The sequence below is a fragment of the Amblyomma maculatum genome, chromosome 4 (assembly GCF_055883805.1).
Source record: "Amblyomma maculatum isolate TAMU_Amacu chromosome 4, ASM5588380v1, whole genome shotgun sequence".
NCBI lineage: Eukaryota > Metazoa > Arthropoda > Arachnida > Ixodida > Ixodidae > Amblyomma > Amblyomma maculatum.
Genome location: NC_139347.1, coordinates 48,443,359 through 48,507,334, shown reverse-complemented (window position 1 = coordinate 48,507,334; position 63,976 = coordinate 48,443,359). Strand labels below are relative to the sequence as shown.

At 43.7% G+C, this 63,976-nt stretch overlaps 1 protein-coding gene across 2 annotated transcripts; it reads right to left on the bottom strand.

Annotated features, from left to right (window-relative positions):
• Nucleotides 1-7,157: 7,157 nt before the first annotated feature.
• LOC146190947 (serine/threonine-protein kinase DCLK1) lies at nt 7,158-62,752 on the bottom strand. Of its 2 annotated transcripts, none has more exons than XM_084601337.1 (17): nt 62,509-62,752; nt 49,130-49,449; nt 42,578-42,829; nt 38,682-38,837; nt 37,552-37,648; nt 36,657-36,740; nt 33,429-33,505; nt 28,081-28,172; nt 27,308-27,365; nt 25,394-25,513; nt 21,998-22,275; nt 21,248-21,325; nt 20,288-20,384; nt 17,144-17,230; nt 15,754-15,861; nt 13,220-13,273; nt 7,158-9,552 (listed from the first exon to the last, which is right to left on the bottom strand). In XM_084601337.1, exons 2-16 carry the CDS (start codon nt 49,430-49,432, stop codon nt 13,268-13,270), a joined length of 1,893 nt encoding a protein of 630 aa, XP_084457463.1. In that variant the 5' UTR covers nt 49,433-49,449; nt 62,509-62,752; the 3' UTR covers nt 7,158-9,552; nt 13,220-13,267. The 2 variants fall into 2 exon arrangements, with proteins under 2 accessions (XP_084457463.1, XP_084457462.1); XM_084601336.1 differs by having other exon boundaries at nt 7,158-10,098; nt 62,509-62,750.
• Nucleotides 62,753-63,976: the final 1,224 nt, after the last annotated feature.

The following is a 63,976-nucleotide window of genomic DNA, read 5'->3' as shown; positions in this document are numbered from 1 at the left end:
GGATCCCTCAGCGACGCCGACGCGAATGGCTCGCACATGTCAACAGATGTGACAGCGACGCCAAACCAGGCAAGTATCAGACTAGTCGCCACAATTAGAAATCATGAATGACGGTGATGTCGACGGGCGGCCACAGGTCCAGACGCATAGTGCAGTCAGTCGTCCGCGCGGAGTTTGACCTCGGGTCCGCGCCGCACTGCTTCACATTTCTACTAAGGGTGCCAGATCTTTCGGCACCCGCAGCGTCGGAGCATACGTTCTTCAGGAATCTGCCGACACCCTACACACAAGTAAGGGCAGCACACGAACAGTCGCGTGTTTGCTCGGTGGACCGTCGAAAACGACAAGGCACTCGATCAATTCAGCCTGGCTGCGCTATGATGGCTGTGCTGCCCGCCGTCGACATCATGGCAGATTACCCAGCATGCAGCGCTTCATGCAAGCTCCCTATATGGATTATTGTCAGTAGCCTGAACTGTTGCATATTCCCTTGAAAAGTAGCCCTTGTTTTTAGTTTTTTTTTTTTTCATTCATAAATACGACCTTTGTTGTTGTGTAAAGTGAAGTAATTTGTAATCTTTCTCACGAGTGTCGGACCAGTTCTATGCGACACATCAAGGAAAGAAATAAAAATATTTAAAATGACTACCGCTTTTCCTCCCCCCTCCCCTAAAAAAAAAAGTTAGGCATCCCCTAATTTCAATTCTTGGGTAAACCCCTGCACGCAAGTACAAACCGCGCCGAGCGCTACGGAGGCTTCAGAGCCTCGATCGATACACGTTTGGCGCGCGCGCGGCACGGTTACAGCCCTCAGCCGTGCACTCGCACACGCTGCAGCTACGTCGCCATTAAAACGCTTGCATATACGGCGTGCATTTCGTTGCGGCTGTTGATGAAGTGCTATCAGCAAGTAACCGCTGCCGTAAGCGCGAAAACGAAACTATAGCGCGATCTGCAAATCTTCGAACCTTCCCCAATCCTCTTCCCTCCCCATTTGCGCCACTGCTTTCTCCAAATAAGAGCTGCTCCGGGGCATGCCATCGTAGTATCTCGCGAGCACTCAGAATGGTCGCAAGTGCGGATCGTGAGGGGCGATCACGAAACCTCTCCAGAGATTTTCGAATACTTTACCAGCTGCGACAGCTAGGTCGCAGCGCTGGTAAAGTATTCGAAGATGTACTAACTAGCTCAGATGTCTGTTCTACTCCAGATGTGTATACTGTGCTTGCAAGAAATGAAGGAAATGGAAATGTCTTTTCAACGCACAGAGATGAAAAAAAAATATTTAAGACACTGGTGTGACAATGAGAGAGCATGAACACGAACACGAAGGCCACAGCAGCCTCTTCAGATCGTACCCTAAAGTGCCGGCACGGCTGCCACTCCCGTGCTCATGGAAGCTCTCACATGCTAGGATCTCTTAAGAACGCACTCGTTTCTTCAAAACCTCACGCATGACCTCTTGGTCTTGTGACTGTAGGGGAAGCGCCGCCGTGCGCGGAAGAAGCACCACGGCCTGTCTTTCGACTCCTATCCCACCTAGCGTAGCTCGCTCGTCGGACACTCGGAAAGTTCGCATGCCCTCGCACACATGCATATGGTTCGAAGGGCCGCATCCCTATTTTTCAATATGCGCCCGTCTTCTTCGTACTGCTGCCGATAAAGTTGCACGTGGCCGACGGATCTTTCGATCATTGGGGCTGCTAAAGCTTTCGCATTAATAAACTTCCGTTCAGTTTCCTCTCTCTTACCTCGCTTTTCAATGTGCACGGCTATGAAATTTCTCGGCTGCTAGATTTTTTTTTTTTCGCGAGCCCACGAGAGCTAGATGTTTAGCTTGTCTTATGGCGCTTTATGGTCACAAAGTGACTCGGGCTATTGGTCTCGAGATCGAACAGAGTCGCCACCTAGCGGCATAGCGGCAAACCCTACACTGTGTAGATGCGTGTTTGCGTCTCGTGCTAGCCCGCGGCAATTTACGTGCGCGTGTGCGGCGTGTGTAAGAGTGCTTTTTGTTTGTTTCGCGGTTCCTGTGCGCTTTTGCTTACTTATCTGCCTCTTGCAAAAGAAATATGAACAGGCATTACCCCCACGCTCCATTAAAAAAATAAAAAATACTTGTCCATATCGAGTATGTTATGCTGGAAAGGACACCATCAGTCACAGTCTTCGGCGCTCGAGATTATTTGACAAGCGGTGACCCAAACGAAAAGCTTGTGTCGTTAGGCGCCGTGTTAAAGCAAAACAGGCTGCTGTCGTAAATACTTAATGCAGACGCTCAAAAATCGTATATTCCCATTTCTGTTTGGAATACTGCAACTACTGAAACGTGCAACTGCAGACTGCTGCCTAGCAAAATCCAGTTTGAACAAGCCACGCTGTATTTTGTACCCATGATAGAATTGTCCGAGTACTTCTTTTTTTTTTTTGCTGTTAAACCTTTTTCGCACCTGTTAGCACCTGTTACACTAAATATTACATAATACACATAGATCAACGTACACTGGTAGCCCATTAGAATCATTAGAACCCCTTTTCGTCTGTGCCGTTTTTCGAGCAAACTGGTTGTTTCTGACAAGGGGAGTAAAAGAGCATACGGGCTTAACCATTGGTGTTTAGTTCGGGAATAAATACATATTTATAGTCACATGATAAGATGAACTCTATTTCTTTCAGGATAGTTTTATATCCGGCACCTGTTTTGAAAGTAAACGACAGAACCGCCCCAAGTCACTGCTCTACAATAATTACAGTGATAAAGAAATCTACAGCCTTCAAAATTCCTTGCCAGAAAATGACAGCGACCAAGCGCAGTTTTTACAATGTCTTTGCAGCTACTGATTCATAACTAGCACTTTAACGTTACTGAAAATTAATCGCTGATAATCCTAAACTTTTGTGTAAAAGTTCTGTCACATGGTGAAATTCACTGTCATTGAAAAAAATAACAATTACACTACTAATTTACCATTTATAAACATCACACATGTCAAATTCCTTATACTTCCCTCGGTTTCAGGAAATCATTTAGAGTCATTTCACAGTGCAATGCCAGATTATCTGCCGCAAGAAGCATCCGCCTTGTTCTGAGATCGGAGCACTCAATCCACTCACCGCCCTACACGTGAGCAGTCAGCCTTCATGTGCGGCGAGGTTTCCTGTACAGTGTTGGCGTATTCTCATTTTTGGGGAATACTTATGCCTGGTTGTCTAACCAGAGTTGATTTCCATTCAGTCTACGGCAATCTGCCGGGCAGTACACTGTCAGTGCTGCATTTAACCTGCTTAATGCTCGAGTCAAGTACAATATAATGAGCCAGGGTGCCTCAATTCATTCTAAAGTACTGCAGGTCAGCACGAACCTTGTATCTCTGTGGGCTTGACACTAAATTTGCCTGTCTCACTCGTATAAAACACGCGCACGCTGTTGAAGAGGCGATAAGATATGTCATGTTCAGGCCCAAGTATCAGGCCTGTGAGCGCCGTAAAACACAAAAAGCGTGCAATGCAATTCCAGTAAATCTAAAAGATGGGTGATTGTGTGCCTTGTTTTCCTGAAATCCGTGAATCCTTTTTTCTTTTTCCTGCATTGGCGAAATCCATGGATTTTTTTCTGCAATATTGGAACACTCTAAACAGTAAATCGCTAATGCATTGCATAAGGCACGTTTTCTATCGCAAGCAAACCCGCTGTAAACTCGGAAGCAGACATATGCTGCGTGCGTTTCTGCGAGCGCCGCCGGCTGCCGATCCCCCACTATCGGAGCGACGGTGGCGCCACCTTCAGGTCGATCTCGTGGCGAATAGAAGGATGCATGCTACAGTGTGGAGGGCTCCGGATAATATCGATCACCTGGGATATTATTTCATCTGCACTGACATCGCATAGTGCACGGATGCCTTCCACCGTCGCCTGCATGGAAACGTGGACGAGTGGCCGGGAATCGATTCCGGGTCTGGCCCAAAGGCAGCCCCCCCCATACATGAACATCAAAATATTGAAACCGGTTTATTCAAAGCCCCAGACCATTGCAATTTTTTGATGCCCCAAAACTTACAAAGAAGATTAGGCCCCAGATTAGCTCATTGCTAACCATTACAATTCGTCAACTCTGTTGCAGCTTCCAAGACTCTATGCGGGTAAACACCATCACCTCCACAGCCAACTGCTGACAACCCTTATATGCACCAGTACGAACATAAGGATCCATGTTCAGCAGTGATATTCAGAAAATGTCATTTGGCTAAAAAATTTGGATGAATAGCACAGCCGCCAAAAATATCTTATAAAATACACGATTATTTTCAAGGAGGAAGAACGAACATTTATTGAGAGATTATATTTTCAAGGAGCTATTGAGGATGTTTGCCTTGAAGTACAACTGACATTGATCTGTACAAGGATAATAAAATATAATATTAGTGGTGTCCTGCAAGCTTTTTCAATGCGTATTTACTTTGTATCTGAGTTACACCACTTGTAACAAACCCAATAGATATTTCCGTTGCTTTATTCACTAACTAAACTGAACTCTTAGGGCTGTACTATGCAATGGTTAACAAAGATGTGTTGTAATAAAAATCTGTCAATCCAAAATGCATGTGCTCGGTATTACGTGGCACATACGAAAATGTTCAGAAGCTGAAGCTGTTCATGAAAACTGTGCACATGAGAGGCACGTTGCACCAATAAATGGCACCATGGTCATCATTTGCATCACAGGGTTCTCATGTGTACATAAAGCAAACTATTAAAAGTGAGACTGCCCACATCTACTCTCTTTTTGTCAGTTACATACATAGTTTCAAGACACTTATGCTAAGCTTGCAAACAACTTTTAAACTGAATTGAACATTATGCAGAAAAGATAAGCTGAATGCACCAAGAATTAAGGTCCTGAATGTTGAATAAATATGTCTGGGATATATTACTATGATGTTTCAAAGCTTGGCATCTTGCACTAAGCAGTACATACATTCAATGCCACATGCAAAATTGTGCACATCCACAATATGTCTGAATGTTCCAGGAAATGTATCCTTTACACATATAACACAGGCTGATAGTTGACTGGGGCCAAATAACCGAAACGTGCTTTTGGAGGACCTGATATTTACTGTGCATGTTATACTGAAGCAATTTGTGGATCGGTGTGATTGCGGTAATGTGCAGAAAAAGCAAAGTACATAAGTTTGATTAAATGCAGATCAAACATCAATCACTGTCACAATATCAAAATACCAGTCCCCCTGGTAACCGAACTAAATAAAAGCTACCATAGGAGACAAGAAGCTTGATTGGAGGCAACCAGAAAATGTAAAAAAAAGAAACAAAAGAAACAAACTCTATTACTATTAAAAAATGAAACACGTCGGCTAAAAGAAACTCCTTTATAGCTGCAAGGGACTCCACCTCAGTTCAGAATGAAGTTGCAGTACTAAAAACATCTGAAATAAACTACTGACACACATCTCAACATGTAGGTAATCTGTGTTCCTGTATTTGCTCCTGCAGGGATCAGAGTTACCAGGTCCGCCATTACGTTCCAAGCACCATGGGAAAGTTTCCCCTTGCGTGCCAGGAGTCTCGATTAGCGCACAGCCAACATGTCAATAGCGTTCTGTACTCGCTTGTTTTCTCATAATCCTCAACTTATGGTGGTTCAGAAATAACTAGTTCTCCTTGTTTGCATTCACAGCTACTGCTGTAAATGTGCAGCATTCTTTCAAAGAGAAAAATTACACCAAAAGTTCTGCTCGCAGCAGCCTGCAAATTTTTACTCCAGCCAAAGTGCAAGGCGTTGGCTATTACGGTGCAGATCGGTACTGTTGCCGCCTTTGGTAATTCTCCCACATGTTCAGTTGTGTCCGTGGTGCCCTGGTAACGTTACTAGTGCACGAAATGCTAAATTAAAGGGCCAGCATAGCATGTACTGCCACTGAAACTGCATGCACCCACTGGAAGTGGAAGCCAGTACTTGAGCGCATGGACAGATGGCGCCAGGTGGCATCTGTCCATGCGTGAAATAATCGAGGTACACATGATTCGCAAGAAAGCAGCTCATTGCGCTAGTACTTCATCGATTAGTCCGTCGGATAAAGGAATCGCGTTTCTCGATGATAATGGCATGTGCATGCGATGACTGTCATCTCTCTCTTCGTTTTTTTTTTTTATGCACTATCTTCTGTATATATATATATGTTTCTGTGCCATCAATAAAATGTTGTTGCAAGTTAGCGCTGTGTCCTGTGTGTCTCTCACGTCCCTGTCTTCCTTTTTTGCGCTTCAGGCTTCGCCAAAAATGTGCAAAATCTACCAACTAGCCCAAGAAACAGCTTTACTGAACTTCATGTTCTAACAGGAATAGTTTTCATTTGTGCTGTCAACTGCATGAACTTTGAGACCAGAACAAGCAACGAGATGGAAGGAATTTCAGACAATATTGAATTAAGCAGTACAGAAGTCAGGTTAGTCTGAAAAATCACACTTCCAGCTGCTGTACTCATTCCTGTGCAAAAAGAGAAGTAGGAATCCTGAATGACCCTTCAGTTAACAATGTGACAGTCAATCTGTAAAGTTATAGCCATTATGAAACTGGGTTCGAACTTTAAAGAAAAATTAGGTGAAGAGCTTCTCCCAATGTCCAGTTCATTAGGAAAACGCAAATGTATTGCAGGTCAAATTTTAATGGCTAGCACTGATATTTTCTCTTTCTTCAAACTCAGTATCTGAAATATTCACCTGTTAGCCAAAAACCCTCCTAAGCCAAATACTGCCGTCACATTTGAATGTGCCCAAAGAATGAGCGCGAGGCCAAAGGAGATGAGACTCTTTGGCTTTTTACCTGCAAACTCGATGAATTCATTTGTTTAGATGAAAAAATCCTGACCATATTAATCTCTAAGATGTGACAAGCTTTCGCCTGCAAGTGACGCCATATATGATTGCCTAGTGCTGTTTATGCATATCCCTCCTTATAGGTCGTATGTTAATTCCTACATTTAGGATAATAATAATTGGTTTACAGGAAAGGAAAGGTGCAATATCTGTCACACTTGTTCTGTGGATACCTGAACCCCTCCATAAGGGAAGGGAAGAAGGTGGGAGTGAAAGCGGATAGAGAGAAGGGTGGTGTAGTAGAGGGCTCCAGAGTAACTTCAACCACCTGGGGAACTTTAATGTGTACTAACATCGTACAGTATACGGATACCACTTCGTTTCGCCTCCTTCGAAACGCAGCCGGCGGCAGTCAGGATCGAACACGGGTACTCCGGCACAGTAGTTGGGCGTCTTACCAATGCACCACGTCTTTTTTTTTCCCCCGTTTTAAACCGTGAGCGCGTGATAGCATATATATCTGCCCTTTTGCAGCTGCAAAGCATTTGTGATGATGCTTAATTCTGCGTTTTCAACGTACAGGTAACACCATAGCACAGCTCCAGAATTGATAGCCACTCCTTCATATACCAATGACAGCAAGAGAGGCAGTTTTTAGCTATTTTCCTAAACTTTCTGCAGACTTCTTGAGCTTTATTCCACAGTTTGCGAAGCTCAGCACATTGTGGTCTGTGTTTACATAACAGTCTGCAAGCAAAGGACACTATATAGTATGTGCATCCAGACAAAGATAAGGCCAAAAGTATGAGTTAAAAGTACACTTTCAAAGGAAAACCTGGCCAAGTAGGTTTTTGGCATGTAGACACACAATTTTTAGCACTTCAATGACAAAACGAAATAAAGTGAATTTCTGCAGCAGTTCTTTCTTTCTTGTACTGTTTCTCCTTTTATTAGCAAAAATTGCCTCGTTACACCTTTTATTTTGTAAGTAATTTGCACCGGATTACTCATCCTCACATACTTTTTCAAGTATTACTAAGAAGTAAAAACTAATTGAACTCCCAAGCAAGAACTGTCTCTTCTCTTATTGCTGTCAACTACTTATTGCACATCTTAACGTAACACCACAGAACCACAATTGTAACTGTCTGTGTGGTCCTCAACACCTTTGTTCGATGCTGTCATTGAGACACACTGTCACTGAGCCTCAATGTTATTGGTATTACTGCCTTACACTTGATAAAATTTTGTAGGTATGTTAATGAAATGCTTTCAAATCATCACCACCATCATTCAGTGTAGTTTGCATACAGTAGAGAAACCTTTGTTCTTTCGTTTTTCAAAGTGAACAGCTTGCTTGACCTGCTGCGGTCTGCAATAAGGTGCAGGGGACCACATTTCCAGAGCGACAATCTGAATTGCATTTTCGCATTGCATGACAACTGCACACTTTTCCCATCATTTGCATGCACCAACCAAGCATAACTCCCCGTTCCAATGCACCCCACCAAAATGCCAGTAAGCAAAAAGGGCAAAAAAAATAAAGAACAGTGCAGACCAGGATGTAATGCAATGCGAGTGAGATGTGCAATAGGGTGCGAAATGTTCAGGAGAGTTGAATCCCTTTGAACTGTGATATCTATGCAAGAACATCAAGACAAGGAACAGGTGGGATGCAGTGCTGCTGATGCAAGACTAAGGTGAAAACCAATGCATACAGAAGTTTGTGCTAAAGGTAGGTGATATAAACTGCATCAGAAAAACAAAGCAAACAAATGTGGTCAATTAACACGAACATGGACCTTCCTCACAGACCTAGTAGCAAGACCGCAAAGCACAATTTCTACCAACATCCTCCCGTTTCTGTTTCAGCCCTACAAATCTTTCATGCATCCGCACCAAAGTTCCTGTGAGTACCCTTTTGCAAAAGCGATGCTAAAGGCTAAATAAACTTCAGTTTTGCGCATGTGTATGTATATGCACACAAACATGTAAGAATAAACTAAGAACAAAAATGTTTCAACATGAGGGCATGCATAACAAGAGGTTAAAAAGAAAAACAAAATGTTAATCATTCATACACAGTAGGCATACGTGTTCTATGCCAAGTTAAGGGCAGTTATATTATAATAGCACTTTTGAAAATTGTAAATATAAAATTTCACTCTCGCCCCTTCTCTGTCAAGTCACCTACCTAGCTGGCATAGCACAAAAGTACAAAAAAAGTACTTAATGCTCTTTGCAATAAACAAAGAGCAGAGACTGCCAAAAAATTACGGCAGTATAGCACCACACAAGTACCAGTGCAGAAGGTGACAATGCAAAGAAGAGAAAGAAAAAAAAAACAGCAAGTGAGAAGAAATGCATCAAATGGATATTTCTACTGAGCTACATGCTGGGCTCCAGCCTCCAGGGATACTCGTGTTTCAAGGCATTTTGTGTGAAAAACAAGAAAGCCGTGTCAGTACAACTCACAAAGTAGCATACTGAGTATGCAGGAGAACTGCAGGTGCCCCTATTCTTCAATGCATCATCATTGGTGTTGACTAGTTAAATGCGTGTTACTTGAAAACTCACACTTTGTCCCGTGTCCACGTGACGGGCCAGGTTCTTCGGAGGGTAGTTCATCTTGAGAAGCATTCGTACGACAGCCCTCAAGGAAGCTAATGCAGCTCTGCCCACTGAATGTGCGGAGCAAATCGAGAATTCTCCAGCTAAAAAATATAAAAATGTTTACCGGTGACATGAGATGATTCTTAAAACACATTCACAGCAATACATGCACACACAACTGACTGCTAACAACACAAGGACAGTTAACACAAGCTTAACTCATACAATGGCTTAAAAATCACATCAGTTCTCTGCTAATAATTATTCTATATCACATCACGTCACTACAGGTGCATGTGACGAACTGTTCCTTGGGTATTTGGTGGTTTCGTTATAACCGGTGCTCTTCTGCCATAATAGTGTCCCCCCGTCTAGAAAAGTCAGAGGGAGCTTTCGGGTCGCACCGGGTAAGGTAGAGTTGCACCAAGTGTGCCGAGCACAAGGCAGGTTCTTCATAGAGAGCACCGAGGGGTGGCTGCCACTGTCTGCACTGTCCAGGTGCACGCAGGCTTTGGTTTTGAGTGACGAGAATGACAATCAGTAAGCCCGTCTAACAGAGCGCGCTCTCTTTTGCTGGCGCAGGTCTTTCGCACTGGTGGACATACCCGCGATGGAGTTTCTGGTTGGCGCTTCAGGAAAGTTGAGCACTGGAATATAGATGCCACACAGGATGTCAAACACATCCTCTTTCAAGGTGACAGGGCATTGCTTTGCATCTTTACAAGCTGTAGAAGCATGTGATAGGCAGAAGAAATCATTCCTCTTTTACAGAGTAACTAGTTTTCATGAGAAATCATGTAAACAATGGAGATCAAGTTTTTCTCTCTCTCTTTCTAAAATGAAGACGCGGAAATGAAGAGAACAAAACGTTTTATGGAAGGCGTTTGTCATTTCTCTGTTATGCAGCTCAATCTGCACAGGTTGATTGCTTCCTCCAGGTTCCCTCCAAAGAGCGGAAGATGTAGTTATAGTAGCTGGTATATATAGCTGAGGCTGCATTAGAAAATTGCTGATGTTCTTTCCTATTTCCTGACTTGTGCACCAAAGATCCTTCCAATCATCTGCAATTTTTTGGTCACTTTGATGAGTTGTTTGTTCTTTAGGCCCTGCATTAGGAAGCCTATCTTCTCTATTGTCATGACTAAGCCTATGTGACAAAACAGGTGCCTATTTAACATGCTTCTTTACTGCTTAATTTAGGTGTAGTAGTGCCCTTGACTACAGCAGGAACTTAGCACTTTCCTTATGCACAATGCCTGCCAAGGTCTTCAGGATTTCCCTTTTAAATACGGTACACTCCCACCGTGACGAACTTGGTTAGGACCAATTCTCGGAAGATGAACAATGCGAGATTATTTGGCTGGTTTTCCATACGACTCAACGAAGAAAAAAAAAAAAATCCTTTGCCTTGAGATAAACTGTTTCATTTGTCCATATTGGTTAAGGGTGGTGAGTATGAAAAACAAAATTACTGAAACAACAATATAATGTTTTTTGCTTTACTCAAGTCATCGTAGTGCATCAAACAGAACTTTATTTTTAAAGATAAATAAAACAAAATGTGAATTTAAAAAAAAAAAATATAGAATTGACTGCCAAAATTTGAGACTCGAGAATTCAAAGAACTAATAAACATATTTAGCTGAAAATTAGCAGGATGAAAATTTACAATATGTTTAACGCATTACTATGCCATAAACCAGTAGGAAAATTACAGAGCTCTTACGTTCCATTCCAAACTGAATCAAACAGAATGGGCCTTTTTTGCCATCGTTAAACGTGAGGATTTTGAAAGGTGCCAAAAGTCGAGTAATTCTGCACCAGTCATCAAGCACATACAGAAACAGTGGGGGGTCTAAAGTGATACAGTGAAATTTCGGCAGATTTTCTATGTTTTTAATGTAATTCAGAATTATGAATTTCAAAATAGTGTATATTTCAGAATAACGAATAGGAATCAGTATTACGAATTCGGCTAAAATTAACAGCGCTACAGCTTGCAACTCTCGCGTGAAACAGAAACCGCCGTTTCTCTGTGTATGGTCCATAGGCTGTAGCTATCATCATCAGTACATCTAGTACCAGCTCCTAGCGCCACCACGAAGCTATGGTTTATAACGCAGTAGCCAGCAGGCCTAGCGGCCTAGTCGCCTGCCTTTTTTTCTTCCTGTGTTGTGTGTCATACGCGGGTCGGTCGTTCGTGCCAGGGAGGTAAAGCGCGGCAAGGAGGTTGTGCTACACTCGTGCAGCGCCATGATGGTACTCCTATTAATTATTTTTGGTTTACTTGCACAAAGAACTCTAAAAAGTAGATCTATAAAGTATTAAAGTTCACAAAAAACGTTATCACATTTTATTTCCTTACAGTTATAAAATTTAACTGATATAAAGGCAGATAAAAGTGTACTTGCGATAGTTTCGTATCGTTTCGTCTGCTGTACCTAGAACTAGAGGGTGCTGGCTGTTCCCAGCAGTATGTGGTAAATCCACAGCAACAATTAACCATCTTATACTCGAATGTGATGGTATCCATCCGGAAGTCAATGCAGGCACAGTCACTTTTCCTGAGGCCCTGGGGTTTAGAGGTACCAGTGGCCGGGTGAATGAACCTCTGGTGGAAGCTAGCAAAAAACGATTGGAATATTGATAGCTTAAAAAAGTAGAAAAGTAACATAATGTTAGTAATGTAGAAACAAAAATTCAGTAAATAGAATGATGTTATAGTTAACTGATCTAAAACAATAATTAAGATATAGGGAAAAAACGAGCATGATAGCAACTGCTACCATCCCGTTTCAAAGGAGACGCTCCTATATTCCATCCATCCATCCAGAGGTACCATCATGGCTACAAACACGATTAGCAAAGGAGTGATAAGGGTTTACATGAGAGTGCCACCATCGCTTTCGTTCTAGTAGCATTAACTCTATGGTTTGTGCGTTTGTGCGTGTGGGACGGCATATTTTATTTTTTTTTTCCCGCGGATTAACTTACTGCGAAGTTTGTGCGAGATTGGCGATGATATCAGCCAGTGAAGTGGCAAGAAGATATGAACGCAGCTACTTTCACTGCAAGAAATCGACGCAGGGAAAAAGCGATTCGGCCTCTACAGATAGCTAGCATTGCCCCATCTACCGCCGCAATCATTTTGAAAGACCGAGACAAAATTTTCAAACTTCAGGGAGCATTGAAGATGAGGTCATATTGAACTCTGCTGCTCTTTTTTTTTTTTTTTTTCACAGGGACAAAGGCCGTACTTTCATCGCTCGATGCAATCACACACGCGATGAGTTGTTCCACAAAGTGGAAGGTGTATGTGCTGTAATGATGTAATGCAGTGCGCGATCGTGTCTGCTGCATGCGGCAGAAGAAAGTAATCGATTTCTTTAAATAAATCAGCTTTGGAGTTAGTGCAACAGTTTCATTTGAGGTTTTGCATGCCTACACACGTGCCTACTGCCAAGGTACGTCATTTTCATACCTAGGTTGGACTACTGGCTTATATTCGCAGATTTTTCATCATCCCACGGGACTCATTATATCGAGATTTGACTGTACTACATTTCAAGGTTTTAGCTTTTTCGACTAAATGTCAAAAATTTCATTTAAGTGGATACCTAATCGGAGCAGTTCGCACTTTGTGTGCAAGGAAATATAAGTAGGACCCTAGATAAAGCTCCTCCTCCTCAAGACCCACATCATGAAAGCGGCCATTTCCGGAAGCAGCAATAAGCAAGATGCCAATGAAGGTATGTGACAACCCTGTACCTGCACGTCCATAGCACGCAGTCTTCTTTATGCCGACCAGCAGTGGCGTCAGGACTGAAATTAAAAAAAGGGCCCAGCGCTCTTTGACAATCAAGGTCAAAAGGCACGCAGCCTGAGGTTTTCAGACCACTTCCTGCGGTTGTATGAAAGCAGAAAAATACCCCCAAAAAGCATGGTCATCTGCTCTGGTCAAAGCAAATCTTGTACATAGATACAAAATGAAAGTCCAGCTGGCTAGCAAAAGCTGACGATTATAACTTAACATGTCTTGTCCTTTCAAAAAGCCCATTAGCCAAGTTGTGCTGGCGAAGTGTCCATCTGCATGCTTAAAGCTGGCTTACTGATATAGTCTTAAGCCCAAGTTTTAGCCTAAAACTTTTGCAAAAAAGCTTTCTTCACTCACACGATGACTCCAGTTTTCAATGATACATCTAACGAGCACAGCAGAGAAGACAGCAACATTTCAGCAATTTTAGCAATGGAAGGTCAATGCTATCACTGGTTTATGACAACATAAGCAGTGCAGCGTAGAAAACATCCAGCATCATTGCATGCCAGTAAAAGCTATAATGAAAACAAACATCAGTAGTGAGCCAACGTCAGAATTAAACTGTGATTTGATAATATGCAAACCGAATGTGCCACCACTGTTCAGGTGGCCAGCAACGTAAAAGTTATTCAAATTAGCCTATTTTTATGATCCAAAGATACCCACTCCGAGGCATGCCAAAATCAAACACTTTAGCTTCCGCTACTTAAAGTAAGCCAGACCTCCGCACCTTCACCAAAACGTGGACGCCTCAAAGTGAAATTAAATATGTGATGTTGAGCTCAGTTTCAGTATGCTACTGGGACACTGTAGCTTTGCCCTACAATAACTTGCTCATTAAAGCGTGAGCATAACAGTGTGCCTTCGCATGACTTGTTTAAGTAGAACTTTATACGTAATACCTAAGCAGAATCCAGAGTCAAAGCACTATGCATAGTCTACAGCGGGAATGAATCCACAATTGAACAAGACACAGCGACAGAAATATGGCGCATTTCGGATGACAACATTTTAGTTCTGAACGTGTGTCAGACTGACATAAAAAAAGAAAAAGTGCTGCGCCAACTTTAGAAGTTGAAACGGTGAATGTGAGCAGATCACCAGGACTACTAACCAAACTATCTGAAAGATACAAGGAAACAAGAAAGAAAGACATTATCATTCAAAATCTGCTTGTGTGAGTAAAAAAGGACCTAAACAGAATGTAACAATACCTGTTTGCAGCATATATTCTCTGAGTTGCCAAACAAGCGAATGCCATAGGCTTTTTTTTTTTTTGGTACACACTTATTTTTCAACTGGATACAAATGAAAAGGTCAAGAGCTGATAGCGAAATGGCTATCTATATGAAAGGAAGAAACTAGGTTATGGTTTAGTTAAAGGGACAGAACACTGGAATTTAAGTCTCAAATTTTTTTTTGGTGCAATGAAAAATTTATGTCTAAAATGCTCGATTCCATAGCAGTTTTGGTAGAAACGCAGTAGAAAATTTTTACTGAGAATTTTTCGATCAGTGCATGCACCCCTTTTTATGTAGTCCGATGCTGGAAATCATGAGCAGCGACCGCGATGACGACTGGTGGTCGACAAAAAAGACGTACTGATAACAAATATAAATTTCACTTTTCAGACAGTAATTAGACATTTTTTGCTTAGAGAAACGTCCTTTTCAGTTTCACACTCAAGGCTGTTATGGCACAATAATGCATGCCTTGTTGACGAAAGTTTTGTGGGCACAATCATCGCTTCACTCACGGAGTTCCGAACACTGTGACGCCATCTAGTGGCAAAACCTGAAAGCATGCCTCTCGCGGTGCAAAAGGAGGGGTGGTTTTTATTTAAGGACGCAGTGTAGAGAGTGCAAAATATAATAAATCATGACAAGCACTCCTAGAAGAAAAAAGAACAGTGTGCACTTACGAAAATCAGCTATATTTTGCTGACATGTAGTCACGTGGGGTACTACACCGAAAGTAATAGGGTTTCTCCGCTAGATAGCGCCTCAGTTGTTTTTATGCAATCTTCAATGGAAAATTAAAAATGTAAAACCTCTTTTCTTTGATGTTGTAGTGCTCGATCTGTACTATATGAGACAAGTCTTTTAATCTCTACCATAATCTCATGACATATTTTGGCCAGTGTTCTGTCCCTTTAAAAGACTTGACTAAAGCAGCCACTTGATTACAATTCCGATGGAAAGGTGGCGACTGCTTAGCATGATGCTTCCCAAACTGCTGCATGACCTTCTCTCACTTTGTATTTCTGTCTTCGAGGGTGTTTTGGAGGGTGTTCTGGCATCCTAGGAGCCAGGATGGTACCTTCTTTGCAGCTGCCAAATTCTATGGACCATGGCTTCACAATGGACCATGGCAGGCTCCATATAATTAATCCTTACGATAAAGCAAAACAGTAAAACAACAGCACAGTGCAAGCTGAGCACAAAAATTAGGCTAACTAAAGAAAAAAAAGGACTTGATGACTGACCATGGCTGAAGGTACGGCACCTGTGGTGCCCATATTGGACTGCGGCCCTTCTACAACACACAGGTCCACTTGCCACGCCTCAGATTGCCTGCCGCTGTCAGCATCTTTCTGAAAAACGGGCAACGGACACACACATCTAACTAATATGCAAGCCAGTTGTTGTGCCGCTATTGGCTGCTGCAACAGAAGTTACAGAACATACATTTATTAATACGATAGCATTACTTCGCTATGTTCACAGATTTCTGTCTGCAGACCGTGTCCCCAGGCCATGTCCTCAGGCAGTGTCCGCAGACCATGTCTGCAGAATACGGTCTGCAGTTGTGAGTAATTGAGAAATGGTAGAGGTTAATGAGTGGTGTCAATCGATAGAGGGTGACATAAGGTTGTGTCCGAAAAAATAATTGGGCCAATAAGCTAATTAATTAGAATAACTGGTTCACAAAAAGGAAAGGCGCAGTATCTGCCACAAGTTCTATGGACACCTGAACCATACCATAAGAGAAGGAAGGAAGGTGGGGACAAAAGTGGAAAGAGAGAAAGGGGTGCCCTAATGGAAATGTTGTCAAGGATGTGAGGTCACGCAACCGGTAGTAGAGCTGAAAAAGGGCATAGGAAGGGATTGGCACGCAATATGAAATGACCAAAGACTAAAATGGGCAAACAAGAAGTGAATTAAGCAACTAGAAGCAACCAGAAGCAACTAGCAGCAGTATCCGTGCTTTCACATTACTCCAATGCAGATTCTGCAGTGCTCTTTAAGCTTTTTTACAAGACACTGTTACGAGTGGGGTGGGAAGCCTAGATAGTACCTAGTACCTAGTACTAAGTACCTAGATAGTGGGCGTGGTGAGCTCGTTCAAGGTTGACCATCGCAATACCTTCACTTCGTTACACCAAGTTCTTGAACACACGTGCTTCGATGACTGAAAATTTCGTAATATTGAGAAATTCACTATATTCAGATTCATTACGCGCAGTTTAGCTAAGTGGCACATTTAGTTTGAAAAAGCAATTTATGCAACTTTGGTTCGTCAGAATCCTGTCTGGAGAGGAACAAGTATACTCTCGGCAAGAAATAAAAGCTTCAAACTTTTTTTAAGCATGGCCTTCGGGACCTCAACGAGCGTTTTGATCACATTGAGGAAAGCTGGAATGAGTCTCTTCTGAGAGATGCCAGCTTTCCATATTATGGGCGCAAATGCGCCCATTATTACATTATTGCATGCAAATTGCATGGAATTATACATGACTCCCCATCATAACACGCTCAGATTGTGCAGCATTTTCATGTGGACCCTGTCCCTTGCTCTAACAACTACAGAGGCTATTTCTTCAAACTACACTGTCTGAAAGGAGGAGGGAGCAGCGACTGGTGCTCAGGACTCACATGCTGTAGCAGCCACGGGTGTGTCAAAACTTGGACGGCAGTCAAGCGTTGCGTCACGTCCACCTGCAGCATGCCCTTGATCAGGTCCTGCAGTGTAAAAATATGGCCATCGAAAGGTTACAGGGAAGCAAAAAAATAAGTTCTTCAGCCAATTTGGAGGACTCCCCCCAAAAAAGTTTTTGTAAAATATTTATTAACCGCTTTACAAAATTCCTTCAGTCACCTTCAAAGTACTATCCCTTATATGTGATGCACTTGTCAAGCCTTTTTTTCCCTCTGTTTGGAGTATCTCCGGAACTCTTCACCTTCAATATCGTCCAGTGCCCTTTGCAAAGCTGTATTTACCGCCTCCACATCATCAAAACACTTCCCTTTTGGATTTTTCTTCATTGTTCGAAAGACAAGTAAGTTGTACGGGGCTAGGTTTGGTGAATACAGAGGGTGGGGAATGACAGGTCATCTGCTAGAGGCCAAATAGTGGGCACTCGTAAGGCCGTGAGTGTGAGGGCATTGTGATGAAGGAACCAGTCACCCGACCGTCAAAGTTCTCGGCATTTCCTCTGCACATTCTTTCGAAGACACTTTAAAACTACCAAATAAAAGTGCTACTTAATAGTCTGGCCAGGGGGAAAAAGTTCCCAATCCACAATTTCACGAACATCAGAAAAAAAGAAAAAACAAGACAATGATCATCGTCCTTGCATCCGACTTCACCAATCTTGCTCTTTTTGGTTTGAGCGAGTTTGGAGTCTTCCACTGGCATAGTTTCTGGGTCATACCAGTAACACCAACTCTCATCAGCTGTAGTGACTCTGGTCAAAAAAAGTCTGCACCACTTTCAATCCCTTTTTTAAGTCCCAGTTCAAATTCCACTGAATGTTTTTTTGATCCCATGCAAGAAGGTGAGGAACAAATTTAGAGGAAACGTGTCTCATTTGCAACTGCTCAGTCAAAATTCGCTGGCCCAAGCTCTAACTCACGCCTATCTCTTCTGAAATTTTTTTGATTGTGAAATGACAATCTTTGTTGATTTTTTGGTAGATTTTTTAACGTTTTCACCATTTCAAGATTTTGAAAGACACCCAGAACGAGCATGGTCTTCAATGCTCATCTCACCTTGTTTAAAATGCCCAAACCCCTCGAAAACTTGTGTGTGGCTCATAGAATCCTCTTTAAAAGCCTGTTGCAACATTTGGTGAGCCTTCGTTGCCGATTTTTCAAGCACGAAGCAAAATTTCAAACATACTCTTCTCTGACCCACTCAGCACGCTTCATATGTCTTAATGTTACACCAACCAATTTTTGTTCCATAGCTCTCTGTTTTCCTCAACTTAAGTTGAAACCTTTTTGTTATCCGTACAAAACAACGTGAACAGATAAATACAAAGCCGTAGCGACAGTGATAGGCTTGGGCCTCAAGGAAATCGCTAGCGAATCGGCATGGTACTGCACGGTAACCGAAGAAGAAATGGCTGTTGCTCTTGCGGCCGCGGAGGGCTACCGGGCAACCAAACCCTTGACAATTCTTACAGATTCAAGAAAGGCATGACGTATAACTTCATCTTTGACAAAATAGGACACAAAGCGCTCCAAATTCTTCTTCGCACGGGCCTACATAAAGAGCCAATTACACAAACTATTTTCTGGATACCGGTACACACTGAAATTAAGGGTAACCAAAGGGCCGACGAAGTAGTTCGCGAGCACACGAACTGAGCGCTTCACAAAGCGGACCCGGATATCTTCATGAGGGTAATCTCGACGCATTCTAATATCCTAAATTATTATAAAGGGATGAGAATAAAATACCCTCCTCCCCACAACATCTTAACTCAACAGGAAGCAGTCTACTGGCGGAAACTGCAAACTGAAACCTTCCCTAATTTACAAATTTTAAGCAAAATGTTTCCGAACCAATATAGGGACGTTTGTCCATGGTGCGGTGCTATACCCACCCTATATCACATCACTTGGGAATGCGATAGGAACAATTCCACAAACTAGAAAATCCAAGTGCAGAACAGTGGGAGAGTATACTCTCCAGCGGCAACTCAATCCTCCAAAGAGGACTGGTCGATTATGCCTAGCGAGCAGCAAAACTCAGTGGTGCCCTGGAATAGGGGCGCCAACCCTGTGAGACGGAGCCATGCCATTGACGCAAAGAAGATGGAGGAACTCTGTCGGCAATATCTGTAAAGTAGAGCAATAAAGTTTATCCTATCCTATCCTTTCCTAGCCTCCAAGTTCCAGCCCTATAGATGAGTACAAGTAAGATGCAACTGTTGTATACTTTCCTCTCGAGTGATACCGATAAGCTGCTATTCATAATCTGCAAGTACTTTCCAAATGCGCTCCATCCCAATCTTATTCCCCTAGTTATTTCCCTTTCATGGTCCGGATCTGCGGTTACTACCTGTCCTAAGTAGACATTTTCACGTACCACTTCCAGTGCTTCGCTACCTATTGTAAATTGCCGTTCCTTTCTGAGACTGTTGATTACGTTAGTCTTCCCATTAGTATTTAAGACTACATTTATGCTTTTCTTATAATATCGATCATTCTTTGCAATTCGTTCCCTTAGTTACTTAGTAAGGCGACATCATCAGTGAATCGCAGATTACTGAGGTATTATCCATCGACCCTGATGCCTAACTGCTCCCATTTCTGGTCTCTGAATACTTCCTTTAAGCAAGCTGTGAATAGTACTGGGGTGATTGTGTCTCCCTGCCTAACACTTTCTTTACGGGAATTTTGTTACTTTCTTTATGCAGAATTATGGTTGCGCAGCCGTTATAGATAGGTATCTTCCAGTACTTTCACATACGACTCACCTACACCCTGATTTCGCGAGTACCGACTACTCATATGGAAAAGATGCAAAGCAGCACCACTACATGAGAGACTAAAATGAAAAGCTCCTCAATTGTATAGAGAGCCCCTAAGCTTTATGGCTCCATAATTTCAGAGGAGGATTCACTTATCATGAACCCTCTTCCCATGAACTCCCATGAATCACTTTGTGAAATTTATTGCCTGCAACTATCCATTGCTGGTAAGGTCCCTGTCGACTTAAGAAATAAAAGACATAAAAACAAGCGCTCCTATCCGACTAGCCTAGAATGAAAACATTGCTGGGCAACTCACCTGAGCGGATGCAGAAATTCCATCCCAGTATGGAGCCATGAACTCAAACCGGCCACTCAGAATTTGGTCAAACAGTTCATCTTGGTTGTTGGTTTGACTGCAATGATGCAATACAAACAGCAATCGCATTTCAAGTGACCTTATGGTGGGCACTCATGCCTTGCTTTCACCGAGCATAATGTCAATGCGTGCTTTGTTGGCCACTTAGTGCATTCTGAGGCAATGAACTTTCCCATGCTTTGGAGTCATCATCATCACCAGCCTAAATATACCCACTGCAGGGCGAAGGCCTCTTTCATATTTCTCCAATTAACCTGAATCTGAGCTAGATGCATCCACTTGACCCCTGCGAACTTCTTAACCTCACCCGCCCACCTAATTTTCTGCTGCCCCCTGCGGAGTAAATGTGTTCTATGGCTGCACTCTGTTCAATAGTTATTTTACATTTCGCGCCAAGAAGTGGAGAGAGCTGTCCTGTCTCAGATCATCCCAAAAAGTGCCGATGAATTGAAGCCTTTGACGGAACTGTGAAAATGCATTGCTGTATCAGAGTTCACGTCTACAAAGAAAGGTCAACGCTGCCCAGGTTTCCACCAAATAAATTTGACTCACGTGAAACGATCTTTGGCAGTGGTGGGGGAGGCATTTGATAATTTGACATTCGGATAAATTGGGTGTTTCTTGCACTCTCTTGGCGTTTGAACTAATGAGGCTTTACTGCACGAAACTCACTGGCAAAGACCTCCAACCAATGCAGTCTATCTATTGTCATAAAGTTGTGGTCAAGCGCATTGCATTTACTAGTGCAGTATTACAGGGGGCGGACAGGCGAGAGAGGATTGACTAAGACATCACGACAGGTTTATGACGCAGGTTGGAGTTTCTCCTTTAAAAAATCCTTTATCGATGTGCTCTTTTTGGGATGACTTTACTGGGTACAGCTCAAAATTTTAGACATACCTGACAAATGGAGGGAAGCCGCATAGAAGAATGTAGGTGATGACGCCCATTGCCCAGACGTCAACTTCAAGTGAATAGCTGGAAAGAAATAAAGCACAGGAAATATACATTTAGCCATTACTGCTCCTTTAGTTTGTTTGAATGAAGCCAGAGACAAGGTTCCGACATGCTCTGCCTTTTAATATGGTTTGCGTTTGAATATGTTCCTGCTCATAAAGTGCCTTGGGCATGCTGATCCACAGCCATGCTTAACACTGCAGTACTTTGAGCTAACTGTTCATAGCTTAGAGCCCAAAAAAACACAAAAAGCCCACAAGTGATGTGAAGGATTTCTTTAAACGCCCATGTCATTAAAAAAAGGAAAATCACTGCACCAAGGCTTTAGTGCCTGAAAACTCTTATCCACTATCTCAAATCAACACACTTGTATCCTTCATCTATATCAACAGGCATTGCAAAAGACCTCCTGTCCCTAAACAGAACTGATACCAGAGAATGCAAATTAGTGCGTGTCATGTGTTAATTCTGGCCAGGCATTTGTCTTGTAAATATCCTTTACTACTTCGTGAACGGTTTTCATCACTCCACTCGCAGTCAGTTACAGGCTGCATGTGCTGCATTAACATTATGAAGAGCCCCGGTGTGCATGCGCGCTAAGTGTCCAAGAATCAGAATTTATTCTAGAAGCATTACCCAAGCCAAGCACCCGTCCTCTCCAACACGAGGCCCCTTTGCTGGCACCTTGCTCACCCAGTCTCGGCCAGAATCTCGGGGGCCACGTAAGTGGGCGTGCCGCACACAGTCGACAGCAGGGAGCCATCGCAGGGCAGCTCTGTGGCCAGGCCAAAGTCAGCCAGCTTGAGAGCCCCATGGGCCCCGACCAGTAGGTTCTCGGGCTTGATATCACGGTGCACCACGCGCAGGGAATGCAGGTGCGCCAGCGCGCTGGCCAGGTGGCCCACTAGCTGGCTTGCCTCGTGCTCGGGAAACTTGCAGACTGCCGCTATGGCGTCAAACAGGTCACCACCCTGCAACCGTGGAGGAGGCTTGCTGTGTCACAACGCAAAGGAAATTTGTTTGCCAACTAAGCCACAGTTTAGTACTATATTTTGTTTCCTGTGCGTAGCCACGAAGAACGCCTCCTCCGAATTTATTCTACGCATCAGAAGAATGTTCACGGACATAGGGAGCACTCATGGATGCAATATGCAAATGCAGGGATAGGCACTATACGGTTGTCTGCTACCATTCAGCGCTTTCCTGCCATGTTTAACGATTCAGTGCAAATCACAGCTCATAAAACATTGCAAGAAATTGCAGCTTACATCAGTTTCAAACATTCCACCATTTGCCTGGATGCTTTCTTGCAGCAGACTTTTCGACGGATTACGAGAAAGAGGTAGCAATGCAGCTGCAGCCAGAACGGGCATAAGCCATGCTTCTACAATTAATGTATTAAATAATTATTACAATTTAATTAAGTACTGCTATTAATGCAGGCTGCTGATAGGAGGAGCAGAGTGTTTCTTTACGTGCACAGAATTCCTTATTAGTGTCAGTGAGACAAGCGCTGATAGGAACAGTAGCATATAAGCAACAACTATCCCAGCACTCGTGTAGCCACTCAGAAGCCACCTGGAGTTACTAATCTATTGTTTCCCAATTGCCACCTGTCCTAGTGCCGGGAAGAGCAGCGTGGAGCATCAGAGTTTGCACAGACACGAAGAACAAAGGTATTAAAGAAACCCTACGGCTAGCAGTTTTACATTTACGTCCTTGATCTGCAAGAAACACTGAGAAAGGAAAAGCAGGAGAGCTCGGGTACGAGTTGAATCTTTACTCCTTTCTTTATTTCCTTAGGCATTCTTGACTAACAGCTCCCCCAGAGCCACACGGCATATAGGACCACCTAAGTCTTCTTTCCCAGCCTCACTGAGTTCACTCCAAGTGAGATGTTTCCGCCAATCACTCAAGAGTGCCTGCACTTTGAACTTTCAAATCGAAGCGACTTCAGATTGTTGCGTGTCAGGCAACAAGGGTGTGCTACAGTGATTGCTGTTCAATTTTGTTTGCGATGGTTTGCTCTGAAATTTTCCTAATGCAGCTGGTTCACCATGCGACATGCTGCTTACCACTCAGCAGTTGCTGAGCAGTCTCCTGTGCCAATTAGTGCAGTATTTCTAGCTAGAGATAGGCGCGCTGACCTCATTTTGAGTCCACATGGGAAGTAAGGTGATCTAGCCAAGGCAGAATTGTGTCTGAGAAGAGCAGAAATGCTTATGAATACTGGTAAGTACAGGCAGAAGTAAATGCCAACAATCAGCTCTTGAAATGTTTTTTTTTTCTTGCATTTTGTGGCAATGCCTCGTGTCACATATGCAAAGACTTTACATTTCTGTTTGCGTTTTTTTGCTCTTACAAATACATTTCAGTGAAGAAAAAAAAAAAAAGCTAATTTGAAGCAATAGATTAGAACAATGACAGCTAGCGTTGGAACAATCATCGCACAACCATAACAGTACACAGCAGAACCTCGCTGTTAGAATTTTCACGAGAACTGAAAATTAAAGCGTATCCGAAAATCGTGTTATCCAAAGCAGGCCCCGAAAGGTCACGAGTGGATCATACTTGGCACAGAAGTTGCTTCTATTGTCGCCTTTTGAAGAACTTGTCATTTTGTTCTAGAATTTTTTGTTTCTCAGTGTCCAGAAACAAGCTTTTCTGAAACGCCTAGAATGAGTCGCTGCTTTAGCTTTTCTGCCAGGTGTGATGATAAAGCTTCAATGAGCAGCCTCTAAAACTTGACACTTTGCCAACTTTGCTAAGAGATTTCACTGTCACAGGAATCTCACCAAAAGATCATCGCACAGAGATGCTGCAAGCACTATAAGTGCACAGCAGCTTGGCAGGCTGCCAAGGTCAGCACTGCAGAATGTGACAGCGAGGATGCAAGAGTGAGGCACTTTTTCCAAAAATTTGAAGGAAAAAAATAAAAAAAGAAAGCAAGTTCTCAATGCTAAAAGTCGAATGTGAGGTTCATTAGGCGACAAATAGTATTGAAACATCAGCCATGAGTGCTGAGCGTTACTGTTACTGTGGCTACCATCCTACCCCACCCGGCCTGCTTTGGCTGGCACTTTTTTGCTGTCTCTTGGAGGAAAATTTGAAAACACGCAAATTTTTCATGTTTTTGCGATCATATTATCTGAACTCGCACAAAAATATGAACATACTAGCTGTACAAAAACGCATTTCCTCTACAAAACGTCAACCAGACGCGAAAAAAAAGTTGTATTATCCAAAAAAATGTATTAAGCATAATCATATCAACGAGATTTTACAGTTATATACTAGTTCCACTCCTACTTGCGTGCTCCGCTCTTGTGTAGAACTATTTCGTAGAGTTGTGACCATCAGGGCTGTCATACACTGCCGGGTGTTCAGATGTAGTTTCACTGTTACTGCAACTTGTGTGCAGGTAAAAAAAACCACAAAACAGATTACTGCGGTGAAAACTGCACAGTAAATGGTGTTTGTATTGCCAAGAATATACTATAATTAGCTGGGATACCTGGCATACTACTGTTCACACTTACCGGTCAAGAATGCATCAAAATATCACTGCTAAATATCAAATTCAAGACCGTTCAGTGCCTCACCATATCCAGTGCAGTGTGCGGCATCCCAATACAATCTTATCGTTACACTTTAGAAATTTATTGCCTTCAAATTACATAAATTCCATACTTTATTGTTCCGTGATATACTCACGAGACATGACTGAAGAAGTGGCCTTCATAGGTGTAGTAAAAAATTGGAACACTAGTTTGAAAAGTAAATGAGCAACCTGAACTGGCAGCTCTTCTCAGTATTCTGATATCATGTGGTCTCGTTAAGTCGCACAAACCATAGAAGAATCAGAGCAAGGCCATGTCAGCTGCCAGTTACCACCCACCAGCGCCATACCCGTGATTTTTCACTCAAGACGGCGACACCGATGCTGTATTTTTTTTCCGTAACAAGCCCTATGAGGCTATTGCTTTAATATTTCTGTCTATATGTATTTTTATGGGCCTTAATCTTGCCAGAGTTAGCCAGTGTAATGGATGCGGAGAAAAACAACCTGCCAGAGTTGTGGGAACTTACCTTGACAAGTTCCATGACCAGGTAGAGCTCGGTGTCAAAGTCAAACTCCTCGACCAGCCGCACCACGTTCGGGTGTTGCACCCTCCGCAGGATGGCTACCTCGTTGGCAATCATCTGCTCCTGTGTGCAGCCATACAGTGTGCAGCACAGTGTGATTACTACCACAGAGAGCTAGTTTCGTGACCTCTTTGACCATTCCCTTTCCTAACCATCAAAACTCCCACCACTGGCTACCACGCTAGCCAGAAGGCAACGAATGAACATTTGATACTGCAGAAACTTCTCGGCAATAGCATTTATCCGGTCTGGCCATGCACGACACAAGGTGAAATCGCCAGCATCAAGATCAAGGATTCTGCTTGGAACTATTTTGTAGCCCTGCAAGATTTTTCCCCAAATTCTTGTGCTACATACTTCACCCCTATGCATAAATGATGCAAAAAATTTCCTGGTGCTGTGAGATGATGTAACTGTGCAGACGACTGTGGTTTCAAGCAAAGAAATAGACAATGCACAACAATCTACAGTAAATGAATTGATAAGTAATGACGTGCAGGCAACTTTGGGCAACGAGTTTCAGAACCATGAGTGCCAAACCAAATTTCATTGCACCCTGATACTAAACACACATTATATTTTCATGTGAAGATGTAAAAAGCACAATTTGCACAGAAAATTAAAGCAGTATTTGTACCTGATCTACGTTACTTCTCATCACTTTCGTGACGGCTATTCCGCGTTGTCACGGCGGCATTACAATGCCACAGCCAGGACAGCAGTTGGATGCAAATGACCTTGTGTGTGGTGACCTGGCTGACTAGGTTGGTAAATAGCAAACCGAACTGCAAATGGTCCTGTGGTTTCAAATTTCAGCATGACACGCTTCGGAAGTTTTCTTTCATGCAATCGACAACTTGTCCGAGAAAGTGACTGCCACAGCGAGCAGGGCAGCAAATAACGAACTTTCATCAGCGCAATTAATTTTAATAGGACTTCACATTTTAAAACTTTCTTTTTGTTCTGACACACGAAGCTCCATCGTGAATCCTGGCAGGAGCAAGCACTAACAATGAGCGCACACAATCCATGGCTCAACACACAAATTTGGATTGTTATATATATATATTTGTAAAAGATAGGTCAAACCACATGAAGGAATATGCATAGTTTGGCCTAAAGTCTTCAAGACGCCAAACATGACAACCGGCAGCATTGTTGTTATATTGTGTGTTGGGCGTTATGGTGCTTAAGTAGCCGAAGCTATCATATGCCAAACCCGGGGTTGGAGAAGATGTAGGAAGACTGAACTGGCATACTATGATGGTAATCATGCTGGGGTTGTTTGTAGTTTTCTTTTAACTGTGTGTCCAAATGTAACTTGCATATCATTTTTAGGCTCGACTTTTGAGAAAAAGAGAATCGGGTAAATACAGTATACAATTACCGAGTGTACGAGTAGAATACGGTCAGATTTATTGTACTAAACCGAGAAAATAAGTTGCTCTCAGTAATAAAGCTTACAGCCTTTAGGAAATGCAAGTTTTTGGCACTGAATTACAGACAGAAGGTTGGGATCCATAACTCTATGGCTGATGGCAACAGCTACAGAACTCAGTGAACATTTGTACAAAATGAAATCAGAGCCACACATGATAAAGTGACAGCACTCATTATAAACAGCCCATGACCTTGGTTCTGACTGACGAGAGCTGTCGGCAGGCTTCAAGCTCTAGCATGGCAAAGCTCCAACTACATATCACGCAACCATAAAGGAAATTGTATTTCAGGTCATAAAAAAACCCTGTACACCATATACAGAACAAATGACTCATTTTTACCAATATTGAACACCTCCTGGGCATTGCAAAAAGAACCACGTTTTCAAGCCAAAGTAGAACTGCTGAAAGTACTTGCCTTGCCTCTGCATTTATCTTTGTCGATGATTTTCAGAGCATACTCAACACCAGATTCCCTGCAGCAAAAAAGTAATGTGGAAACCAGGCAAGAACTAAGCAGCAGCTTTGATTAATCACACTTACGATATTAACAGAAACAGATGCTGACCAGAATAACTGTGGACCCTCACTAGCAAAACCAAGAAGGAATTGCTCTTATTTTAATCTGACTGACAAGCCGACGATGTTTCAAATACCTCTTTCTAAAAGCTAGCAGTTTTGACAAAGGCAACCATACTTATACTACTTGAAACAAATTCAAGCAAATATGTATGCTGCTTTTACATTTGGAAAAAATGGCACTGTGCCTCGAGTCCGCATGTCACCAACGTTAAAAACCTGGCCCTCAAAGGACTCAACTGACTACAATGACAGTCTGGCCAGCTCACAGAAATGGCACTTGATGCACCTGATGTGCCTTTCTGCTGTGCCTTTCGCGATAATTTGACAGCAAACTTTGCTGACCCTTTTAGGATAAATAAAACCTTGCTACTGTTCCTGTGATGGTGCTAGGCTAAGTATTGCTGGAAGGGCAAAATGATGATGCCCTCTACCACAAGAAGCAATAACCTGCCCTGTTATCTCTGCCCAGACGGATATACATTGGTCTGCTCTAGCAATGAGATTGCTTCGCCACAAGTGGAAGTGGCATACAAATTAATATATAAGCAGGCTCTTATCTCAAGCAGGCAAAAATTATCAATGCCCTTTAAGAAGAGGGTCACGTCTTACCTGGATACACACTGGTAGACACGTGCAAAGTTGCCATCGCCCAGCATCTCCATCACAGAATAAAGTCGTCCTACTGTCTCCGGCAGCGCCACCTAGGACAATGGGGGTGAAAATAAATGCCAAGCCAAACCAGCCCAGCGATGTGTGTTTTTGCAGTTATATTTGCCAGCTGTGAGAAAAAAAAGAGTACCACAGCCACAGCACAAAAAATTAACACCACACACGAACTCTGCCGCTATTACAGTTGCAACCTTTCCAGCTGTAAACCAACAAGAGCCCAGCCTCCTGCATGACACAAGGTGGTGGCATCAACCAAGGTCTCAGCAACAGGGCCTGTCAGTGTCAACATACAGTGGAATCTTATTTGTGGGAGTTCACTTCACCTGACATTTCGCGACCCTCAAAATTATGTGACAGTGAAATCTCGTTGGTATGATTGTGTTTGATATGTTTTTTTGGCAAAATACATTTCTTTTTCATTTCCAGCCAGCATTCTATAGAGTGGTAGTATAGTAAAAAACATTTAAGGGAAAATGGATCAGGAAGTTAGCGGCAAGGTTGGCTGGGTCCTCAGTCCGGGAATCCATTGGCTGTAGCTATTTCTCGAGCTCTTGCATCTTTGTGCAAGATCTTTGTGCTGCTTTGTCCAAAGATCTTTGTGCTGCAAGGTTAGAACTGCCCGTGCTAGATTTCCTTTACGGGGTATGGCTTGGTTTTCTAGGCAAGCCTATACCATGTGGTAAAGATCTATCTGCCACAAAACTTGCACTGTGCTGAGAAAGACTGTGAGCTAATTGCACGCAGTCTTGCTCGGCTTTGTAGGACATGGTTTGTAAACGTACAGGCGACACTCCTCTGATTTGTTTTGCAGGCCAGCGGAGATACCCTGTATCTCATGTAGTTTCTGTAGATGGTTTGGGAGCCGGTAATAATGCATGTGTTGCAGCTAACGTGATCGCTACTTCCTCCATGTGTGTGATCTATGAATTTATAACCCTTAGCAGAGTCCTTCAATGCTTCTAACGGTTATGAAATTCCTGTCAAAGTTTGGTTCGACGACAGAAGCAGGTGCTAGGAATGCCCCACAGATTGGCGAGCTTGGCTGGTGTGTGCAGATTTGTCATGCTTATAACGGTACAGTAAAATATTGCCGAATGGCGGGGTGTGCCCATTAACCTACAGTGGGCTAGTGACCGCAGACCACTGCACGGTAAAACAATGGCAGTGCTACCAGACAGCACTCACTGAAGCTGTACTGCGCTTCAGCTGCTCACCTTGCTTGCTTGGGTACTCGCTCAACCTGAGGCCATGTTCAACCATATTTTGTGGTGTGCCGAGAACTAGCTAGCAGGAGATTTCATTGGAGCACTTAATGCACGGCGAAGCGTTTGAGACTATACCCGACAAAAGCGTAAAACTGTCAAGCTCGTTTCTGCTATGTGTAGCATACAGGCTCCGACCTTTCGGAAGCACAGTTAACTCAATTTCACTCGCGATCCTTGCACAACAGCTATCTCTCCAGTTTATTGTTGTGTATATTGGTGGGCATCGCTTTAACATTTGTTAGCATGGCTCCACTATTTGTTGGTTTGGATGGATTTATGGGGTTTAACGTCCTAAAGCAACTCAGGTTATGAGAGACGGCGTAGTGGAGGGCTCCAAAAATGTCTACCACCTGGTGTTCTTTAATGTGCACTGACATTGTACAGACATTGTACAGCACCAAAGTGGCAGCTGTGGCCAGGATTTGATTGTGCACAGGTACATATTTCGGCACTGTACTGCAGTCTTTACAACAGGGATGTAAATTATTATTTTTCGTAACATAGCAGCCATGTTGGCACTGTCAGCGGTGGTGTACATGCACAAAAAGAAAAAAAAAAAAAAGCAAATGCCTTGTAGAGAATGAAGCTTTATTCACATATTGTGACATAACTATGAGTCGAGAAGACAGCAAGAGGGGCTTTCAAAAGAAACAGTTTATTGGGCTAGGCACACAAAATGCTTATGATCGGCAGTGGCAATAGCAACAAGGTGCTCAGCGATCGTCGAAGAACAGGACGTCTGCTGCTTTCAGTCCTGTTCAATTCGAAGCTGTTCAACTCAAAGTTGGCAAGGCACCTTTGGAATAACACACTGAAACCAGCTACATACAAAAATCAAGAATAATATGAAAGCACTTGCTCGTGGCTGCGATGTTTCAGAGATAATATAGACCCCCCCTCGCGCCACAAAGTAATAAAGTTGCATGCTGATGGATTCGAGGCAAGCTTCAACCTGGGCAGTTCATGCTGCAGAGACAAATGTTCCATGTTCACTACTAACATATTGAGCTGGATAATGTCCAAAGCGTCAGAATGTTTCTCACAAACATGCATGTTTGGGGAATCAAATGAGAAGCCATCAATTTCTTTTTAACGGATGGCGCGTCTCCTCTTCTGTCGCAGTCTGGTGCGAGATGGGGAACGAAAATGCGACATGTTCTCGCCATTGCTCCATAGCCGGAGGGGCAGTATTTCATACAAGCTGATGGCCTCGTTAGCAACAATCATTGTTCACAGAACATAATGGCTTAACGAAGAAATATACATTCGCATACTCCGACACTGCGGCAGTTGTAATTGCCACAAAAAGATTAAAAACCACGACTGTACTCCTTAATACATAATTTTCTATGTGCCTTGTGATGTGCCGATAGTATTCAGGGTGCATGCATGGTAGGGGCATGGTATGGAATTTGGCCCTCCATTGGTGGATTATGTCCTGTTTTTTCTACATGGTGCTGGGTAGGACTGATGCCGACCTATTGAAGTACAGTCAAATCCGGATATATCGAATTATTGCTTATATCAAACTCCCAGAATATCGTCTTAAAAATCCCATGAAAAAGTATAGGAGCGGTGTTCGAATTCATCAAATTCTTGTTCAGCGAAATATCTGAACCGCATGTTGTCTCGGCAAGGGGCACGTTTCCCAATGGGGCCTCCATGATAGCTTTTCATGTATGGAGCAAGGTTTGCTGCGCAACCTTGGACCCCTGCTGGAGGCATTAGCACTATAAAATTGCTTGACAAGGTAAGCGTGGAGATGAAATAAAAGTGCCCTTTGGTCTGGCATGCTTGTATTCAATGCGACACTGCCGCTATGCAGAGAAGCCAGCGTTCAATACACTGGCTGTCGTGCACCAAAGCCAGCCTTGCTGACTGAAGGCATGCGGCAGCGTTGGCGTGTGTGTGCGCCTACAGAATTCGACGAATAAACGGGTTCTACACTACTTAACTGAGTTATTATTGCGTTTTTAGTGCACCAGTAATAGGATAAGACCTTCCATTATCAACAGCGGCTTTTTCCCAAAACAGTGGCTGCAGCAGGTTTGTTATGAACCGCAACCACAACAACGCTCGTGCCATGGCGGCGCGAGATGCGAGCAGTGCAAGCTTCGCCAATCCAATCTGTGCCTACCAACTATTTAGAGCACGCGCTCGCATCCACAGAGCGGCATGTGGAGGTACGCCAAATGAACCTTTCTATTTAGACACCTGGTGCGGGGTTACACTTGGCATGCAAGTTGCTAGGGTGCCTCGATGCTTGCCCACCGTGTAGCTGTTAGGGCGCCCATGTGCGGCTCGTGGGTCGCCAAAACAAGGCAGCACATGCTGCAGGAAGCACGCGGCTAGCGTAGGTACACCGTATTCACGCTTCTGTGTTGCAGCGGGGCTCATCTGTTGAAATATATGTATCGAATTTTAGATATATCAAACTATATTTCACGATCCCTTTTGAGCTCAATATATCATGAATCGAATGTACTTGATGTCGGTTGGCAGCACCAGAGAAGCGGAAAGTTTGTGTTATAAGGTGAGCCTCTCTGACTTCATCAAAGGTGTCGTGGATGCCAAGTTTAAAAAGCCAGTAAGTGGACGCGGTGAGGGGTAACCCCCTGTGCTGGACTGTAGGCGATGTGAAGTGCGATGCTGAGATGTTTGAGGTCGTACTTCCGTAGCTCGAGGCATAGGCTTAAGAAGGTTATGCAGCTGATAATAAAGGCTCGAATCAGTCGAAGGGTGTCATCCTCTTTCGTGCCACTGTTCTTGGTCACAAAGCGCGAGATCATTCTACTGGCTTGTTGACACATTGTGCAGAGCTTAGAGATAGCTGCCCCGTTGATCCCTTCGTTGTTAACGAGCAAGCCTATGATGTGAATAGGATACTCTGTAGAGGTAATGAATTTTTGTATGACAAATATGGTCGTATTTCTACGCGGGTTTGGATAATAATACCGGGAAAATATATAAAAAGCCCATGTAGTTTTGAATCTCGCTTTAAGAGGTGATGAGCAAGTTCTAGTAGGAGGTGATAATAGTCCCAGTAACAGTGATGCTTGTGGGGATTGTGCTTTCGGAGCAACACGAAACACGTGGCAGCCAATGCTGTTTTGATAGCTAGAGACCCCCTGTGGGGGTTTCTAGTTTAAAGGGAATAGCTGGCCGTCATGCTGCTGACCCTCTTACGAAGGGAGCTCTTCGGAGAATTGTTGCCAGCCACTACATCTGTTCTGTTCTTCCCGTGTCAGTCTCGCGCCCTGATTAGGCCACCTCCTTGAGACAATAAGCTCGACGCGAGGCCGTGCAATGATAAAAGATGCTATGCAATGATAAAACCTCAACGTGCATATTTTGAATCAATTTCTGCTCTCGGCAAAATTGGCAGAGAACCAAATTTTAGAAAAATAAAAAGCTACGTCAAAGATGTGGAGTTCAGAAAAGCTTTCTTCTGGACTCTGAGAAGAAAACGTCTGGTGCAAAGTGATAGATGATTTCAAAGTGCTGTAATAAAAGCAAGTTTCATGCCAAGTATTCATTCACGACAGTTTAGAGCTTCTTTGGATATTACAGTTTTTCAATAAAGCGTTTCTATTTTCAATGCCCGTGAAAATCATGTCAACAAGATTCCACTGTACTTCAATGCAAGAATATATAAAAAAATTTGAATGCAGAGGTGCATGCAACATTTAGGCCAAATAAAATAACCAGCCAATATGCTTCAGCTGCATGCCACAGCTCAAGCATGTGGCAGCTTTCAGTACACAAAAATCAACCGGCTTCTAGGGCCATGTACATGCATTGCAAAATGTGTTTTGGACACCCCGCATATCATGCACGTCACCCCATCACTGTGCTTAGTTAGTACTCTTCTTTCCACAAGTCCCCTTTTCCCATGAAATTTCCAGATAAAAAAAAAAAAAAAAGAGAATACAGGCCCCCTTGGCCTTAAATTAGTGAGAAATTCATTATTAAGGGATCATAGCATGCATGGATTCCCAACTCCCTTGGTCCTCCGCAACTCACATGGTTTACAAGATGAAACTTTTTGGATGCCTTGGGCGATATGGAGTGGCTGCTCTGGAAGCTCAGATTTGAAGACACTGTGAACATAAGAGGCCAAATATTGCCCACTTGTCACACTGGTTGCCTAGGTGCTATTTGCTACACGAAACTAGCAAGCAGCAATAAAAATAAGGCTACTAAGTACAGGGTGCAAAAAGCACCCTCGAACAGAGCTCATGTGCCGTGTAGTATAGCAAGTATATACTCTTAATCCTTGTTAACCAGATCCCACATACCTCAAAATATTGCTCATGTGTAAAGGTTTCTAGATGCACAATAAATGCTAATAAAGGTGGTGTGCACAATACTTTAATCTGCAAAAACTTTCCTGAGAAAACTTGAATACCTCGAAATTCACTCTGTGAAAACTGAGAACATTAAAACGTTTGCTGCATTGCAGATAACCAGTGCACCACTCATGTATTCACACCGTGTGACCATGAATACTGAGCCATGAGATGAAGTGCTGGTGCAGTTAAGGTTTTTCAAAGAAAGAGAAGTTCAGGTCATTAGTACCATCTGTTGGCCCTTCTAAGAAAGTGGCAACACACAAGGCTTAGAGCTTCTAAAACTACTGCTGTAGTGAACGTTTAAAGACCTTCAGATAGTCGCTTGCACGACCTGCTAGTCATGTTACAAACCACAAAACAAACTGGTACTATACCAACAGACGACCTTTTATGGCTTTGCCACAAGCAGTAGGCAGAAAAAGGAAGAAGACAGGCCTTTCTCGAGGTAGGGTGCAGAGGAGGGGAAATTGGAAAGATGGTGCAGAGTCTTTTAGGCTGAGCTAGGCCGAGGCCCTCGGCATGGGAACGAGAGCCAGTCTCTTTCCCTTTCCTGTCTAGCCACAAAAACCTGTCCAGGGGTATAGCATTTAGCATCTTGTAATACTAATAGTACGAGCTCATCACCACTGCTCTGTACCTAACACAATTCTTGGACTGACACTCTACAAAGGTCATCCTCAATCCTGTGAGGGAAGTACTGAGTCTATTTACACGTGAAGAGTGGGGAGGATGCATAATCGAGGTTCTACTGTATAAAGTGCTTCAAAATATTCACTACATCATCAAGGTGCAGGAAAAGTTTGGTACCCAAGGTGTGGTCCATATTATTAGGGCCAAAACTGTACACTGCTGCAGCAATGTCCTGGCATGCAGCCAAGTTCGTTAAGTGGGCCACTGAAGTTGGAGGTTTTGCATATGCACGCCCTGCTGTGACTATCGCGCTGCCAAGGTCTGTGCTGTGGATGGTGCTGACAGAGCGCCATCGAGGAGAGAGCCAGGGGTATCCAACAACTAAAATTAAGTTTTACTATAATTATGCCCGCTCTGCACGCCCTTGAGAGAGGTGCACCAGAAACAAAGGACTGGCAAGTATGGGTTCTGACGGCATACACAAAAGCCATCCACAGGACCCCTGAACCCAGTTCAAAAACCCCTGCATAGAGCACCAGCAGCTCGGTAACATTATTGTAGTAGACTTCCATTAACCCCTGAACCCAGTTCAAAAACCCCTGCATAGAGCACCAGCAGCTCGGTAACATTATTGTAGTAGACTCCCATTAAGAGAACTGGGTTAAGAGTAATTCTTAGGTAAGATCACCAACGTGAGACCACTGTTTATTTTCCCATAGGGCCTAAGAAAAAAAAAGAAAAGAATCCAGTTAAGATGAACTGCTCAACGTGTCCTTCGGTTAAGGTGAACTTTTATAGCGATTATGAACTATATCGAGTTTCCACGTAACGACACTTATGGAGTGTCTACGTGGCACTGTCAAGAGAGAGAAAAAAGAAAAAAAAAAAACATTAAGGGGCTACTTAAGCTCCACCATTAAGGATGAGACAGTGTTAATGGCTCCCTTCCGGAGCTTCCGTCTCGCTTGTGGAGCCTCGTTCGCATACACTTACCCCCTCAGGTGATATGCACTTTGGTACTCGCCTGATTATTATTCCCTAAATTGGCACCTCTGTAATCCTGCACAAGTTCATTAGCATACGGTCGTAAGCTACCACGTTATGTGAAAGGCCACACAACACAAACATAAAGTCCCGCTTTAACCATCAAGCCATACGAATGTCTGTGTCGCCTAGGTGTAATATCTGATTCGGGATCCAATGGTCCTAGGGTCAACTCCCATCTCAACCTAAATTTTCGTTTCAGTGCAATTTGTTGACTTTATATAATTACATGTCCTGATGATGTTTGAGTAATGTAGCGACCTTTTAATCACATTGTATGTAATGCTCTAACCACTTTATAAATTCAGCCGCTTCATGTATGATGTCAAACCTCTCTATAAAATTCAGATTTGCTCTACTTGCTGGTGCCGCAGGGTTCCCCAAGAAAGTGAATTACCACAAGATGGCTCTTGTGTATCATCACAAATAATCAGCGGGAAGGCTGTCTAGCAGAAATGCACTTTCATGGAGGCTTTCCTGCCAAAGTGGGAAAGCCTTAATGACACTGCCTACACAGTGTCTGTGTAGGCCGGATCTCGCCATCACGCATGTGTTATGCGTGGCGCTGCCTCTTAGACTAAAAGGCGCAAAGTGCGCCCACTTGCTGACTTTACAAACTCCGGTGCCCCATTTTCAACAGACGATGTCGCAACACGTGTCATCATAGCGCAGAGATGTCCAGATATCTGTGCTATGTACCCTGCCTGGGGTATATGGAAAGGCATATGGTGCGCCTTCTCCTGGGGTGGGTAACAGATATGCTGCGGGAGCAGCAAGAGGAATAATGGATGCCTTGCTAGGCACATTCTGAGCCCTTGGAGCAAGAGGAAGAACAAAAATCAGAGAAAAAAAAGCAGCCACTGGGGATACTGCGAGAAAGATGAGGCGGCTGAAAATAAAACACCAACTAGGACTAATGCCATGCTCTCTGCTTCAGCTCTCTTCATGCATAGTGCTCAAAATGCACCATTTGCCATTAGCCTCTCTTTGGGAGGCTATTTGATCGCTTTCATGCAGGATATATTTGAGCACACCTAGCATGCTCTCGTATCGCATCAGGGGCACTTCTATTAAAGCAGAGAAAAAGAATTCTCTGGTCCCTTCAAGTTCACCTCAAATGCAGTCTACTGTGTTTCAATCATTTAGAAACGAGCCTCAATATTTTGTGCTAACGATTACTCGTGCTGGAATACGAAAAAAATTATTCCAGCTTAATAAGGCTTACCATCTGAAATGGGGGACATTGGTCGACCACACGAGAAACGCTGCTCCCGGCGCACTCGCATTGAGCCATTGAGGTGCTTGCACTCTGCAGTGATTGAAAGTGAGATGGGGGAGGGAAGGGGTGCAAGAAATTGAGAGCACACTGACTCAGTGAGGATGTGCTTCTCTTTCATTCTGCTCCTCCAAACCTAAGAGAAATACTTTTTGGCATCAAAATATGCAATTACAGTCTACCAGGCAAAATTAACGCCAAATAATCAAGCAGCTGCTTTATGGACAAACACAGACATGCCAGAGCACTGAAATAAATTCAAATGATTGCAGTACCTGAGAATTCTAACTTGGATTATCTACACTTTCGGTTATATAATATAAATGTAAACATTTTGCCTGACCAGCTTCATTATGTATTCTGCAGTCAGGTAATTCAAACTACAGTTCTGCCTAACCGAAACTGCTTATTGTGATTCAACATTCGCAGTGCCCTACAGGAGAGCTATAACAAGGTAGGTCAGCAGCGCCCCGTTGGCTGAAAATTCAGCACTTTGGAGCGACTGCAACAGGCTTCTGAAAAGGGTCATGTGGAGGTATGATCAGCAAACCAAGAGATCGTCCCAATACCATTCCTCAACCCTGAATTCTGTGGCACATTGTTGCTCATACAAGATCAGATGTGCACAAAATGGTAGGCATGAGAATGATCGCTGCGTGCACATTGCAGTATTCAGCCATATATAGCAGAGTGCTGAGCCCAGCTCCATTCTGTGTTGAACGCTGATAAGTGCATTATATCAAAAGGCCTCTTGCCATTCTGAAACTGATGTGCATTTTCACTGCTCACTTCCACATGGAGAAAACAGGAAGAACTGAAAGGAGAAAAGAACGCAGGTACAAACCTTCCGAGTCCAGATCAAAGTCATCGTGAGAATGCTTCTCAACGCCATATGCAATGAAGATGTCATCCAGCCCAAAGAAGTCGGCCAAACTAGTCACCTGAAAAAAATTTCAGGCAGTTTGCTTCAAAGTTCACCTTACGATGTCACTGACAAACATATGCTGCTATCAATGAACTGCAACAAAGTCGCCTTGTTCACCCACTATAAATGCAAACAGCAACGAAACACAGAAATTCAGATTTGTGCCTGTTGCTTGAAAATGCAGGGTGTTCCTCAAGGTTCCTTGCCCACAGTTAGGAAAAAAAAAAATATTAGAGGGTCTCTTATATGACTTCTAAGAGGAGAATGGTGGAAGCCTACACTTTTTCTTCTATCATTTGCCTTTTATCAGCGTTCGTTGCAGTGGCTCATATAATTATAATTGGTTTACAGAAAAGGAAAAGTGCAGTATCTATCACACTTTCTCCAGCAAGCGTGAGTATGGATGGTACACCCTTGCTCCTATCGCATGACGTTCCTTGGCACGCACGTAGAATTGCCGATGGCAGGAACACTAGACAAGAAGACATCTTGAAGAATATGACAGATCTCGCACACACACCTCGTACAAAAATTTCATTGGATGGGCATAGAAAGGCTTTCGCCTTAAAATATTTTCAAAAAGCTTCTACCACCTAATGATGGTGATGGTGCATTCTTTATGCTTGGTAGCTTGCAAGTTACCAGTTATTACCACAAATTCCCAGCAGAGCCTAACATCAGCCACAAGTACCGAACAGCACCCCCTTTACTCCTTCTTCCTAGCCCTCTCCATCTATCCTTGCATAGAAGTTAGTGTAAAAACTACATGAGGGACACTAGAGGCATGCACCGTGTAAGATGCACACCCATTGCCTACACCAATCCGGGGGCATAGATAATGCAACACCTGCCAAACAGAATACATACTGCAGCAGCCAGATTCAGCCAGAGTAAATTGGATTGCAACCGTTTTCTGTTCAGGGTTTGCTCATGAATGCAATGCGCTCTTTACAGACACAGACAACTCGTGCAGGTGACAAAAGCCAACACTCAATATATCTATATATAAATATGGCAATGAAAGAGGAGGGTAAGCAAAGTGGACTCACCGGTTTTCCCGTCAAAGTGAAAACCTTGCGCACTGCACCAGAGTCAAGCTTGATCACTCGTGTGACGTCATCCAAAACTTGCTCGAATGAACGGGCTGTCTTGTGGTTTAGCAGCACCCGCACTGCTTTTCGAGGGCGCACCCCATTACGAATAACCTGCAAGCCAGTCAGAGGAACACAATTTTGGCAGATTTCAGCTGTGTACAGAAGCAAAATTTGGGGACACTTGAGCTCTGCCATTAAGAAATATGATGTGACATCGTGAATGCGTCTCACCCCCTATACAGCTCTCCTAGCGAATCGTCATTCATGTATACATACAATGCTCCTCCTTTAAAGGGATTGAGACACCAAATTACGAGGTAACGGAAAGTTTGTCATGCACTTTCTTTGTGTGTGAAGGCCATTACAGTTAAGTATTAAACTCAAGGGAGATGTAGAAAATAGTTTAATCCCATTTTAAAACTTGGCTCACTCTCGCATTCTGGATTATTAGCTAGAGCCTTGGCTGTGATGTAGAATCACTGCAAAAAACATAATTAGGTATTTGTGACATCACTGCAGTTTCCTGACATAAAAAGATGATGTTTTGAGATGTTGCCATCAACCCAGGCAACCTTGCTGTTGCTGGTTGGCTCCTTTTTGCTCTTCTATTGAGCTCGTACATGCCAAAGAGACAACATTCTTGGCGTTGTAGTATTCTGTTGTAGCAAGCCCGTTAGCTGCCTAGTGTCGCTTATGTGGGGATCGTATGCGCATTTTGTGATGTAAGCAATTAGTGCAGGCTGCCATTGACCATTGATGGCATTGTCGTCATTTGCTCTAGCCGAGACCAGAGTGAATGGGCAGCGCAGTGGTTTAGGGCTGCTTGACTTGATGCAGTACTTCACATTCCCACCAGAAAACACAAATGTTATTAGAAGGACTGCCTGCTACACTCATGCAACAGCCCTGAACAAGTGCGGAGCTTTTGGCAACGGCACATTCAATAATGCCTGTCGCTAGGCCTAATCAGGACGGCACTTTGGAATAGGTCAATGCTAAAATAAAGGTTCGTCTTTCGTCACCGCTTCACAAAGCCCGCCGCCTCGTAATAAAATAAGCTCTATAAGATGTATGTTTGGCAACTATTCTCAATCGACTTAATTTGCTCTTCACAAGTAGTGCTGATCAATGCTGCTGGCCATCTGCTGCAGTGTTCGGCAAACAGGGTCATACCGGCGCTTCTTGGCGATCGTACGCATGTCCTGTGATGTAAGCAATTGTTGATTTCAGATCACTGCAGCCAAACTATACTCAGTGGCCATTTACATTCGTCAAAATTTGCTAATTTTCCCTCCACAATCACCACATTACCCATATGAAAGCAGCGTGCTCAAAACGAAGCACAAAAGCGGTGCCTCAGTGCGATGCAAACTATAAACCAGCGAGCATTTGCACACCCTCCTTCATAGTTAAACGAAGTTTAGGCTAAAAGAAAGCCTCTTCCGCTGTTTAATTTTTCCCAGCTCCATGTATAGACGATTGTAGTTTCAATGCCTAGGTGCGGCCATCTTCATTTCATGGGGGCGCCATATGAGCCAGACAGAGACAGTCCGTACCGAATCCATTCTACATCACCTTGGGCTGTGCGTGCGCCGTTGGTGCTGCGGTAGCAGCAATGTACAATGGCTATTGCGCGCTGTTCGTGGAAGCTGTCCGGCATAGTAGTGATATTTTGTGTTTTGTTTGAGCACGCCAGCAAACCATAAATTCGTTTTGCTAGGCGGAAGTTTTTGGCACCACCAGTAGCTGCCAGGGCAACTGCGAAGAAATGTGCTCCATTTCTGCGGGCCGAACTTTCATCAGGGATGAGTGTCAGATTTAACTATAAGTATTTCTTTGTTTTCAGTCATATATCGTAATAGCAAAGGTAACTATAGACACAAACGCATAGCGAATGAATCATAGGGGCAGCTACTGAAAGTGGGATTTATTACGAGACATGCTTTTCATTCATCGCGGTATTTATTTACTGTGAAGCGTGACCCATTTTATGTCCTGCATTTTCTCTCGACAGTGCCTATTTGATATTGCGCTGCCTTCATATTGCATTAAAGGATTTGAGGCCTGTTATACATGGGCAGCATTCACCACGGTTAAGCAGCTAACCTCTGCTATCGCGAACCAAGTTTGGCGAATGTTGGCATTTAAGGTGTGCTGACTCTCGGGTGTGAAAAGCATACGATCATATTCGAGACTCCGTTGTTGGTACAAAGTCTATTTGGTTCACACAAAACGTTCATAAAGGATTTAATGGGGATCTACAAACGGTGAAGCAAAAAAACAAACATATAAGCCGCAACTGGGATTGTCATTGCATGCTTCCCGCATACGCTTTTGGCAACCAGCTTTCGATTTCTTTGATTATTTGTGCAGTCCGTGATCACACATTGCTGTTCCAATGAATTTATCACCAAGAACGACACCAGTGAAGGGATGTAAGTCTTTCAAAGGGCAAAATACTGAGCAGCAAGGCTGCTCTGCCATGCATAAAGCGTGCGAAGCACAGTCGACTAGGGAATGGCAACAACAGTAGGCCAGCGCAATGAACGTGGTCAGAGAGTATTTTCCTCCTCTCCAGCTTGCTTTCGGCAAAATGGTTTGCAGCGTAGGAATGTGGGTGAAACTGTAGTGAAGCGAGCGACTCCCGACATCAGTGCCGCAATTCGAGTGACAAGTTTGTGACAGCGGTTGGCAGGCGGCAACGACGCGTTTCCAAATAGTTTGCCTTGTATTCTTCGCCAACTGTTTCCGCAGTGTGACTCCACCATGAGAGAACAGGCACATGCAATCAAAGCAGACGATGCACTTGCTCGTTTTCGGTCCACGTGACATTTTAATGTTATGATTCTTTTTTTAGGTGACAAGTAAAATCCCAGCAATTATGAACCAAAACAGAAAGTGCTGCGCACTAATAATACGATGCTAAATTATGTAATGTGATTTCATGCTTTTAACACCGCTTTCTATGCTTTCAGAATCGATATGCACCGTTTACAACACATGAGCACAACACTAAAATTTGGTGTCCCTACACCTTTAACCACTAATCCCTTTATTTGAGCCATGTATTATCTCACACATGCTTGTTCGTATATAGTCAACTCCCACATTACGTGAAAGACCATCTATAAAGCCCCGGCTACACCAAGACATATGATTTTGCTTGCATGGCCTAGGAGTATCGCGTCTGACTCACGATCTAATGTTCCAGGAGAGTTCGATTCCCATTTAAAATGAGCTGCCAAAGTTAGCATCTGTGGCCAACTCAGTCACGTCAAGTGATCTCGTGACATCACACAACCCACCGACCAATAAGTGCCCGGCCATGTCACCTGCCAATCACCACCCGCCAGAGGCACACCGTTGATTTTTCGGTCACAGTGCTTTTCCAGAGTGCAAGAGCGCAAGTTATATCGTGATCGCACCAACAATGATGTCGTCAGGATCGATCTGAATGTGACCTTAAGCCAAGCATAGGTGGTCAAGCGAAGGTGATCGAAACGATGAAATGGAAGCAAGAAGTGGCCAGCAAATCATCCTTGGCCCTGTACTGCTCATAGAAGGTTGACAATAAGCAAAGAAAACACTTATGGCAACATGACAGGAAGTGGTCTTTTGTGACAGCAGAAGGTGAGAGGAGAACAACTACAGCATAGAAGGAAGCTGAAAAGTAGAAATACGTCCTTTCTTACAAATTTCTTCTCTCACTTTGATGCTTATGCTAAACCAAGAAATACGACCAACACGTGCACGACCTGCATTGTACAACGGCGAGACGACCTAAATGCATCGTGTAAGTTGAGAACAGGTACATATGTGTGAAACTAGCTGCAAGCTCTAGTTCTACTCACTGTGATGAGCTTGGGCCGCACGAAGCCATGGTGTGACGGCAGAACGCTTTGGTTGGTAGCTGATGACGGACTGCCGGGAATGCCTCGTGTGCTGCGTCCCAGCGTCCAGTGAGGACGAGGTGGCTCCTGGCGCCCATATGGAAGACGCACGAAGTGGTCTGTAGAAGAGCACACGTAGACAGAGCCTTCACACAGATGATCCAGACGAGATACCTTCTCACGCCCATCCTCCGAGAAGATGAACCGAACGCCCTGAAATGAGATGGCCACATTTGTATTCACCCAGAGTCACAGTTCACTGGTGCTATCCCACTGAACACCTATCTGCTGCCTGGCACAAGTAACCTCTGTAGTAAGCAAATGGGTCATATCTATCCACAAACTGTCCACACAACTGCATTTCATAGCACTAGATGTATTAGCTTGGTGACCAGGGTTCTATGCTGTTGGCCTCAGTGACACTGTCCATGTATAGGTGTTTGTTTATGATCTAGTAAACGCTCCAAGCACACAGCCCATGCCTCATGCTAACTTGTCATTAGGAAGGGCACACTGTCACAAAGCCCCTCGTGCAGTCTCTTTCGCTCTCCATTACGACTCATGACATCAGGCCCACACAGTTGCAACACACCATTACAATCATTAAAATACCAGCACAGAAATGCATTATTTTCAGTGCACAACTCAGCCTGTCGGACACCAGCACAGAAACGTAGAAATCATTATTAGTGTACAAACCAGCCTGTCGGTGACAAGGACCCCGAGCTACCACTTTGTGGTCAGGGCATGGCACCCTGCTGATGTTGCAGTGGGCATTGTGACTCATTGCTAAAATACTGTGCCAGGCACCTCCACTTACACATTCATCCCAGACTGTCTGCACAACTGCGTTATCTGGCAGACATCCGCGCTCCATAGCCAGCAGTCAAGACTGTCCCTGAGGCATTCTACATGCCTCCCAATGCCTCATGCAAACGGTGAGTCAAATCCATCACCCAAATACATACGGTGCACTGACCAACAAACACTTCATTGCCAACTTGGCCAAAGGAAATTTCCGCATTGAAACAAACCCTCCTCAATCTACAAACATGTGCGTTTATTTGGTGTTCGATCGCAATTCACCTGTCCACAAAACTTAGACACGTCCGCACCTATCCCAAGCCAGTCAAAATGAACACAATCATCCTCAAATTTATTGCACATTTGTGTCATCCCTGCGTGAACCAGTCACTGCTGATAATTCATTTCGCTCTCGGAGGAAGCCTTCATAAATTTCAATTTTTTTGTAGTATTAATTTTTTCCTATTACCACAAAAAAATAGAAAAGTGCTCGGAATATAACCAGCCCCTATGCATAGCATTCATTGACTACGAGAAAGCATTTGATTCTGTCGAAACCTTGGCGGTCATGCAGGCATTGCGAGATCAGGGTGTAGGTGAGCCATATGTGAAAGTACTGCAAGATATCTATATTGGCTGTACAGCAACAATAGTTCAGCATAAAGAAAGTGATAAAATTCCAATTAAGAAAGATGTTAGGCAAGGAGACACAATCTCACCAGTGCTATTTACAGCTTGCTTAGAGAGTGTATTCAAAGGCATGAAATGGGAGCAGTTAGGCATCAGGATCGATAAAGAATATCTCAGTAATCTTGAGATTCGCTGATGACATTACCTTGTTAAGTAACTCAGAGGACCAACTGCAACTAATGATAAATGATCTAGACAGAAGAAGCAGGAGGGTAGGCCTAAAGATTAATATCCAGAAGACTAAGGTAATGCTGAACAGTCTGGAAAAGGAACAGCAGTTTGAAATAGAAAGCGAAGCGTTGAAAGTGGTAGATGGATATGTCTACTTAGGACAGGTAGTGACCACAGATCCGGACCATGAAAGGGAAATTACTAGGAGAATACGATTGGGATCGAGTGCATTTGGAAGGTACTCAAATGTTATGACAAGCAGGTTATCGGTATCCCTCAAGAGGAAAGTGTATAACAGTTGCATTCTACCGGTACTGACCTATGAGGCTGAAACATGGAGGGTTACGAAAAGGGTTTTACTTAAGTTGAGGACTTTGCAGAGGGCCATGGAACGAAAAATGGTAGGTGTAACGTTAAGAGATAGGAAGCGTTCAGAGTGCGTCAGGGAAATAACTCAAGTTACCGATATTCTAGTTGAAATTGAGAACAAGAAATAGCCATGGGCAGGGCATATAGTTCGAAGAGAGGACAATTGATGGTCTTTAAGAGTAACCAATTAGATTTCGAGGGAAGGTAAGCTTAGCAGGGGGCGGCAGAAAATTAGGTGGGTGGATGAGATTAAGAAATTCGAAAGGGATCAAGTGGATGCAGCTAGCACAGGACCGGGTTAATTGGAAGAAAATGGGAGAGGCCTTCGCCCTGCATAGGGTACAGTCTGGGTGATGATGATGAATGTTTTCCGAGCGATTCTGATGTTGAAAATATGGTACATCATTGGTTCGTCGCTACAATTTTCACAAAAAAATTTAAAGAAGAAAAAGCAGCTGTTGAAGGTAGCTTTCCCTCATTCCATGCCACAGTAATACTAGGCTACAAAGAACTGAAATTCAAAGTATTTATTTAATTAATACACTGTAACACACTTAAAAGTGTATAGAATTTGCTTTGTTCTGACAAAGACAAACCTGGTCCTGTGCTAGCTGCACCCATTTGACCCCGGCAAACTTTTTAAACTCATCCGCCCACCTAACTTTCTGCTGGCCCCTGCTAAGCTTCCCTTCCTTTGGGATCCAATTTGTCACCCTTAGCTACCATCGGTTATCCTCTCTTCGCCCAACATGCCCTGTTCATGATCATTTGTTCTTGATTTCCACCAGAATGTCATTAAGTCAAGTCATTGCTCTGACCACGTGCTCTCTATCTCTCGTCGTCATTTTGTCATCATCAATGCTCTTGTCATCATTTGAAGCAACATTCAGCTCGAAAATAAAGTCAAAATTACTGTCACACACAACTGTATTTGCATGACTGTGATGACCCGCAGCCCTCGATGTCCTGTTCCCGCCACTTTCGCTTTCAGCCCTTTACATTCCACTGCATTAGGTCGGTTCTCCTCGTGCCTGGCTTAGACCGAGGTTGGGGTTAGATTCGAGTAAGTACGGTAATCTGGGTTTGACTATAAAAGCTTGGTAAGCCACACAGCACACTGGAGTGTCTATGACCTACCTGCACTAACCAGTTTTCTGAAGCTGCTAAGGCTTATGACAGCATCTTTTAAATCTCTATACTGACAAGGAACAGAGTAAAAGGCAGTCTTCAGCGATTTATTCACTAATTTACCTGTGACTATTCCATACTGTGGGGGTTGTGTTCCCGGTGCGACGTGAAACATGTAGCCACTGCTGCTGTTTTGATAGCTAGAGACATTTCGTGGGGTCACTGCGAGAGGGAGGAGACAGCAGCCGCTACTGATCCCTCCTGAAGGGAGCTCTTCCGAGAACTGTTGCCATAACATCTGTTCCGTTCTTGTGCTGGTCTCGTGCCCTGATTGGGCCACCTCCTGGTGACGTTATAAACTTGACACGAGGCCGCGCGGGAGAAGCTAACGGAGAGATCGCCACTGACTTGGGCAGGAGTAGGTGCATACGTTTTTCCCTTCGGGTTCCCCGGCATCGGTCAAAGCGGTGAGGGTTGTGAACATGCGCACACCTTGTAAGCTTGCTCGAGACCAGGCCTGAATAGAGTCCGGCGTTCGCCTGTGCGGCGCCGAAGCTTCTGAGTCGGAAGGGCCTGGTTTGGCATGGTTCTCCATCACCACTGGCCAGTGCCAGTGGCGTTGCACGTTGAGCCATCGACGTGCGACCTGTGTTGTCGAGATGTGCTCAAAGCAACCCTCATCCTCCCTCATCATGTGTCGCACGCGCTTTGACCCTCTGGTCAGCCGTGTAACCTGTGAGCACCCTTAACTCCACCGTAAACGCATGAGTAGCCTTTGCATTGTGCGCGTGGCACCGCGCCCCGCTCTCGGGTGTTGTGGCTGGGCTATGGGTTTGTACTGAGGTCTGGCAGATCAGTGCAGTATTTATGATGCAGCTTTCTGTGCATTAACATTTGTGCTCATAGCTTCTGCTCTTGCCTCCTTCGGAGCGGAAGCACAGGCGCGCAGTGCATGCTGGCTGTGTCCTTGGTTTGCTTTGGCCCGAGCCCGCAGTATGTGAGTGAGGTGGCCGCGTACCATCTACCAGCAGCACACCTTTATAAGAGTAGACCCACAATAAAAGTACAAATAAACACTTCAGGCTAGGAAAGGGTTGCATTGCAGGATGTGCCCCAGTGAAAAGCTCTATCTCCTACTTTCTCTAACATGGAACAAGCAGGTCTTTCCAAGATGTTGAAAAAAATCACACATTGGTCCGTATGTCAATACATGCAAACAACATCTGCATTTAGTTTACCAGTCATCGGGTACAAGTGACTGGCACTGACTGAGAGCCTGAACGATCTTTAACACGGTACTTATAGGGCTACAAGTGAATCCCCTGTCCCATTGTAGCAACCACACATAATTTTCCCACAATGTTATGCATGTGCCATTCGAGGGGGTTTGTGGGGAAGGCATTCACGCTGCCCCAACTGCCTTTTGCGTCCTTCTGGTGACGCTGTTGTGGGAACCTCCTCCGTTTCTCTTCATAGAGCTGGAGAGACTTTTTCTCCGCAACTTGGAAGGAGCCAGCTTTTCCCGAGTCTCATCTTTAAAAGAATTATGCCGAGCACAGATTACCATTTTTTGTGACTTGCTGCCACGGGTCGAGATCGTGGAGCCATGCAAGGTGAGCTGAACATGCCTGTATCTTTTGCATGCACTCCTCTTTTTGTGGTTTTTCACCCTCGTACACGGCAGAACACTCTTTCACTGTGGTGCTTGTTTGTTTGTTGCCGTGCGTATTTGCTAAAGAGCAATAAATGTTCCTTCGATTCAATGACTCATAATTTTTTTTCTTTCTGGCTCCATGTTAGGTGCCAAGAGTGTGGGGGTTAGCCCTTGGTCCCCACCATGACAGGTTTTGGGCCAACGGGAACAAACATAAGCAATCTACTCAAATGAGCATTTATTGCTCCAAAGCAAATATAAACAGCAACAAACAAACAACTGCCACAGTGGCAGAGTATCCCACCTGCGTACAGGGGTGAAAAAAACACACAAAAGGAGGAATGCACACAAAAGGGAAAAGTAACGTTTAACCTACCTAGCATGGCTCTGCATTCCCAGCTTGCCGCGGTACGTCGCGCCTTATCACTGGGTGATTAGGTAATACTGGTGTCAGTCTTCTTGGCAGACATGTGCGTGATTCCTGAGCTTCTGCAGTTCACTACCAAAGCACAAGAGTGACTTGGGAGAAGCAGGCTCTTCCTGAGCTACGGAGAGGAGGTCTCTCCTGTTCTACGAAGGGAAACAGGGAAGACCTCCACGGCAGTACCAGTGTGGGGGTGCAAAAGGCAGTGGGGGCCGCTTGCGCTCTTTTCCCTGCAAGCCTCCCGAACGGCGCACATATATAACACTGTGTAATAATTGCGTGTGGTCATTACAATGAGAAAATGCATTCATTTTGTATCTACACAGATTACATTTAAAAGGCAAAAATTTTGTTGCTTTGTTTCTTTTCTCAGGTGCAGGCAGACACTGTACAGGCCTGAAGATGAACCTCAGCAGCTTGTCCAGCCACCAAATTAGCCACATTACACTTCCTTAGTATTGTTCTTGACTTCACTCCGGTGGCGACTCAGCTGCCGTATCTCTAACAATGCGACTTTACTTGGTTTCATTGACAGTTGTCTTTCTTCATATGTACAGGGTGATCCACTTCTAGCTATAACACGGCCACTGCTTTCAAAGCATAATTACATCCAACCCGGCCATTCCATAAAGCTAGGCGGCAGGCCATGCGAAGCATCAGCTCCGCATCCCACTGTGCATATATCGCTTTGCTTCGATAAGCGCCTGCATCCAACGCAATGGTCCTTTGAAAGCAGTGACCATGTTATAGCTAGAAGTGGATCACCCCGTACATCAGGAATACACTCCGTATCTCCTGCACAAGGCAGATGCTCAAATCATTAGGATAATGATGAGGTATTTTACTGAAATATTCCAGCAAGGTGATGTGATATTACAGGTAGGCAATCGAAACAACTTTAGAGAGTCTGTTCTTGAGTCTGCAATACACACTACTTCTTGTAACTGGTGGATCGAGCAAATGCATGAACATGGTCACTCTTGACAATGTGCTGCTCTGGCTTGGCAGCCAATAAGGAATGAGGTCATGATATTTGTCAAGAAAATCATTGGAATGTACCTAGCTCTCGATACTAAATGTTCCAGGCTTGCACGACTTAAAGCTCTTTTTCTGCACTGAAGGGCACCCTTAAAATCACACAGCACTGTACATTTTTAGTGTCCATACACAATGACTGTTTCTGCTCCTGATAGCCATTGCTATGCGCAGTTGGCACTCCCTTTCGGTGGATGACTCGCAAGTATGCACGTCTTCTCAAAAGCACTAAACTTACCATGGGCAGCTCCACCATTATGCGTGTCAAATCTTCTAGGAGAGCTTCAAATGTTCGCACTTTCTCCAGCGAAAGGGCATACACCAGTCCTCTGTCAAAACGGTCCCCATTTCGGAAAAAGGTGAGGCGCCGCGCTCTCCTGCCTTCGGACAGCTTCTGTAAGCTGGTCCGCATTGCGGAGGCAGAGGGCGACACCCCGCCGCTCCCCTCAGACCGGCGTCGTGGGACAGGAGGCAGCCAGAGCTGGGAATGCCGTGGCACTTCTTCGCCAAAGGACGGAGGCCGCTCGGCTGCTGTGGCCATCTTGGGCTCAGCAGCATCTGCACGTGACAACAGTCAAGGCCGTGTCTCATACACACTGGCTTACTCTTGCAGCTGTTTGTTACTTGTGTGGATGGTTCTTGTCATCAAAAAGATCAAATACAAGATGAGGATGAGGCAAATTGTTATTAAATATGGTCCAACGTTTGAGGGCATCCCCCGCGGTGGAGTCGATTTATAAAAGGCAGCAATTGTGACATTAGCATCCAATCAAGTGCAGCCGTACGGCTACAAAGAAAGGCTATACGTACAAAGGGAATAAAACTGCGCGAGGCAAGACGGGACAGGTGATGGACAGATACATGCGCTGACACAACGCATGTGTCGTTACAGACACTTGCACGATGGTTGTCTACATTTAAGATGAAATCGAAAACAGGACTTTTTTTTTTTTTCCGGTTTCGTCAAATGTTTTGAAAATGGTTGGTATATTCGGTACTTTTCGAATGTTCTAAAAGTACAAATATCACTTTTTTGAACAGGAATACAAATCAAATAACAAGCATATTTGATTCATATTAGCAATTTCGAATATTTGTACACCTCCAGCTATACAGCTTCCTTAAAACACTGTGGCTGAAAAATTTTTCTTGGCTCGGGCTTCGAACTGAAAGCGAATTTACTGAGGGTCCAAACTCTAAATGAGGCTGAATTTTTCTTAAACTACGAAGTTTCTGAAAAAGCTATACAGCCTTCCTTCCTTTGTAGCCATACAGCTGCACTTTGCTGATGCTAATGAATAATTACTCCCTGATTACTAAACACGTAGACCAATACTAATCTACATAGTAAGCAAGTTATAATGGTGCTGCTGTCACTGGCTGCGCCAATGGCGGGTAGGATTATCCACAGGAATACACATATGGTGAACCTGCAAGGTAATCACTTTGTGAACAATAGCAGAGTACATATCCTAGATCTCAATGCGAAGTATTAATTCTACTACTACTTAAACGTCATTTGGCTTCTTTGGCTTATGATGCTTACGAATCCAAAGCAAGACAGGCTATAAGGAACAGCGCAGTGAAGGGATTCAGATGATTTCGACCACATGGTGTTCCTTAACATGTACTGACATCGTATAGTACATGAACACCTTGAGTTTCACTGCAATAAAGGTAACGTATATTGAAAAACTGTGATGCAAACTAGCGTGAACACCACTATTGGCATTTGAGAAAAGGTTTGTTCTATCCCTTAGCAAGAAAAGAAAACAAAAGTATACAAAACATCAGCTATTGTATTGTGTTCCAAACACAGCTAGAATCACTTCAGTGAAGTTATTAATGCACCTAAATGTGCACAAAATAGAGACACTGTTAGGGCCTATGCTCAAGGAGCGATCAGGTTCACATTCATTGCAGTTGTAAGTCTGATTTATCAGATTCGACTTGCATATTACGTCAGGATGTTCGTGAATAAAGAAAGAATGTAATAAAAATAGATGATGTGGGCATTGCTTTGAGCGAATTCACAATGCTTTTAGTCGTTTGATGCACAAAAGCACCAAGATGGCTGCTATTTTACTAAATGAAAATGTATCTATGCGGTGCCAACAGTCTGACTTCAGCATGTGCTAGAAGCTCTGCCAGCTGATTGGCAGCATCAAAAATGAACTTACTATCAAGCAGCAAGGTGCGATTTCAGTAATAACCTCGTTCTTAAAGGAGCACAGACATGAAATTTAACCTAAAGTGTATATGGCTCATTCGGTCGAGGAGACATCGCTGTCACCGTAACCCGAACTGAGAAAAAATGAGTACATATTTTCGTATCAAAACTGTGATGAAATTGTTCTTAGTGCAGTGTTCAAGATGGTGCCATACCATTTCTCTTCCAATTAAGCATCCATCTGCTACTTACTCAAGTGGGAGGCTAGTTTGCAATGGGGATTCGAAACAACATCTGTAAGTCCAATTGTAAGCCATCCATTCTAAGTGCAGGTGTCCACGGCCCAAGAAGTCAGATACTACGCCCTCCTTTCAATCAAAACTAAGCCACCTAAAGACGTTTTACAATTTGCCAAACTTTGTGCCAGTCTCTGAATGGTGAAAATTCGCAGAATGGAAAGGCGATGTTAAGCCTCAAACCTGTTATAACCTCGAAGATCTGTTAGCTAGAAATAATGAGGTCTGATAAATTTTTAATAAATGCATACACGCCCTAATAGATTGGCCTCATATCCTGGAATCAATATGTTTCAACGCACCAACAGAAAGGCTTCGCTACCATAATGGTTTTTCTGTAAAACCAGCTTGTTGGACTAATACCCCGGTCACACGGCACTACTCCAAGTTCTTTACTGCAAAGGAGGTTCATTGCTCTAAAGGTGCAAAACCAAAAAGCAGCAGCGGCGCAGCTACACAGCAAGTGCAAAGGAGGTAGACATGATGACGATGATTGACGCAACCCCCATTAGAGCCATCTGTTGACCGACAAAATCGCTTTAAATATATACAATATAAAACAGTTGAACTAAAGCGTGGTAATATGAAATAAATAGTACATTAGCCAGCAAATACTGCCCAGCGAAAAATGAATGCACAACAAAATGGGTGATGAAGTAAAAACACTGCATAAGGAGGAAAGCAAAACGTGTATGTTGATGCGGTTGCTTAAAGCAATCGAAGTGGTATCTCAACAGCACAGATTTTTAAAGTTCATTGTAATGTGAAATTAACCCTTGAATAGAATTAGGCTTAAATAATATTCAAACTTATATTTGCATCAACGTTCTTGTTTTTTGAGCTCGCTCGCTGGCGCCCATCTTTGGGCTGCTCCTTTACACAGCTTAAAGGCCACTGATGGCCGCCTTTCCCGCCACGGGCCTTTTTCGCAAAGGACTCGAGAGTGACGTGTAGTTGAGTGCCAACCACCTTTGGAGCAAAGAACCTTAATTTCAAAGACCTTAGAAGTGCCCATGTGACAGGGGTATAACTCGGTCATATGAGTACAATTTTTGTATAACAGCTTAGCTAATCGAACTGGTGATAATTTTGTTGACATTTTTGTACCCACTCTAGGTGAATTCAAATTCTGTATCCAACTATGAGTGTATGTTGTGCTGTGTACCATAACTAAGGTGTTTGCTGCTCATAAGCATGGTAAATAAATAAAAATAAACAAACAAACAAATACTATCATGCCTACTTTTAAGGTGAAGCTCAAGCGTCCTAACATTGGCTGCATATTTTCTTCCTTACAATGATGTGCAAGTCTTTAATACACAAGTCTGGTATCCACCTACGACCACTAAATAACTTGTAATTAAGTTCTTCTTTCACTGTGTTTCAGTTTTCTTCCTCACGGTAGACAAGGATAATTATGATGCGTGTTTCACGATCCAGGGCGTGGTGCAGTTGGTTAAAGCGCTCGGATGGGGATGCATGGGATGGCGGTTTGATTCCTGGTGGAGACAGGATTTTTATTTTTCCGATTACTGACATAATTTGATTGACAGCTATAATGTGACCAGACGTATGAACGCCAACAGTATGAGGAATTAAAGGCGTTTGCCTTAAAAACTATCACAACACGCAGAGTGGCCAAGATTTCTACTAACAAAAACCTGCAGACAAGTTTATGTCCTACTTCAAACACCTTACTATGTCCGCGTGTTTGGAGAAAACAAAGGGGTGTGCTAATAAGATTTGGCTTCACCTTGATCCAATGTGTGATATTAAACTTTGGTAATTTAATAGAAAGCCTATCATCTTTGAACCCCCCCCCCCCCCATTTTAGACAAAATTTCATCCGACTAACCCAGATTGTCACTTTGTTTTGTGATGAACTAAGTAGTCACCGGTCAGTACGGGTTACGTGGAAGGAGTGCCAAACTGTGACTAACACTCTCTGCACAAAGAAAATATTCAATACTCTGTCAGTAACTCTAGCTGGCAGTGCAACTCCACACCCTACAGTGGAATGGTGGTTGGCTCGATTCCAGGCACTTCCTTTCAGTGGCAAATAGGAAGAAGGAGGCATGTGGAAGTGACCTATTGAGAGAATGTAAACACTGCTCACAAAACGGTTTTACAAAACAAAAACATATCAGCTAAATGCACAGCACAAGCCCTGAAGATTTCAACTGAGCCCTTGGATTACATAATACTTAGTGTGCTAGACGTGAAAGTTCCAGCCAAATGGGGCCTCAAATGGCTGTATGCTGACCAGAAGCATGAAATCTATGACAATTTGCAGTGCATTATTCAGCCTTTTGACGCAGATGAAGATCTGGGTTAAGGTTAAGGGGTTTAACGTCTCAAAGAGACTCAAGCTATGGAGAGGTCCGGAAATTTCGACTACCTGGGGTTCCTTAACGTGCACTGACATCACACAGAACACAGGTGCCTTGCTATTCGCCTCCATTGAAAAGCGGCTGCCGTGGCCGGGATTTGATCCCGTATTCTTGTGCACTGTAGTCGAGCGCCTTAACCACTGTACCCCCACGACGGGGTTTGACGCAGATGAAGCAAGTTTCCTATACAGGCTTGTTGCAGTGAATGAGATGTGCTTTCTGCATGATCCCAGGATCAAAGGGCAGTCAAGAAGTGGCGAGACCTAGGAGAATATAAAAATTGTTGCAGTGAATGAGATGTGCTTTCTGCATGATCCCAGGATCAAAGGGCAGACAAGAAGTGGCGTCTAGGAGAATATAAAAATACTTCTGAAGTGGAGACGGTGCAGTGGAAGTGAAGCCACACGTCGCCATCTTGTGGTGGGAAAGAAAAGCACCTGGCCACGTGCAGGCTAAGAGGTTGCATGCCATTTCACGCGCAGTGCCGCAATTTTTCCAGTGTAAAACAACGTCTTTGTAAACTCGAGCACTTTCAAACGCTGATGAACCATGCTTTTTACATTAGCGGTGGGTATGAGAGAGCTGTCGCATCAGAGGTGAGTATGAGAGAGTTGTTCTTGGAAGTTGGCATGGTGTCAGTTTTAAGCGATAGCTTATACAGTCCGTTCAGTTGACAAGCCATCAGCGTATTAGTTGGTGGTAGTAGTAGTAGTAGTAGTAGTAGTAGTAGTAGTAGTAGTAGTAGTAGTAGTAGTAGTAGTAGTAGTAGTAGTTGGCACTGCATGTTGGAAATAATCGGGGGCTGCATAAAAAAATCGCATCATATAAATTTGCACTTCTAGTGATTGCTGATTGATAGGTGCGCAATAGGTGATGAAGAGTTAATGGAATCATTGTTGTAATTGATTATTTGATGAAATAAAGAAATGAAAACAAAAATAGGAAAATGGAGTTCAGAGGTTCCAAAATTCTCAAAATGTAAAGGCATGCTTGGTGATGCTAATTAAAAAAAATTAGAGTACATAATTGACCAATTAATAATTTAAACTGAAAAAAAAAAAGAAAAATCGGAAAAAGGGGTTCAAGTGGGTCAAATTGCTAATATTGAGAACCTTATGCTTGACGATGCTCATGAAGAAAAAATAGTGTGTATAACTTATAAATTAACTCATTTGTTACCATGCCTATTCAGATCAATCACTGGTGATCAATGTTTTAAATTGCCGATTTCGACATGTTGGAATCATTTTTTGTGCACCTAGCGCCACCCAGTGGTTAGTCTAGGCACTGCACTTGTAGAACCAATTTAAATTTTGTCTCGCTCTGGCAATGTTCAGATTTTCAATAAACATTTTGAGAACTAATGTGCACGTGTTGTTTCGAAAGAGGGCGTAGCGGCCAGTGCTTGAAAAAAAAAGAAAAATTTCCCACTCATGGTAATGCAGCATTAACATCAACTTTTTGTGATCAAAATACTTCCAGCAAGCCAAACATCGAATCCTATTGTCGGCTTTGTCATCTGACGACGTTGAGTGGTGATATTTATCCGAAAATGGCATCTGCGTTGACTCAAAGTCCACGTGGTTTTATTCCACGAAAGCGTTTTCATGAAGGTCCACCGCATGCCCAACAATGTATACCCAGCCTTTACAGCTAGGGTGAAAGAACGGACTAGTTGGTAGTTCATCTCGAGGAAAAAACCCGTTTGTGTTCTCGTTTCTTTCTTTATCCATGCCTCAAGAATGCACTCTTTTTCTATCCCAAGACGTTACAGCCAGTTTGCAGCGGTTTTGGTTTGGTGCCTCAAGAAAACCAGGAGCTGCTTCACTGCATCACATGAGAAATGAGGCTGTTTACACCTGTAGTTTTTTTATGTAGCTGAAAAATGGTGCTGTACAGATAGTTTATTTTTTTACACAGTGTTCCTGGGTCATTGCTCTTCAAAATGTATAATCTAAATTTTCTTTGTTAATAATACATCTGTACATATCACGCTTTTCCTATCTTATATTTACTAACTCACCACAAAAATAGCAATTTTTTATTTTTTTTTGTGAGTTTCCAAGTAAAATTTTTGCTTTGTAACTAACGTTTTTGGAGAGCATACCATTATGTGCAATTTTGTACGCTGAAATGTGTGCTGCAGTATTATTTGCACTAGCAAAAGAATATATTCCGAGACCGATGAAAAAACAGCTATTTTCTCTAACGAAAGAGATAACTGAAATGATTGAAAAAAAAAAAAAAAGAAGAAAGGGATGATTATTTTCAAACACCAGTAAAATGACAAGTTAGCAAACAAACTATGGTGAAACATGAATAGCAAAAAGACCATAATCAAACGTGGCATTTTTCCTTAAAAACATCAGATAAACTTTGAAAATTAGGGGGACACTTACACTTTGCTGTTAAGGGTATGATGCGATAAAGTATCAGGCACATGGACCAGTTTTCCCTTTTGCAATTTTCTGCCTTTTCTTTTTAAAAATTATTATACATCGATACTTAGCATCAGCAAATATTGGCTTTCTATTCTGAGCAGACGTCCTTGAACCCCTTCTTAAAGATTTTTCATTATCATTTCAATTATTATTGATCAATTACACACTGAATTTTCTATTTGTCATTGTCAAGTATTGGTTTTCATTCTGAGCATTTTGACACTTTGTATCCTCCCTTTTCAATGTTTCGTTTTTCAATCATTTCAATTGATCAATTATACACTAGCCCCGCCGCGGTTGTGCAGTGGTCAGGGCACTAGACTTCTGTGCCCAAGGATGCGGGATTGAATCCCAGCTGCGAAGGCTGCTTTTCGATAGAAGCAAAAAGCAAGGCGCCCATGTGCTGTGCGATGTTAGTGCAGATGAAAAGACCCCAAAAGATTGAAATTTCCGGAGCCCTCCATTACTGCGTCTCGCATGGCCTATGTCGAGTCGATTTGGGACATTAAACCCCCCAAACCAACCAACCAATCTATTACACACATAAATTTTCTTATCATCATGAAGCATTGGGTTTTCATTCTGAGCATTTGATACCTTTGAACCCCTTTTATATTCCTAATCTTTTTGACTAACTGATCAATTAGCACTCTAAATTTTCTTAGTTAGCATCCACAAGCTTTGGTTTTTCATTATGAGCAACTGATATCTGAAGCAATCTTTTATTTTTTCAATTATTTCAACTAATTCATCAATTACACACTCTAAATTTTTAACTGGCATCATCAAGCATTGTCTTTTTATTCCAAGCATTTTGACACCTTTGAACTCCCCTTTTTCCAATTTGTTTCATTTTGCATATCTTTACTTCAACAATTAATTACAGTGATTCATTAACTCCTCATCTCTTTTCACATACCAATCAACTATCAATCACTATGATCACAAAATGCCATATGATTTTTACGCAGACCCCGATTATTTCAGACACGCGGTGCTGACAACTATTGCTACCTATTACTACTAATACTAGTACTGCTACTATTACTACGAGTTGCATAGGGCTTAATATTTATTTTCTTCGCAGTTTTATGTAAACTGAACTTGAATTACTCAGAAACGTGCTGGAAGGCTGTATCGACTGCGGCACCAAGGTGCTGTGCTACCCTCTTTTTGCCCACCACAAGATGGCCGCTGCTGGCTTCACGCCGGCCCATTGGTAAGTATAGGAGGCTTCCACTCCAGAAGGTTTTTACATACTCCTAGGGACCCAGGTTCACTTCGATCAGAAAAATTTCTAAGGCACAGATTGCCCCTCAAGGTGATGGCATCCATGCTTTGGGACACGGATAGAGTTTTTTGCAGATAATGTACAAGTGCGTGCTGTGGTCACAATAGCCTCCTATACTTCACTGTTGGTCAGACAGACTGCAACTGTTCGAAAAACGTTGAAGTAAGCTGCCAAACCGTCTTTGCACGACAACTCCCCTGCATGCAAAGCTTCCTTAAGGCTAATATAAAATTTCCCTTTAGTAACCCAACTTAGCCCCCTAGCGACTATTATCTGCTTTCTATTTATAAAGGCCAACTGCAATAAAATTTCTTGCTCCTCAAAAAGGGACATTTTCAAGTAGAATGTCAAGCAGAGAGTACTAAAAGCAATATATGGCATTTGTAATTGAAGTCTTGCGACATGCTCACAAAAACTGGAAAACGGGAAGCCATCACTAAGTGCTGGAAATGATGAAAAAAAAGGGGGCAAAGCTGGACCCTTGAGCACTGTAATTGTGGCATTTTGGTGGCTTTCTGCTCCTTATAAAAACCACTGTGAGCGGGTCAGATTATTTTCGGGTATTGTGAATGACGTGAATGCCAACTGTTAACTGTTATTCAGCCACGTGTTTTCTGTACGTCACTGGCACATTTGAGGCACACAATCTTGTATCCCATTCATGTTTCTGCTTCCTAGGGCTACACAGCGTTTCGGCCTGATAATCGTTTGAAATTATAAAACCTTGCCCACTGCAAGAAACGTAGGATCTCCAAGCCAGCTTCCACCTTTCTGCTGCATGCTGTCCGAAGCCTATTCATCTACAAAGGGCCCCGCTTGAAGACAGTTCTGGAGTGCACGTTCTTATGTCATACCTGATAAATTGACCAGCTCCGCGACATGGTGGCAGGTGCAAGCATGGTCTGCTACAGCTTTTAAAACGCTTGTAACAACAAAACTACTTTCTTGAGAAGTATAAAACTTCATTAAGGTTAGTTTGAATAATCATCAATCACATTAACAGGAATTGTAGCCAAAGTAAAATTTCACTGCAGTCAGCCTTAAAGAGCCATATGAAAGGCTCACATTTTTTTTGCCAATGATGTCACAGCTACTGCAAAGGTGTGGTTTGATGCACAACTAGTCTTTTTTTTTTTTTCCCTTGAAGGGCTTATAGAGTGTGCAACAGTGATGTCCAAAGTGCATTCACTTGCAATGAGAATACGCTAGTCTGATTTCTGTACCCTTCATTTTTCCGAGCAAAGTATAGGAAAAATTGGCATCCCTCATGAAAAAAATAAGAGAAGGGTTGATGTGGATGCCATGTTGAGTGGATTCAGTGAGAGTGCCCCAGGGTGAATGTTCATTCATGAAAAAATAGACATAAATGCCGAGACACTGGCTATACCTAGTATAACGAGAGAAAGGATTAATGTGGCACAGTTTATCTTGGCAGTGAGCAGACTTAGATGACGTCGCTGCTGTCTCGTCCAGTGTTGTTAATGCCATTTGGCACAGCATATCTCAGCATCTGACAACTGCTATGAAGAACCAGGCTCGCTATCACTTTCAAAGCAAGCTGAATTCACCTGGCTCATCATGCGAGCTTATACGCTTAAACCATGTAGCACATAGATCATTGTTTATATGCCACGCATGTATGCAGACACAAAAAAAGTAACTTCAAGTTAGGTGGTGCCATAGAAACCACCAACCAATTAGAGCCCGGCCATGTCACCTGCAACAACTATCTGCCAGAGGCATCCTCAAAGCTGAAAGCTGAAAGGTGAAAGGTCGGTGCTTCAGGCATGCATCTATTTTATTATTTTTTTTATTCACTCTGTGAAGTAGTACCGGAGCCCCTATAGTACTTTTGCACTAAAAAGAAAAAGGAACTCTGTCCTGCTGGTCTTCGGTTTGCACTGACGTTTTTTTGTTTCTTGAACAATGAAGCAATAGGCAGGGCAGCATGGTCTTCAAGTTTGAAAGGTGCTCTTCTGCGGTCTTGCCAAAAATGATCACATCATCGATGTAGAACAACGCTCGAGAGCAATGGTCGAGAATTGCCGCCACCATCTTCTGAATTGCCGCTGGGGCAGAAGCCGACCCGAAGCAAGCTCTTTTAAAGCGGGAAAGACCGTCATGAGTGATGAATGCTGTCAGATCCCCGCTGTCAGGGTGCAAAAGAACCTGATGGTAAGCAGAAGGGAAGTCAAAGTCAAGTTTTGTGAAGTGTGCAGCGCCTACCAAAGCATGAAGCAGCTCTTCTGTATGGGGTAATGGAAAACTGTATGGAACAATAACTTTGTTCGGGTCTTGAAGGTCTACACATATCCTGATGCTACCATCTTTCTTGTCAACAACAATAGGGGACACCCATTCAGAAGCATCAATGTTCTACACCATTGAGTGACAGTGCACTTTCCTCTTTAGAAAATAGAACATAGAAATCATATACACTGAAGGACTGGCATAATTGTTACTGTGATTTCAATGTAGAGTTCGACGTAACTCATTCACCTCAGTAACACCAGCTGTCGTCCCCATTTCTCACAAAGAAAAGCATGCACCTTTGTTTTATTCGTTACAGTCATATAAGGCATTCTACATTTGCGTTGTGACTGCAGATATTTTTACTGGCTTTTCTGTGCCAGTGAACTCGATTTTCTCGGTTCTTGATTTGTGTGCTGACGAGAGAATTTATGGCTAATTTTTGAACTTGTGAACCAAAAAGGGCAGTATTTTCTGAAACAGAACTTCCAAATTATATTCTGATTACATTTATGAGACTTTGTGCACACAGGCACTGCGTATAATAAGTAAACTTTTTTTACTGGCTTGCAGGTGTTATTGGCATTTAGGCAAATGTGTAAAGAGATTAAATCCAGATGTGTAGCATCCCCTACAAAAATAATGAGATTAATAAACCAGGGGTAGTAAGCATTTACCTGAAGTTCTTATGCATCTTTTTTTTACAGGAAGGTGCAAGCATATAAAATAACTGGCACACGTGAAGAGCCCAAGTGGAAGAATGGTCAAAATTTGTGAAACTGATTGGCACCAACTATAACACTCAATTAACCTCGCTCTGTGCCAGCTGCAGACACTCTATCCCCACAAACTCCATCTCATCTCATCTGCCCACCTGTAATGTCACCTTCTGTTACACCTGCCTTTTGTCCCCGCCGGGGTGGCGCAGTGGTTACGGCGCTCGACTACCGTTTCCAAGGGCACGGGATCGAATCTCGGCCTCCGCGGCCGCTTTTCGATGGAGGCGAAAAGCAAGGCGCCCGCGTGTTGTGCGATGTCAGTGCACGTTAAAGAACACCAGGTGGTCGAAATTTCCGCAGTCCTGCACTATATGGCGTCTCTCATAGCCTGAGTCGCTTTTGGACGTTAAACCCCACATCCCAATCCAAACCGGCCGTTTGTATGAGCTCATTTTTGTTGACATCTAGATAACAACTTTTACATGTACACTTATCTTAAGGTAATCATACTGGCTCAGCAGCTGACACACAGTGTAATACGCAACATTCGAGATGCACTCAGCCTTGCTTTCCCTTCAGTTTGCATAGCGCTTAAATTAAAAAAAAAAATAAATAAAAACAAAGGGTTGCCACCGCCTTCGCACAAAGGCCAAGTACATACAAGCCACGCGCTCATTTCCACCCCAGCCGCGCATTCGGGAGAGGCGCAAGGCGCTCACGACGGAGGCATCGCCGCGAGCAGAGGGGTCCGACGGGTGACTCAACGCAGGCACGCGAGCTCGTTGGCTCAGCAAGGTCGCAATCGGTGGCTGCGTTTGGGTCACGCCGCTCTCACAAGGCTGCCGCGCCTCCGATCGCTACAAGGCGGAGCATCGCTTTCTCCAGCCGCAGATGCCGCCATCACGCGACGATGACCCGTTGGGAATCGGAGGATAACAAAAGAAAACCATTCAACCCAGCGAAAGGCAAGAAGCTGTGGTACGCGATGAAAAAAAAAAAAAAAGAAAAAAAAAAAAAGATAAATAAAGGAAGGAATGAATGAAGGCCTCTGAATTGTCCGAAGAGCCACGGCACGATGCGTGAGCACGGCAGACAACTCAGCATGGATCATTAATAATTCAAGGCTACCGGTGAAGTTCGACACGTTTCGGTAGCAGTCACATCGGTTGCATAATGAATCATGCTTTCCATCAGTAACGGACGCACCACCAGTACAAATACACGCAGTTTGGTGCACAACGATGGGCCGCAATGATGCGATGTGGGTCAGAGGTAAAAGGTTCGCATGCAGCAGCCTGAAAGTCCATGGGCTGCCAAAAGGAAAGCTCTCGATGCGCTGACCACAACTGCACCGTACAAGACAGCTGGACGACCGCCAACACCAGCTCAAAGCAGCTCGCTCGGAGAGTACGTGTCTGCGAGGTTTCCGAGAAGCGGCCAAAGACCGGCGGCGCATCCGCGGTGATTTTTCGCTTTGTCTGTTCACCTTGTGCGCTGAGAACTTCAGCGCGCGCCCTCGCGCAACTGTGGGTGGAGCGGAACTTAAAAAGGAAGTCGGCATCTTTGCTCAAACGCCCGCGTACACGCGCGAGTTTTCTGGATGGTCCACCGACGACACAGCTGTTGAAGGTCATCACAAACCCGAGTGTGTAATTGACCACGGAACTGTCGGGTAAGTACACCTTAAACGAAAACAGCTCAACCACACGGGCACCATTCAAATACTTTCGTGGGAGCAAAGCAAGCCCGATCAGTACCGATCTCTAGTCAACAATTAGAGGCACACGGCGCGTCGGTGCACAACGCGAGCGAACATGATCAGCGATCAAGACCACCCATCGAAGATTTCGTAATCTCACAGCAAAGTGCTACTGTGACAGACCCATGATCATTCAAGTAGTTCTAACGGAAAACTTTGCGCGTGACACGCCGTCGTCGAACGTTGTTTGCATTACACTTGAACATAAGTTGGTACATCAAAGCAGCCGATGCAAAACCTAGCGATCGCTGCTAATGTGAATCGCCGTCAGACCAGACGCGACATCGCCGGGGACACTCACCCGTCCTTGCCGGTTGGCTGCATTTTAGCTGTGGAACCACGACATTCCCCGAGGCTTCGTCACCGCCACGCAATGCTTGAATATCCAGGGAATATTCCTCGCCTCAAATCAAACGGCCCAACTGAGAGGCAAGGAGGTCGCGGAGGTGGAGACGGAGACGACGGAGACAGAGACGCGTAGGAAGTTCCCCAACACGCCGTAGAGAGCCGTTGCAAGTGACAACAAAACGATAGATGATGATAGCAATGCATGATATTCGCCAAGACCAAACCGCGGGCTGAACTTCTACAAGAGTTTTGCTTTAGAATTGAAGCTTGAGAAAGGAAACTGAAATTTTGCGCTTGACATTTTTTACCAGGTATGAGCGCTGCCGACAACTTCAAAGTATAGCCATAGACCTTGGTCTAGCAACTACGGTCTTTACAAAACGCAATAAAAAGAACAAAAGTTAGAGGCTACGTCACTCACAAATAAAACGCCCCTAGAATAAAACAAGAGTTCTAGTAACGTTGGGTCAAAGAACAGTAGAGCAATCTTCTAGAGCACTATGATAGAACTGAAGCGCCAAAATGAAAATGACCAACATCGTGTCCACCGCGACCGTGCTTACCAACAAAGGGGGCGCTCGCGGCGTCATCGAACCGAAATATTTCAAAGCAGTTTTTTAATTTCACGAGACACCTATGATGTCCTTATTCGGCGCAGAGTACCCGTGAACATCCTAGAAGAATCATGAAAGTATGAAATCTCATGACCGAGGCGAAGTATTGGGAGGGCGACCCATAAAAACACAAGTAAACGCAACTTACCGCAACATTTTTCTCGTTTCGCAGAACACCAGAAGAGGGTGGCCGGTCGTTAAACATTGGCCAGCGCTTTGAAGAAGTATGCTGCGTAATTTCAGAGGCGGTCTACTTTTAAAACTCCCTGAATAATATATGTTGTGAATCCGGACACCCCAAAATGCTCATGTAGCGAAACGTAGTTTTGTTTAGTCTGATATGCTGCCGCATGGAGTAAATTAGCTTGATAATACTGTCCCTCAAGTGATACATCCTAGACAGAATTACATTTAAAAGGCAGTTGTCAAACACCGTACGACAATACGGACCGAACGAGAGTCGCGCATTGCAGCAGACGACAGCGCAGGTGGCGATACGTACCCAACGCGGCCGCCTCCAGCTCCGAAGTGTCTGCTAGCGACAGCGCCGGTGGTGCATTGCCGTCTGCAACTGTGCGCGGTCAGTTTATCGTGCTGTGAACGGTCCCACAAGTCGTCAGACTTTCAGTTCTTGCAAGGGAATATAGTGTGCCATGCAAGACGATGTCGGGGCGTGACACAATTGACGTTCACCAAAAAATGAGAAGGGTTCAACCTGCTGAACCGAGTAAATATGTTGCGGTAAGTTGTGTTTACATGTGTTTCTATGGGTCGCCCTCCCATAGGAGGTCTTCGCGCAAGGAGGTC

Bases quoted from the DNA above. Each gene is read 5' to 3' on its own strand.
- LOC146190947 (XM_084601337.1), bottom strand. From the start codon at position 49,432: ATGGCCACAGCAGCCGAGCGGCCTCCGTCCTTTGGCGAAGAAGTGCCA. The intron at 42,830-49,129 runs GTAAGTTTAGTG...ATCTCATTTCAG, and splicing joins TAATGGTGGAGCTGCCCATG to GGCGTTCGGTTCATCTTCTC. The intron at 25,514-27,307 runs GCAAGTACTTTC...GGCTGCACACAG, and splicing joins AAGATAAATGCAGAGGCAAG to GAGCAGATGATTGCCAACGA.